Genomic DNA, 71449 nt, shown 5'->3' with positions numbered 1-71449 from the left:
CAGTTCTGCCTGGCTCCATAGTTCATGTTCTTTCCACTGTCCAAGTTTCCTCCTTTTTGAAATGTTTGATTCATCAGGTCAGACCCAGGCTGAGTGTGGGAATCTGTGCCAGCTACAGGCTGGAGATGTAAGCCCAGAGTACTGGTGTCTGTCCCAGGATGAGTGCTGAGAGTTTGGAGCAGAGTCTGTGGGCCTCCCAGAAGTTCACTCCCTCTCAATCTCCTCTAGGAAGCCTCTTCTGACTCCCTCAGGCTGGGTTAGGCCACCACCTTTAGGCTCCATATCTCTACCCTCTGCAAAGACTAAGAGCTTCTGCAGAACTAATCCTGGGGCCTGGCCAAGAGGAGTCTTTAGGAATATTGTCTTGGAAGGATCTCAAATACAGATGGGCTATTGAAGCTGATAGTCTCTGAATAGGACCATTTAAACTTGGTGAGATATTGTAGAATCCATGATTCTGTCTCCCTTGACCCATTATTGTTTTGTTCCTCCAAAAGTTTCCCCTGATCCTGAAGCTAGCTCCAACTTTTCCATTCCACAGAGACCTGAATAGACTGACTCCTCTGTGGCCCCAGCCTAGCCTTCCCTGGAGATAGGTACTGCTGCCAAGGTATCCCTGTGCAGTGGGATAAAACTCAATCCCTCTGCCACAAAGACATCCTGGGCTCTTGTGGGATGTGGACCGGTGGAGCAGCCCAGAGAACCACCAGGGTGAGTAACCTGGGCCCCAACACATCCCTTTCCCTACTTCCCAGATGGATGACTACCAGTACCTCAGCCTCAGATGCATATATCAGTGTGGAGGGCCTGCAAATAACACAGAAGAAAAAGAAGTAATCGGTCTTGAACCAAGAGAGATATTAGCCCCATCTCTTGCTTGGAGAAGAAGGCCTGAAGGAGGCTGCCTGCCTGAGATTCTGGGAGTTTATAGCTCAAAGATAAATTCCAATCCCAGATCACATTCCAGGGAGAGATTTCCCTCAATAGTCTCTCCAGAGAGGGAGTGGATGATAAAATGTGCTAAGTTGTCTTCCCATCTGGCATTCTGAGGTCATCTGAGCTCTGGTTCAGCATCTCAGCTATCCTTGTCCTTGTGGGAACCAGCATTTCTCCACAGACATTCCTTGTCACACTGGTCTGGTTGGGAGAGGTCCATGGTGGCCATCTGGTGGTACAGAGTAAACCTACTTACTAGGACTCTATGAACCAAGCGGGGAAAGAGAGGTGGGGAGCCTCATCTTCCCTCAATTCCTTTGTTTTCAACACTGTCCATCTTTCATTTCTGTCTGATATCTCTGAGTCCAGAATCTTGCTGGGAGAATTTTTCCAGAAAGGAAGCTATCTTCTGCAAGAATAGGAGAAGGAATAGGAAGAAAGGAAAGGATAGGAGAAGGAATCATATAGCTGTTCCCTATAAAATCATCCTGTTTTTGGGCGCCTGGGTGGCTCAGTCGGTTAAGCGGCTGACTTCAGCTTGGGTCATGATCTCATGGTCTGTGAGTTCGAGCCCCGTGTCGGGCTCTGTGCTGACAGCTCAGAGCCTGGAGCCTGCTTCAGATTCTGTGTCTCCCTCTCTCTGACCCTCCCCCGTTCATGCTCTGTCTCTCTTTGTCTCAAAAATAAATAAACGTTAAAAAAAAATTTTTTTTTTAAATAAAAAATAAAATCATCCTGTTTTCAATTCCATTCCTCACTCTTACCTTAGTCCTTTTGAAGTGCATGTGTGGCATAATCTCCTCTCTACGAACTTAATCTTCTATTTCTGCCAGTTTCTTTCCACTCTTCCTATGGTTATCTATTAACTATATTATTGTTGATATACCTTATATCCCATCTTGTTCTTCTGTCACTTTCAGATAATATATATTTTTTAATTCATTACTATCATTTAAATGAGATTTTGGAAAGAGTAGAGATAAAAGTTTGTGTGCATTTCACCATGTTTAACTAAACACCTCTTGCCATCAAATGTTACTCATTATAGAAAAAACTTTTGATTTGTTAATATTTTATTATGAAAAATAATAAAATCCTCTCTCAAAATTAGAGTGTGGATAAACTTGATCTCTGTATATCCATATCCAGCTACCATAATCATCAGCTCATAGCCACTCTTTGCAGCCTGGCTCCACACAATTCCCACCACAAGTGACCCCCATGCCCCCAATTATTTTGAAGTCAATATAAGTCATTGTGTCCTTCTTCATCTTACAAATTTTTCAAATCTTAAAACACAGGCATAGTATTATAATTACACCAAAATAAAAGATCATCAAGAATTCAACCAGTATTTATATTTCCCCAATTACCACATAAAAGTATTTTTTAGTGCTAGTTTGCTCACCTTTTTTATTTGATTTGCTGAAAACAAGATCCTAACAAGTTTCGTCCATTGGATTTGGTTGATATGAGTCCAGTCTTTCTTAATCTATACTTTTTCACTCTTCCTTTTTTTATTTTCTTATATTTATTGGTGGAAGAAACTGGAATTTTGTCCTAGAAGCTTTTGTTTTGGTTGTAGTTTGGATTTTTCTTATTCCATCTCTTGGCGTCTTTTAACGTATCTGCTTGCCTGGTGTCTCTTATATTCTCTATAAATTGGTAGTCAGATATGATTCAGGCTTATTTTGGTAAAATACAAAATGTAGTTTTCTCTCATTTGTGATGATATCAGCCCCTGATGATTTTTTGCCATTATTTCATTGGGTTTGTTCAAAAGTAATACTTCAGGGGTGCCTAAGTGGCTCAGTAGGTTAAGCGTCTGACTTCGACTTTGGCTCAGGTCATGATCTCATGACCTCTGAGTTTGTGCCCTGGTCCTGCTCTGTACTGACAGCTGAGAGCCTGGAGCCTGCTTCAGATTCTGTCTCTGGTTCTCTCTGCCCCTCCCCCACTCACGCTCTGTGTCTCTCTCAAAAATAAATAAACATTAAAAAAAGAAAAGTAATACTTCAGTTGTACTTTCTTATTAGCTAGAATGCTTCTGTAGAAACTTCCCTTCTTCAGTTATTTTCTTTATACCATGTCACAATTTGTAGAAGAAAAGCAGGTTATTTGCCAGTTTTCAGAATACTGAGTGCCTAGCCTTGCTGTCCTCATTCTTTCTCTCTCTCCCCCGGCCCCTCAGTGTGTTTCAATCTCTAGCAGTTATTTTATTCTCACTGATGCTTGGTGGGCCCATATTTGACAAGTGGGCTTTCTGAGTTGACTTCCTACCTTCAGAGTGAGGTGATTACATTGTCTAGATATGGCATAACTGTACCCCAGTGTTCATAGTAAAATCCCTTTGGCTCACAGATTTATTTGGGGTGGGTTTTTAAATCTCTGTTAAAAGATATTTCAGGGGCTGTTTCCTTTTTCTTGTTTTTATTGACTTAACTTTATAGAGTCTTTTTTCTTTGCTTATATACTTATCTGTCCATTTGACATTTTAAAGGTAAATCCAAGAAAGGAAAGATAACAAGCCCATGCTATCAACCCTTCAGGATTCCACCATATCCTTGCAATTTATTTCATGAAGCCACTATTTCTTATTTAAAATAAAGCATTTTTGATTAGGCCCTTTAGGATCATCTCACATATTTTTAAAGAAAGCCCTGCTTTCTACAATACAAGAAGAAATCAGTATTTCACATTACAAAATGATACTATTATACTCAATAAATTTAAATTATAGTTAGTCTCTAGTTGGTTTCTATATGGAGTCCATTTTTAAATCCCCTTTGTGTTTCATATTCAGTAATGTGTGGGAACCATGTCACCTAATATCACAGCTAGTATATTTTCCAATCATTTTGTCTTGTCTTATTTTTCTGCCCAGACTGAAGAGGTCACATCTTTCTGGAGACTTCAACTGCTTCCCAAAGATGCTCCCTTCCCAGACCTATGTCAACATCTCCTTCTTCCAGCCACATGCCTTCCTGATGATTGGCATCCCAGGGCATGAGGCTGTTCATGGATGGATCTCTATCCCCTTCTCCTCCATGTACACTGTGGCCCTCACTGGAAACTGCCTGATCCTCTTGGCTGTGAGGAAGACTCCCAGCCTGCACCAGCCCATGTACTACTTCTTGTCCATGCTGGCCCTCACCGACGTGGGCCTCACCCTGTCCACACTGCCCACCACCTTGGCTGTGCTCTGGTTTGGCCACAGGCTCATAGGCTTCAATGCCTGCCTGGTCCAGATGTTCTTCCTCCATTCCTTCTCTGTGGTGGAGTCGTCAGTGCTCCTGGCCATGTCATTTGACCGCTTTGTGGCCATCTCGAACCCTCTTCGCTATGCAACTGTCCTCACCAATAATGTTATCATCAGGATCGGGATCGCCATTGTTACTCGGGCCACTGTATCCCTCTTTCCAGGGCCCTTCTTACTGAAGCGACTGAACTTTTGTCCTGGCAAGATTCTCCTGTCCCACTCCTTCTGTTTCCATGCAGATGTCATGAAACAGGCCTGTGCTGACATTACTGTCAACATCCTCTATGGACTCTATGTAGTTTTATCCACAGTGGGTGTAGATTCTTTGCTTATTTTCCTGTCCTATACCCTTATTCTTCGTACAGTGATGGGTCTGGCCTCTCCGAGGGAGCGTGTCCGGGCCCTCAACACATGTGTTTCTCATATATTAGCTGTTCTGATTTTCTACATCCCAGTCATAGGAGTGTCAATGATCCACCGTTTTGGCAGGCACCTGCCTCACATTGTACATGCTCTTATTGCCTATGTGTACCTGGTGGTGCCCCCTGTGCTCAACCCCATTATTTACAGTGTGAAATCCAAGCCCATCAGGGAGGCCATGCTCAGATTACTGAGAGAGAAGAGGCAAGGCTGATGAAACCAAGAAACAACCACAGAATCTGAAGAAAAACATGACCAATCTTATGTCCAGAAAGCCCTTACTCAGATCCTTGACCCAGACACATTATCAAGAGTATGACAAGCAAATGGATACTCTCAGACTGATGGGTGACAAAACAGTCTTCATTCTTTCCTGCACTCATTGACTTCAGCTTTTTAATTCAATATTTACTTGTGTGAGAATCTCTGCCATTACTAGAGACAGTAAAATGAATCGTACATGGTAATTGTAAGACAGAAGATTCTAAATATACAATAATACTTAAATGTATTGTACACACAAAAGGCTATAGGAAACATGGTCTTGTCTCTCCATTGTAAGACAGAAGATTCTAAATATACAACAATAATTAAATGTAATGAGGCTATGATAGGTACACACAAAATGCTATAGGAATACAGAAGAGAGTTTCCTGCCTTCCTAGAGGAAATGAGAAGCAAGTCAGGGAAGAAGGAGGCTGAAAGGTGAGAAGGAGTTTGTCAGGCAGAAAAGGTGGGCAAGGGGAAGGCATACCTATGAAGGGAAAAGAATGCAAAAAATAAAAACACTGAGGTGTTGAATTATCTGGTGTGTTTGCAGAAAGGTGAGTAGCCATATGTGGCTCAGCATAATGTGTGTGTGTGTGTGTGTGTGTGTGTGTGTGTGTGTGTGTGTTGGAGAATGGCAGGAGATGAATTAGAAATGATGAGGAGTGGTGAGACTCCTTGGGGACCTTCAGACCTCATGGAAACATCTGCCCTCATTCCTTGTTTAAGAGTCAGCCATGGAAAGGCTATTGCATTGTAAAGGTTGCACAGACTTAACTGTGTGCTATAAGTTAGAAAGGTGAAAGGGGAGAAAAAGCGCAAGGAAGGCATTTAGAAGGTTGATGTAACAGTACTGGGAAAAGAGAATGGAAGCTAAAATTAAATCAATAATGGAAAAAATAGATATATTTTTTAAAATTTTATCTCTACATTTCTCTTCTTTGTCTTCTAAAAGTGTCAGAAGCAATGAGCAAAGCTAGGGCCCACATATTGGTTTTTAAAAACCATTCCCACTATAATTCCCTGGGATATTTGGAGCAATGGCTACTAATTCCAGGTATGAAGCAGAAAAAACATAAGGTGATACTGGAATAGCTTATGCACCCTAAAGCAGTAAAGAACACTAAGACAGCAGAGTCCTGTGGAAAAAAAAAAAAATACATAAACTCATTTGAAGAGGCTACCGGTGGATATAGGTGGGTCAATTAGAACATTAAAAATAATTTTGACAGCAGATGGTTATAGCAAATTGAATTTTTAAAGAAAGTGTGAGTCCATAGTAATATTCAAAACAAAGAGGGAGAAGAGAAGAAGGAAAAAATAACTCTTCTTTAGAAAGTACTGATAGATTTAGATCTGAACAATAAGAACACAAAATCATATATGTAAAATTCCTACCAAAAATGTCCAACCTGAATCTAACCATGAGAAAGTAATCAGAAAAATCATGTATATAAGAAGCACCACACACACAAACACACACACACACAAACACACATACACACATACACACACACCCCAGCCCGGAATCTTTTTTTTTTTTTTTTTTTTTTAATTTTTTTTTTTCCAACGTTTTTTTTTTTATTTATTTTTGGGACAGAGAGAGACAGAGCATGAACGGGGGAGGGGCAGAGAGAGAGGGAGACACAGAATCGGAAACAGGCTCCAGGCTCCGAGCCATCAGCCCAGAGCCTGACGCGGGGCTCGAACTCACGGACCGCGAGATCGTGACCTGGCTGAAGTCGGACGCTTAACCGACTGCGCCACCCAGGCGCCCCCCCAGCCCGGAATCTTAAGAAAGGCAATTTTGGGGGCGCCTTGGTGGCTCAGTCGGTTGAATACCAGACTTTGGCTCAGGTCATGATGTCACAGTTAGTGAGTTCGAGCCTTGTGTCAGGCTGTGTGCTGACAGCTCAGAGCCTGGAGTGTGCTTTGGATTCTGTTGTCTCCCTCTCTCTCTGCCCCTCCCCCACTCACACTCAGTCTCTCTCTCTCAAAAATAAATAAACACTAAAAAAAAATTTTTTTAAGCAATTTTGTAAAAACTATGTTGGAGAATTAATCTAAATTAAAAGAGATTAAAGGGCTATAACAACCAAATACTACCATTAACCAGTAATTATTAGGACAATTGTGAAATCTGAATATGTACTGTATATTGGCAATATTATTAGTTAGTATAATTTGCTTAGATTTGAAAACAGTTTTCTCATCATGTAGGAGAATCTATTTTTAGGAGGTCCATAGTTAATGTTTATTGAGAAGGATTGTAATGTCTACAATTTACTTTCAAATGAGTCTGCTGAGGGGAGTCTGGGTGGCTCAGTCAATTGAGGGTCCAATTCTTGATTCTCTTGATTTCGGTTCAGGTAATGATCCCGGGGTCATAGGACTGAGCTCTGCATCAGGCTCATGCCGAGTGTGGAACCTGCTTAAAATTCTCTCTCTCTCTCTCTCTCTCTCTCTCTCTCTCTCTCTCTCTCCCTCCCTCTCTGTCCCTCTCCCTCATTTGGTCTCTCTCTCTCTTTCAAATAAAAATAAAATATTTTTTTTTTAAATGAGTCTGCAGAGGAGCGCCTGGGTGGTTCAGTTGGTTAAGCATCCAACTTCAGCTCAGGCCATGATCTCATCGTTCATGAGACTGAGCCCTGCATCAGGCTCTGTGCTAACAGTTCAGAGTCTGAGGCCTGCTTGGGATTCTGTGTCTCCCTCTCTCTCTGCCCCTCCCCTGCTCAGGCTCTGTCTCTCTCTCTCAAAAAGAAATAAACGTTTAAAAAATTGTTTTAAATGAGTCTGCAGAAAAAGTGTGTATGTGTGTGGTGTGTGTGTTTGTGTGTGTATGCACACATGTGTGGGATAGCCAGGAGGGAGAGACCAAGCAAGCTACATGCCCATGATCCTAGTATCTCAAGAGAGACAGTACAGTGTCTCAGGTAATTATTGAATGAATGCTGAGAGTGATCCTAAGGCTGAGCCTGGGTAAGGTAAATCCACTGGTGTTCAGAATACCGAATTCAAATGCAAAGGAAGCAAAAAAAAAAAATTATATTTCCTCTTGACTAGAATATGCTTTTCATTAAGACTTGACTTGGGATTTTGCCCACTCCCATCCTAAGCCAAGTTAGGGGTTTCAATAGTGATCCCCAAGCAATTGTGCTTCCTCCAATTGTAGTACTTAATACATTATACTGTAATTATAAATAGTTACATTACATTTGAGATTTTGAAATCCTTAAAGCTAGGGATCAGTGCTGATGTTCTAGTTATTTCTGTGTTCTCAGTGCTTAACTTGGGCCTGGCACACAAAAACACATTGCTTAACAAATGATGTTTCAGTGAATGCACAAATGAAGACAGTGAAAGGACGTAGCATAAAGCCTATGGGTCTGGTCAGAAATAAAGATCTCTGGGTGTAGGGTCTAGCACTCCTCAGTTTACCTCCAAATGTAGGCAGTAGAGGATGAACCTATAACTGCACAGCCCTGGTGAGTGGATCTCCCAGCTTTTTTTTGCTGCTGTAATAGTCACCTACTACTTTCTCCACCCTAAGTGGAAGACTCTTATCCTTCCAGGAAGAGATTAAAGGTTCTGTCTTCTGTGTCTTGTTTCTTGATCTTCCCTCTTCTACTCTCTTTGCAGCTTGTACACACGTCTCTCAGAGAACTTATCACCTGCTACTGAAATCATCTATTGTACTGATCTATTCTAGTTCCTGGAAGGCAATACTGATTACATTGAAAGCCTTCATTATCCATAAAAGGGATTGGCCCAGACATGGCTTCAGGAATATTATTTGAATAAATCTATTTATAAATCATAATTCCTGAACAAATATCCTCATGTCTATTTAACAACTAGTTTCTAAGTTCACACCACACTCAAAGCAATGAAAGCTATAGATAAAGCTCTTCACAGCTGTGGAGCAAATGGGCACCCTTTGTTCCAAAGGGCATCTTCTTGATCAAGTACAGTTTTCCTCTGGCCTTCCATGATTGCCTGAGATTATAATATTAGAGACTCTAGACTTTGGTTACACATCACTCTATTTTGCTTTAGCTCTTAAAATTCATTGTCCCTGGGATAGGGACACCTTCATTCCAAAATTATCCCAAAAAGACCACCGGGGCAGGCACTTTCTTCACTGACAGGTGCATTGGCAGAAAACTGGGAGGTTGGCAAGTTGAAGTAGAATTTATAGGCCAATGTTAGGAAATACAAATGTTCTCTTAAGATTCTTCTGCAAATATTTCTTTGAATCCTGATATCAATTCTTTTGGTATACATCTAGAAGTAGAATTTCTAGATGATATGGTATTTCCACTTTTAATTTTTTGAGTACCTGCATATTGTTTTCCATAGTGGCTACACCACTGCCAACTTTTTTACATTACTGCCAACAGTGCACGAGGGTTCCAATTTATTCACATCCTCACCAATACTTGCTATCATTTGGATTTTCCTTTCTTTTCTTCTTTTGATGATAGCAATTCTAACAGTTGTGGGATGATATCTCATTGTGGTTTTGATTTGCTTTTCCCTAATAATTAGTGATGTGTTGAACACCCTTACATATACCTATTGCCCATTTGTATATTTTTGAAGAAATGTATGTTCAATTCCTTTGCCAACTTTTTAATCAGGTTATTTAGTTTTTTTGCTGTTAAGTTGTAAGAGTTCCTCATATGTATTTTTATATTCATCCTTTATCAGGTATGTGGTTTGCAAATATTCTCTCCTGTTCCATGGGTTGCCTTTTTACTTTGTTGTTCTTATTTTCTGTGCATTAATTTTTTTAAGTTTACTTATTTATCGAGAGAGAGAGAGAGAGAGAGAGAGAGAGAGAGAGAACCAGCAGGGGAGAGGCAGAGAGAGAGGGGAACAGAGGATCTGAAGCCGGTTCTGTGCTTACAGCAGAGAGACAAATGCAGGGCTCAAACTCACAAACTGTGAGATCGTGACCTGAGCCTAAGTCTGACACTTAACCAACTGAGCCACCCAGGTGCCCCATGGGCATTAAATTTTTAGTCTGATGTAGCTCCACTTGTCTAATTTTGCTTTTATTGATTTTGCTTTTGGTGTCATATCCAATAAATTATTGCTAAGTCTAATGTCATGAAGATTCTTCTCTAAGTTTTCTTCTATGAGTTTTACAATCCCAGGTCCACTTTCTGTATATTGTGTAATATAAGCGTCCAATGTCACTTATTTGCATGGAGATACCCAGTTTTACCAACACCATTTGTTTACGAGACTGTCTTTTCCCCATTGCATATTCTTGGGACCCTTGTAAAAAACCAGTTGACTGCATGTGTCATTCATTTCTGGGCTCCCTATCCCAAATGTCAGTTTTTATATGAGAACTGTCTTTTTTTTAATTTTTAAAATAATCTCTGGGCGCCTGGGTGGCGCAGTCGGTTAAGCGTCCGACTTCAGCCAGGTCACGATCTCGCGGTCCGTGAGTTCGAGCCCCGCGTCAGGCTCTGGGCTGATGGCTCGGAGCCTGGAGCCTGTTTCCGATTCTGTGTCTCCCTCTCTCTCTGCCCCTCCCCCGTTCATGCTCTGTCTCTCTCTGTCCCAAAAATAAAAAAAATTAAAAATGTTGAAAAAAAAAATAATAAAATAAAATAAAATAAAATAATCTCTGCACCCAGCGTGAGTCTTGAACTCACATTCCTGAGATCAAGAGTTGCGTGCTCTTCCAACTGAGACAGCCAGGTGCCCCAGTACCATACTGTTTTAAATTACTATAGAGTTTTAATGTACTGTGAAATCAGGAAGTGTAATGCCTCCAGCTTTTTCCTTCTATCTCAAACTAATTTGACTATTTTGGGTCTCTTGTGGCTCCATATGAATTTTAGGATTGTTTTTTCCTATTTCTGTAAAAAATGTCATTGAGATTTTGATAGGAATTGTACTGCACTCATAGATCACTTTGGGTAATATGAATATTACCCAAAATATGAATATTGGACAATATTAAATCTTTTAATCCATGAACATACAATGCCTTTCCATTTATTTGTCTTAATTTCTTTTATCAATGATTTATAGTTTTCTGTGTATAAGTCATCTCCTTGGTTAAGTCTATTCCTAAATATTTTATTCTTTTTCATGCTATTGTTAGTGGGATTCTTTTAGTAATTTTCTTTTTGGATAGTTCACTGTTAGTATATAGAAACACAACTGATTTTTGTATATTGATTTTGTTTCCTTCAACTTTACTATGTTTATTAGTTCTAACAGTTTTTTAATGGAGTTTTGGGAGTTTTCTATACATAAGATCATGTTGTCTGCAAAGAAAGATAATTTTACTTCTTATGTTTCAATTTGGATGGTTTTATTTCTTTTTCTTGTCTAATTGCTCTGGTTAGGACTTTCAGTTCTATGTTGAACAGAAGCAGAAAGAATGGGCATCCTTGGAAGGAAAGGAAGGAAAATATTTTAGTTTTTCACTGTTGAGTATTTTAGTATGTTGAGGTACATTACTTACATATCTAGATTTCCATTATCATTGCAGCATTATTCACAATAGCCAAGATCCAACAATCCAAATGTCCATCAAAAGTTGAATAAAGAAAATGTGGTATATACATACTGTAGAATATTATTCATCCTTAAAAAAAAAAGGAAATCCTGCAATTTGCAACAAGGAAACTTTTGGAATTCATTGATATGTCTATTACCTCAACTATGATGATAAATTAATGAATGTATGCATATGTCAAATTTTATTAAATGAATACATTAATAATTTTTACACATCAATTATACTTTAATAAAGCTGCCATGCACACACATGCACACACACAGAGATACTATTGCATTTCAGTCCTGTGGCTTCTTCATATTTTCAATTTATTCTACTCTATTAGAAAAAAAAGGAAACTCCTGGGGATGGAACAAGATAGCAAGGAAAATTTCCTAGGTTGGAAGACACTCTGTATCTCTAAAAACATAAAAATAGAGATATGGAAGCTCCCAGTAAACATGTGTACCCCCATTCATCTCTCTCTACCTTGGGACCCTTTATTACCCATCTATCTTCTATCTATTACCCATCCTCTATTACCCATCTATCAAGGTTGCTTGATACATATTTGCTGTGCAACAGAATGGGGCTTTCACAATGTCACATGAAGAACAGACACAGAAAGTGGCAGTTCTTAACCTGCATGAACAATCCTAAGGGCCAAGGAGAGAGTGGAGGGAAAGAGACACAATGAACCGTGTGTTTCTGAAAGGTACCATTTAGCAGGGCCAGAAATTGTTCTGTGTGACTCCAGATGTCTGATCTGATATCATTAAAAAGGAAAGTAAAGGAAAAAACTGAAATGCCCAGAAAAATTTCCTGCAGATGTGGTAGAATGGATGAACCTACAGATGATGAGGATTCTACACCTCTCCTCCACATCTCAGTTGCTTAAATATCTCATTTTCCCTATAACCCTCTATGCCAACACACATATCCCACACATTTTCCATTGCCCAAGAAAAAACAAGTATAGACTATCCTCTGGGCTGTGGCTTGGACATCCCTGGGGAATAGCAACTCGCTAAGGTATCCAGCCAGTGGTATAAAGGTAAGTATCTTAGTTGCAGTTTTTCTGGGCTCCTTCAGGATGTGAAGAGGTAGAGAAGGCTATGACAAGCAAGGTAAGTACCTTGGGCCAAAATACAATCCCTTCTATACTACTTAGAAGGATGGAGGTCTGGTTAGTGAGTCTGAGATTCCCCTCTCTTCAGCTGCTGCCAGGAGGAGGAGCCAATGGTAAGGAGATGAGCATATGTCAGAAGCAGCAAGAAAAGTAAGGAGGCCTGGACTTCCAGAGACAGCAGATCTATGCCTCTAGATGAAGCAGAGGAAATGAAGGAGTCTACTTTCCTAAAGCACAGAAATTTACTGATTCAGAGAATTATTCAGAAACCCAGCTCTGTGTCCAAGAAAATTAGTACCCTTTTGTTTCTCTAAGTAGGGCAACAGTATACGTGAAATGTAAATCCATTTCAGCCATTTATTTTCCAGTAATTATGAGGAAGTTAAACTATCCCCTACATTCTGCATTTGTTTGGGGGACATATTAGCTAATGTATGTACATTCCTGGAATGGTTAATAATACAAAGAGCTGAGAAGATGAGAAATAATTAATGAAAAATTATATACAGCATAAACAAATATCTTCCTAATAACAAGTGTCCTATCACCATCTTTCTGTCTGCCCAGACTGAAGAGGTCACATCTTTCTGGAGACTTCAACTGCTTCCCAAAGATGCTCCCTTCCCAGACCTATGTCAACATCTCCTTCTTCCAGCCACATGCCTTCCTGATGATTGGCATCCCAGGGCATGAGGCTGTTCATGGATGGATCTCTATCCCCTTCTCCTCCATGTACACTGTGGCCCTCACTGGAAACTGCCTGATCCTCTTGGCTGTGAGGAAGACTCCCAGCCTGCACCAGCCCATGTACTACTTCTTGTCCATGCTGGCCCTCACCGACGTGGGCCTCACCCTGTCCACACTGCCCACCACCTTGGCTGTGCTCTGGTTTGGCCACAGGCTCATAGGCTTCAATGCCTGCCTGGTCCAGATGTTCTTCCTCCATTCCTTCTCTGTGGTGGAGTCGTCAGTGCTCCTGGCCATGTCATTTGACCGCTTTGTGGCCATCTCGAACCCTCTTCGCTATGCAACTGTCCTCACCAATAATGTCATCATCAGGATTGGGATGGCCATTGTGGCCCGTGCTGCCCTGTCTCTCTTCCCAGTGCCTTTCCTGCTTAAACGCTTGAACTTCTGCCCTAACAAAATCCTTTTGTCCCACTCGTTCTGTTTTCATCCTGATGTGATGAGAAGAGCCTGTGCTGACATCACCATAAACATCATCTATGGGCTCTATGTGGTATTGTCCACTGGAGGCATAGACTCTCTGCTCATCATCCTATCCTATATTCTTATCCTACACACAATCTTGGGACTGGCATCTCCCAGGGAGCGCATCCGAGCCTTCAACACCTGTGTTTCCCATATCCTGGCTGTCTTTGTCTTTTTCATTCCAGGCATTACCATGTCCATGATCCACCGTTTTGGGAGGCACTTGTCCCCCATTGCACATGCCCTTGTTGCCTATGTATACCTGGTGGTACCCCCTGTGCTCAACCCCATCATCTACAGTGTGAAATCCAAGCCCATCAGGGAAGCCATGTTTAGGATGCTAAAGAGAAAGGCCCAAGACTGATCAAACTATGAAATATAATTGGGTCCGGGTACCATAAAGGAAACTTGTTGCTGTACTTTGCAGGAACCTGCTACCCTCATAAAGCATTGGAAATTCCTACTCAGGAAGTGGGAAGACCATCAGGATTATTTGTTTCAAATTTACATTCACGATTTACTTTTTACTGTAAATAGTGCTGAGGATTAAAGACTGAAAAATATATTAAACATGATCCTTTCTCTCCAGAAACACATTGTTGTATGAGGATAAAGGCAAGTAAATACACACCAGCATACAAGTACAACAATAAAGTCCTGTGCAAGAGGTTACTAGAGGAACTGCAAATTGGTAGCGGCCAGAAATTGCCTGGGAAGATCAGAAAACCTCTACAAAGGAGGGAATGTTTTTTATTTCACCTTGAAAAATGTGTAGGGTTTCTCTAGGCAAAGTAGGAATTCAGTAAGAAAGATAAAAATCCAGGAAAAAAGAGCAATATGAAATAAAAGGCTCCGTGTCTTGAAGAAGTAAATGTGTTCATGGAAAGTTAAGCATGCCTGCACTTCTTTATGTCTCTACCACTTGTTATACCTACACAGGTGTGACTGTGGTGTAGGGGTTGAAGAAGGAGTGGTATGGGATGAAGCCAGAAGATTGTACAATTTGTACAGAATTATACGGAACTGCACATACTAACATAACTTATATGCTAACTGCATATACCATGCTAGGTAGTTTGGTTTGCCAAAAAAACATATAAATCATTTATTAAATATTTTACTATAAAATAAGTTAGGAGTATGTATTGCAGGTTAAAAGTGTATTGACATACAAGTAAAACTAGAGCCAAAAGACTATCAGCTTAAGCTTTTATCTGGTCTCAGGGTCTTCCCAGACACCATTTACTTTGCCTGCAATGTTCTCATCTCCCCACCTACCTATATCTCATTTCTAGCTACACTTCTTATTAGTCAAGTAGAAGCCTAATTTCTCAGAAAATTTGTCCAATTCTCTTCTCCACATTATTCACTGGACTGTGTTTGTCTCCTATGCAATATATGCACATATGCAATATGCAACAGTCTATCACTCGACTAGACTGTAAACCCCAAGCGTGCCAAAATATACTCAGTTTTAGTGGTGTTTGTGGAGTAATAGCTGCTTAATGATTCTTTTGAATATATAAATGAATTTGAATGGGGAAAAAGAATACATATAAATGATTGCAAAAGTTTGTGAAAAGGCTTCTAGTTGAACTTGGATAGCTGACCTGGAGATGTGAGAGGTGCAAAACAGCTAACTGATTGAACTAAGGCTCCTCAACCTAGTGAAGGTTTCCTACTTTTTCACCCTATGGGATCTCCTGGGCCCTTTTCCCAGACTTTATGCCCTTCACACATCAATGAAATACTCTGGCTCCGTAAAGAATTTTTGTAGGAAAAAAATTACAATACTAAGATTTTTTAATATATTTCTGCTTGAGTATACCTTCATACAAAGTGAAGCTGAAAGGGGATGTCTGTCTCTCTTCTTAACCACTCCCCATCCTCTCAAAAGTATGAGGTTCAATATCACAATATCTTAGTATATACTGTCTGCACTGGGTTATAGTGGTTAAGAACACAAACTGTAGAGTCAGGAAACAAGCCTTATTCAAATTCTAAGCCTGTCTCTTACACTTACCAGCTATCTAACTTGGGAGGATTTTACCTTTTATGTGTTAACAAATAGTTTGTTTATTCTTTAGTGATCCCTATGTGCCAAGCACTCTGCTAGTTGATCATAATATAAAGGTACCAAAACCAAACTTGATTTTTTTATGGAAGGAATACACATCAATTAAATATCTCTGACTTCTTCAGTCACCAGTTACAGAAATGTCCCTTCTTTTAAAGGCTCTTGTAATTATCTCAACCCATATGAATATAAACTCCCTGTCTTAAGGTCAACTGTGCCATATAACACAACACAATCACAGGAGTGGTATTTTACCACATTCAAAGATTTGCGGGACTAGACTAAATATATACCGAAATAAATGTAAATTTACAATGAATTAAGAGCTATCCATTTAGGCTCCTCTTCCCCCAGTAGACTATAAGTTCAATGAAGGAAGAGCCTAACACTTTTGTTCTACACTGCATTCTGAATGCAAAGTTTGCACTCATTTTAATAGTACTTAATGTTAATAGCACTAAAAATGTATTCAGCTACTATATTAGTTTTCCACTGCTGCATTAAAAAATTACAAAAAAAATTTTTTATCTTAAAATAACACCCATTTATTACTTCACATTCTGGAGGATGGGCTTGGCTAGATTCTCTAACTGGGGGTCTCATAAGGCCAAAATCAAAGTGTCAGCCAACTGGGTTCTTACCTGGAAGCCCTGGAGAAGAATCTGTTTCCAAGTTCATTTGAGCTGTTGGCAGAAGCCAGTTCCTTAAGGTTGTGCAACTGCTGTCTATTGGTCTTCCTCAGTTCCTTAAGGCTCCACACTCCTTCTCACATGACCCTCTTCATCACCAAACTAGCAACAATGCATCACATTCTTCTCATGCTTTGAATATCTCTAACTCCTGTCACCAGCTAGCTGCAGAAATGTCTCTTCTAAGGGCTCATGTGGGCTCAAGCACACCTATCTTAAAGTCAGCTGTGCCATATAATAACATAATCATAGAATTGATATTTCACATATACAAAGGTTTTGGGAACTAGAACAGGATATTTTTGTAGTGTTTTAGAATTCTGCTCACCATGGTGACTAAATAAATAGATTAATTAATAGATGAAAGTACACAATAAGCGTATTTCACCTGTTCAAAGGATCAGGAATGGCTTTTCTCAATAAGTGATAATTATGGTGATGTCCAAATTCTGAATACAAGTTAACTAGGAAAAAGGAGAGTGTTTAGGGGAAGGTATATTAGGCAAATAAAACTTTTTCTCCAAAGAACTTGTGGAAAGGGAAGCATGGCACAGTAAAGGAATGGAATGAAAAGTAGTGCTACCAGGAAGTCAAAGAGCAAAGAACCTATGGCTTAAGATAAATGTGAAAAACACAAATGAGAACCAATCAGAAATATGGGAAATAATTAGTGTGTTAATCAGGGATGAGGATCATTTTGACATGACCACATTTATTTTAAAAACATCATTTTTTTTAATATTTTGTTGTAGAGAACATATTAAATTATCAGTTAGAAGGCTAGCAAAATAGTCAAGATGAGATTTAGTGGAAACTTGGACTAGGGGTGTGGAGATAAAGAGAAGGAGATGGGTTCAAACTTATTATATAAGTAGAAATTATATAACTTGACTTTGGATCAAATATGAAGACTAAGAGAAGAAAAAGGAAAGGCCAAGGATGACTGATTGTTTGGGACACTTCAGGGTAAATGGTGGCATGATTAACTGAAATATGAAACATGAATAAAGAAACTTATTTGGGCAAAGAATATCATGAGTTCAATTATGGACACTCTGAGCCTGAACTCCCTTGAAAGCATCCAAATGACTAGAATACACAGGCCATTAGACTTATAGCCCAGGAACTCTCGACTAGCCAAATGGTCTACACTAGAGATAAAATTTAAGTCATGATATACAGATGGCAATAAAAGCCATCAGCCCAAGTGTCACTGCATAACAATTAAAGGGCTAATTTCAGGCCCTCATATACCATGTTCTCTCATAAGCCCAAGTAGAATGTATGTGGCAAAGGAAACTGTGAAGTACTGAGAGAGATAAGAGGAAAACCACGGGTGTGATGCCATGGATGGCAAAGGAAGAAAATGTATCAAGAAAGAGGTAGTAGTCAACTGTGTTGAATGTTGTTGAGAAGTCAAGGAAGGTAAGGACTTAAAACCTCAGACACACAGAGCTCCTTGATGATGATAGTGAATGCCTTTGGTAGTCTGATGGAAGACAAAGTTATATTGCAGTAATGAAAGAGTTAGAGGAAAGATGCACACATGGAGATAAGTTATAGATAACTTCTCTAAGAGATTGGCTAAGAAAGGAAAGAGATGAAAGAGGAATATAGGATCTAGGCAGGTTTATACTTGTTGTTTTTAATATGGAAGAGACTTGAACATAATGAATGCTGGAAATGATTGAGATGATAAGTTTGAATATCCAAGAGGGAGAAGGAACAATAATGTAAATTTCCTGAGGTGAGAGGACATTGACCAAAAGAAAATTAATAAAAGCCTATATAAGACCCAGTTTGGTGTCATCTTGATTCATAAAGACTTTGTGATAATTATGCTAATGTAAGGAAATACCTCCTCCTTTAAGAAATTCATACCTCCATTGTTTTTTCTGGAAGGATAATCAGCAGTCTTATCGGAGCCCCTCACTTTCCAGGTTTTGTTTCCTTTAGTTTCTAAGCTATTTATTCAACCAATATTTATTTAGTGTTGTATTTGCAAGGCTAGACTACTTTAAAAACAAAAATATGTTCAGTGATGACACAGTCAGTTTTCATCTATACAAATGGTGCAAATATGGGTTGGTGGAGGGTTGCAGGTAAAAGGGTTTGGCTCTACATAGTTTTTTTTAGGAACTCGCTGCTGGTGGTTTACCATATGCAACACGTGGATTCCCAAGTCACATGCAGTGTCAACATGGAAGACTACATAGGAGAGTTTTTAAGCCAGGTCTAGAAGCTGCACACATCACTTCCATTCACATTGAAAGTAATGGCTAGAATTTAATCATACCCAACTTACAGGAGGCTGGAAAATGCCTAACTGTGTGTCCTGGATGCAGATGAATTAGTGTGGTGAACAGCAGTCAATGTCTGTCATAAGCATCTACTATGCCCCAGGCACATCTACTATGCCCCAGGATGCAATGATGAAGAGGTTCAATGAAACAGTGCCCTCATACACTTACATACAATTCAGCAGCAAATACAGGTATTAAATAAGCATTTCTCAAACATAATGAGTATTACAAGAGAAGAAGAAAGTGTCTTGTGGGAATACCTATCAGGGAACCCAAGGATTCAAAAGGGAAATGAATCACATGTTTCAGAGGTCACATGTTTCAGAGGTTCTTATTTTAATTTCTTGGTTAAGACTGTTTTCACATCATACTGAAGACAAAATCTGTTAACCCTTGGAAATAGTCCCCTCAGAAGCAGAACTGCCTGATTCCTATGCTTCTACAACCCAACTGTCTTCTTGTTTCATATCACACAATACCCCAAATAAAGTACAGTCCTGAAGGATCCCTCACCAGCTACTAGTCACCCTCAAATGGCCAATGTTATCTCTGTCTACCATCCCACACTTCCCATCTTAGCCAGGGACTCCCAAACCTTGCTATCTATCAGAATCACTTATGGACCCTTTTTAAATTTCTATCTTGCTGAGCCCTATGCCAGACTTCCTGAATCAGAATCTAAAATAACTATAGGTCAAAGCAAAAATGAAAAGGAAAATTACAAGTTATCTTCAACTGAATGAAAATTAAACATATGGAATTTGTGAGATGCAGGCTGAAGCAGTACTTAGAGGGAAATGCATAGCACTACAGTACCTGTATAAGAAAAAAAGATCCCAGTAACCTCAGCTTCCACCTTAAGAATCTAGAAAAATAAGAGGAAGTTAAATCCAATGTAAGCAGAAGAAAGAAAATAACAGAGAAAATCAACAAAACAGAAAAAAAAGAAAATCAATGAAACCAAAATATATTTCATTGAGAAAAGTATTAAGATTGGTAAGCCTCTAGCCAAACTGAACAGGAAAGAAAAAAGAGAGAAAACACAAACTGTCAATACCAGGAATGAGAGTGGTGATCTCACTACAGATGCTGCAGATATTAAAAGGATTGTAAGAAAATATACCAATAAATTTCACACCTTAGATAAGATGGAAAAGTTCTTGGAAGACCTAAGACATTCTAAGTTAGATAAAGAAAGGGTGATACATCTTTCACTCCTTCTTAAAGTCCTCCTTCCCATCAGCCACCTTTTCTAAGGATACTTTTTCTGGGTGATTTTTACTAGAAGCAATTTTTACCTTCCAAATGTCACATTCGCTATCTTTGAAAGTGTGGCTTCTCTCTACTGATATATCTATATTTTAATAAGGAACAATAACTCACAAAAACAGCTTAAAAACAAAGGTAGGGAATACATTTCCTGTCAATCATGGTCGTGAAAAAGATGAAAGGGAAGAATAAGAGGAGAAGGAGGAGGAAATGGATTTGGAAGTAAGTCAGGGATCTGGACATGTCTGGGAAGAAGACCATGGAAGAAGAGCAGCTGATTTTCCATCCCCTTGTTCTTTAACTTTCTTAGATTTAAAAGCCCTGTATCCTGTTGGCTCCCTTAGTTGTAGAAAAGGCAGACTACAATCTGATTCTGCATCATCTTCATTCCCTTTGGATCCAGTCTAACATAAAGAAAGCTATGAGATGTCCGGGAATGAACAAGAAGTTTTGAGAATACAATAGTGCCCCCCTACCCATGGCTTCACTTTCCGTGGTTTCAGTTACCCACAATCAACTGTAGTCTGGAAGCAGATGAATCTCCTAACATATCATCAGAAAGTCAGTAGTTGCCTAACACTACATCACAATGCTTACATCAGTCACCTCACTTCATCTCTTCATGTAGGAATTTTATCATCTCACATCATCATAAGAAGAAAGGTGAGTATACAGTACAATAAAATATTTTGAAAAAGAGACACTACATTCATATAACTTTTATTACAGTATAATTGTTCTATTTTATTATTAGTTATGTTGTTAATTTCATATTGTGCCTAACTTATAAATCAAACAATATCATAGGTATGTATATATAGAAAAAAGCATCGTACAGTACATATAGTATATATCATCTGCAGTTTCAGGCATCCACTGAGGGTCCTAGAATGTATCTCCTGTGGATAGGAAGTGGGACTACTGTACCTTAAGAGATAAACAACAAACATCAACTCTGAAATCCTAAACCAATGGTATAATACGGCACTTTCCCAAATTCAGGTCTGTCTATCTTAAAGACAGACTCTCCACATGTATGCTCATTGCATCCAAAGGAGTCTTATTTCAATTTAATTAAAGTAATAATATAGTATATTTTATTAACTTGAGCATATATGACTCAGAAGCTCACTCAAACTTTTCTGAACTGTAAATGGTCCAGTTCTAAAGTATGAACCAAGAGGTCTAGGGACACTAAAGAGAAAATGCCTCTTTTGGCCTGACAAATGATAAAAGAGTTTCATTTTATCAAGTGTTGCTAAAAAGAAAAAATGGCAAAAGGCAATTCAAAGGAAACAGAGTGAAATAGAGGATTTAAAAGTGCATGAAATCATTGAGAGATAGCAAGTATTATAAAGTAGCTGAAAAATACACTACGTGGAAAAATTAGAGATTTTACACAGAAAAAATAAGATGGGAACATATATAAAAGTAAAAAAGAATGGCCTACTGTCATTCTAAGAAGTAACTCTGTATGGGAGGCAATAAAAGATCCTCAATGGATTTTAAGTAGGGGAGCAAGATAATCGGAATTGTGTTTGGAAAAATTCCTGCAAACTACATGGGATTTAGGACTCGTGCACAAGATGTTTAAGGCAAGGAGACAAATGTGAAAGTATGGCAATCCTCTAAGCAAGAGGTAAGTATCTGGGCCAGAACACTGGTAAGCAGAATGGAGAACATAAGCCACATTTATGTGGCTAAAAAAGCCACATTATGTGGCCTAAAAAAATGACTGACTTATAGACTGAGATTTAGTATTATTCAGACTCCTCCAGGACCAAACAAAGTTCCAAGTGGCTGAGGCAGTAGGGTCAGAGACAGCAATATCTAAACAAAGGAAATGGGGAAGGTAAAAGGATACCTATGTGAAAGGCACATGATGAAGGTCTTTGCCAGAACATACCCTAACTTCCAGCCAAATCTCCTGAAAGAGGCAGCCTATTCCTCTCATTCTAGTCCTTAACTCCAGGCCCTTCCAGGTGACCCAGTGAGTAGTCATTAAATAAATGACCAGAAATCTGACCTAGAAGTTAAAAGAGTCCTGCTATAGCTTTGTCTCTATCTGGCATTTAATAATTTAGTATTTATTAAGAAATTAGATAAAGGAAGGTGGTGGTGGTGGTGGTGTGTGTTTATACTCACAAAATGGTTAAGTCACTTAAGATTAAAGCCATGAAACTTACCATGAGCATACTATCACGGACTTGGAATCCCTTCTAAAATCTAGGATAATGGCTGTATCTTTAAATTAAAAAAAAATTTAAATGTGTCCGATTTATCTGTTGATTATCCCTGTATCTAATGGGCTTTCAAATACAAAACTGGTAACACACATTCATCATATGTCCATACAGAAGCATGCATACAAACACCTATTAAAAATCTGGAGAAATAAACACAAAAATGCTAACAATGTTTGTCTTTTAATGTGACAACTTTATTGGAGTTTATTATACTTTTCTTTTGTATTTGGGGAATGTCAAAAGTTTATTATACTGCTTTCCTAATAAGAAAGAAAATCTGTCTGTTTCTCTCTCTTTAATTCTCTTTCTCTCAATCCCAATGTCAGGGCTTTACTGGGTAAGGGGCCACTCCTCTGTCCGAAATGACCAAAACCTGCACTGACTCTAGTTTATGCTCCTAGTTCTGCTGGCCACCACTCACCTGAGCATATCAGATCCCATAGTGCTCACAATTCTCATCTTCTGGATTCCAGTCCAAGAAATCACATGTGCTCTCTCTATACCCTAACAAGCAGTCTGCTAGCTATAGCCAGAAAATTCTGGTTGGTTCTGTGCCAAGCTTTCTACTATACTACCTGCTTCTGTTTAGGTCTAACAAGCGTTCCATGGGTAATGGTCTCATTTCTTCCCTGTCTATTCCCGCTGCACTCCTGTAGCGCCCACACCTTCTCCTTCCCATTCTGCTTCCATCTAGAGGTGTTGTGCCTAAGTAGACCTCTAGGACCATATTCATGCTAAATACTAGTCTTTATGGCCTCTCCTACAGCCTTGTTCTCCAAGCACTGATGTTGTGGGCTTCACCCACAGGGCCATTCAGAGCCTAGGGGATAGGCCGTATCCACTGATATGCTCTATTTAGTTGCTTTGGAGCCATGCTTGCCTTAACCTTGCTTCCCAGCTAGCCACATGGGCCACTGGCCTTGCTCAGCCTCATGATGCTTCCTGTTCTAGACCCCTGGTCTGTGAGAGACCTGTCATTTCTGTCATGAGCTTCTAGGTCTTCTCAGCTGCATTTCTCCAAAAAGTGTCTCTCCAGGTATCCTTTGAGTGACCCCACTGCTAATCATACTATTTTCCAAACTAGCCACTGTTTGGGAATGTCCCAAACACACTCTGCTGTTACTACCCAGGTATGGTGGCAAATGGACAAGGAACTATTGGAATTAAAGCCATCAGCACCATTAAAAGGAAATTCCTATATGCAATACTAAATGAGTGAGGAAGGAAATTAAATACCTCCCCTAAAAAAAATGCAAGACTTTTGAAACGTCTAACTCACTACCTCACAGGTTTCTCTAACAGTCCCTCCCCACAATATGGATATCAAAAGACAATTTTTGTGACTTCATATAATTCACTGATCCCCATTAAGTACCAATTTTCCCATTGTTATAATGGTGATACTGATCATATTCCTACCCAGATAAAAACACTGATAAGATAGTGAAGGGAAAGTATCCATGATCTGTAAAAATGCTCAGAACAGAGTGTGTCATCTTTCATTAAGGTAGGTAACTGTAGTATTTTCAAGGTTCTACTCTAATCCTCCTCTTGAGAGCTGGTTCCTAGAATAAAAGAAATTATTTATTCTCTGTGGAGATCATTTTGAAGAAAGAAATCCCGGTACATCTGTTTTCCTGGGATCCAATACAGTTGGGGATTCTGAAGAAGAAATCATAGTGTCAAGCAAGATTACCTGATTATATTGTGCTTTTGTGTTTATTTTACTCTTGCCATGCTTAACTTTTGATCAATGTCCCTTAGATGTACAACTCTCATCTCAGAAATGCTGTGGACTATCAATGCAAGCAGAGATTTGGACTAAATGGTTAAATGGGAAGAAATAGCTCTCCAGCCACAACCATCTCAGGGTTTTAATAATTATATAAAGAGAATTATAAAGTGAAAATAATATTTAAAAACAGGGATTGGGAGTATATGGTTCTGCTGCCCCTATCCATACAGAGATTCTCCAACCAATTTCCTGTTTGAAGGTATCAGTTGTGTTTCTATTAGGGAAGGTTTTTTTTCCTAATAATGTCTTCCAAAATGTTGATATTAAAATCTGAATTGAAAAAATTTGAGAGGAAAAGAAATTTTCACTGACACCTAGGGATCTGAAGTATGGGTGGTCACATGGAAAAGACGAAGGATACGCTGCCGGATCTCCTTTGTCTTCACTCCATAAACAATAGGGTTGAGCACAGGAGGAACAAGCAAGTAGGTGTTGGCCATAATGACGGGCAGGAGGGAGTCATGCCGCTTCCCAAAGCGGTGTACCATAGATAACCCAATGAAAGGTACATAGAATATGAAAACAGCACACACATGAGAGACACAAGTGCCAAATGCCTTTGCCTGGGCTTCACGTGTCAAGCCCAACACAGTCTTGAGGATAAGCAGATATGACAAGGAGATGAGAAGTGAGTCCAGGCCAATGGCAGAGATGATGACAATGAGGCCATAGATGATATTGACACGGATGTCAGCACAAGCCAGCTTCATGACATCTTGGTGTAGGCAGTAGGAATGGGAAAGAATGTTGGAGCGGCAGAAAGGCAGCCGTTTGATGAAGATAGGCAGGGGTGCCATAAGTGAAGTACCCCGTACCACAGCAGCCATGCCAATCTTGGTAACACGAGGCAATGTTAGCACAGTGGCATGGCGTAGTGGGTGACAAATGGCCACATAGCGGTCAAAGGCCATGGCCAGCAGTACAGTGGACTCCATGCCAGATAAGGAGTGGATGGCAAACATCTGTAGAAGACAAGCATCAAACTGGATGGTAGTGGAATTGAACCAGAAGATGGCCATCATTCTGGGCATAGATGAAGTAGAGATAAGTATGTCAAGGCCAGAAAGCATGCAAAGAAAAATATACATGGGTTCATGTAGTCTGTGCTCAGTCCGCACAATGCAGATGACTGTCAGGTTACCTAGCACAGCAATAAGGTAGAGGGAGCATAGTGGGAAGGCCAACCAGAACTGAGCTTTTTCCAAGCCTGGAAGGCCTATTAGAATGAAATATGTGGCACTAGATTCACTGCCATTGGGGTCCACCATAGTGAAGAAGAGGAGCCTCAACCAGTGCCAAGCAGGTACAGGCTGGAATACATAAATAAGCCCTTGTCAGATACTCCAGGATCCCAAAACCATGCTTCCTTCCCTCCACCCTGATGTCCTATTCTCTTATCTAACTCTAATTTCATCGCCTATCCAAACTCTGATTCTATTCTGAACTCAATCTAACCACCATTTGTAACTCAAGGCCCAGTCCTAATTACTAATCCCACCTCTATATTCAATCCTGAAAACAAGTAAAATACTAAAACAAAAATTCTAAGCATATTTTACATCATTTAGTTCACAAAAAATAGGCTATTAACTGACTATACAGATTTAGATGATATTTTTATGTTGTCCCATAATTTCCTCTACCCTGTCCTACCCTTATGCTCCCCTATGTTCAGTACCAACTGTAATTCTATCATTAGGCTATCTTTAAAACTAATTATAATCCAAATATAGCAATACTAACACAAATCAACATGGTAACCTAATCTTAGCACTAATCCTAATGATGTCTCTCATTCTAACCTTTACTCAGACTTTAACATTAATCTAATGCTTAATTCTGGAAGCTATTTCAAACTTGATCTAAAACTTAATAATACCTATTTTATTATGATAATCCCTAATCCAGTTTTAAAAACTGACAAACTAACTTCATTCTAAACTCTGACTCTATACTTTACTCCTGTCCAATGTCCATCCAGAGTCTTACATTGTCCAGACTATCCAGTTTGTATCATAAAAGGAACAATAGCTGTAGTGGATGCCACTGGTATATCACTCAGATCCCCTCCACCAAACCAATGCACCTATATTTGCAGTAGGTGTGGAGTACTAAAGGCTCACAGTTCTCCCTTTCTCCAGAAAATTATCCTTGATCAAATGAGAGGCACTTCACCCAGAAGTTATGCTATACTCGGCCCCCTCAACCCCAGGACACATCTAGAGGTCAATGACTGCCTGACATAAAGGTGCAAAGAGCTAGTCGCCTTGCCTCCAGGTGGGACCTAAGCTGTGATGCAATGAGTACTTCAGAGCTTTCTGAGCAACCAGACTTTGCTGAGACCATAGCCTTGCTTAGCTTTCTCTCCCTTGTCTATCCTGCCTGTCTCGCCCCTCTTCTCAGGATAGTTTGTCAATACATCACTTAAACAAGAATCACCATCTCAAGCTCTGTGTCTAGGGGACCCACCAAGCTTAAAAGAGAGGGACTGACACAGAAAACTAAACCTGAAAGATGATGATGGCATTAGAAGCACTGCAGAAATAATCAATCCTATAGCAGGGGGTTGCTATCCCCAAATTTGGCTACAAAAGTGATGGCTATAACTAGAGATTGTTGAGATGGGAAATGTCAGACGAGTTTTCTCAGATCTTATCTCTCTGTTGAAACAATTAGAGAGTTAACTAACTTCCTTCATCCATTCCTTTTTTCCATCCACAAATATTCATGTGCTTCTATGACTTACTAGATTATATAAATTTACACTTGTTATATATATGAAAATATGCTTGGCTATAATCTGGAAACTAGCTATCTCCTCTTCCCATAATGGAAATAGTGCCACTTATTGCTAGGATATATTTAAGATAGTTTTATCTTGGGAGGAAAAAAGAAAAGGTTAGATTCCTAAGATCTTGAAACTGGAATGGGGGTTACCAGAGAGCAGGTGAGTGTGAGCCATTTGTAACTCAAAGCCCAGACTAATCACTAATCTCACCTCTAAAATCAGTCCTGAAAAGAAGTGAAATACTAAGACAAGTCACCAGACAGCAGTTGACTGTAAAGAAGAGTGCATGGCCAGCATCAGGAAGGACTTACACCATTCACTGGGTTCAGAAAGTGTCAATAATCTTTGTTTCACCATTGAACTATCCCACAGGGGTTCCTTCATACCAGACAGAGAGCAAAACACTGAGAGCATGGGTTTTTGACAGTTTAATTCCAACTGCTGGAGGGAAAAGGTATAAGGAGCCATATTTAGCCTAGAAAATCAGGCAAAGAAGCCAAAGTCATCAGTGTCTGAAATCCTCTGTACTGACCTCTCTAACCTATGACACTATGAGCAGTTCTCTCCTTAAAACTCTCCCTCCTCCTCCTACTGCTCCTCATCTTTCTCTGATCATCTGTTCTTAGTCTCCTTTCTGGACCTGCAGACTCCTCTGCTTGACCCTTATGCATATTTTTAGATAATAATGCTCTCATAATTTTATCCTTAGTTCCCCTCTTGTTCTATACCCTCTACCCTGGCCATCCCATCCCCTTCAATAAATCTATTTGTCACATAAAACTATTGATTCCCAAATCTGTTTAGCAAGCTTGAATTGTCTTTTGTGATCCAGATTCATAATTCTAAAGTCTTACTGAAAGGAATCACCTTGTCTCTCAGGCATATTCAACTCTCCCTGTCCAAAAATCAAAAGCTTTGAACTCAGTCCTGGATTCAAATCCTGGTGGATAACTTCATTAGCTATGCCATCTGGGCAAATCATTTAACCTTTATAAGCCTCAGTTTCCCCATCTGTAAAATGAGGATAATAGTGACTGCCTAATAGAGGTCAGTGTGAGTATTAAATGAAACAATGAGTATAAAGCGTTTAACACAATGCCTGACACAAAGTAAAGGTGCAAATAATTACATCTATCATTGTTAACCGTTTTCTTACAGTGTTTCCTTTTTTTCTGTGGGGTGGCCTGAACAGCCACACAAGCTCAGAGGCTCTATTCTGACTGCCATGTCTCCAGTGCCACCTTCTTCATCTGCACAATCCCAACAATCTTCCCACCAAATGAAATCAGCTATCTATTGCTTAAAAAAATACCTCTCAAAGTTCCAAATTAATTCTAGAAAAAAGACTCAACTGTTAGATTGTGGCAAAAAGTCTATCTTCCAGCATTTGCCCTAGGTTTTTCTCCCGTCACTGCTGACCATGGCCCCTGTGCTCCAGCCATATTAGAATGCATGTTGTTTCATGAAGGTGGCACTGATTCCCATGCTTCTGTGTCTTTTTCTCTTGTTTACTTCTCATTCCTTTGTCAAGATCTTCCCAGGTCCCCTTCCTGGACTTCCCACTGAGAAAATCTTATTCATCTTTCACATCCTGGTTTACTGTCTCCCTCCTATGCTCTTTGCTAATTTCTACCCCTGGGTAGAATTAAATGCTTCCTGCCCTGTGTTCCCAAAGAACTTTATTTAGGTCTCTTTTCATGCATTTACAGTCTTGAACTATAATTATTTCTATATTTATTTTGCCTGAATTGTGGATTCCTGAATGGCAGGGACCATACCATATTTATTAATTAGTATGCAGTTAACATTTATTGAAAATGAAAGTGAGTTTTATCAAAAGAAGAATCCCTCAATAGACATCTAATGAGGATAGCACAGGCAAGGAGGTAGGAAGGACTGCCCGTTGTATGAACTATAGATTTTGGAGAAGAATGAAAGAATATTTGGAAGGTCAGTGCAGGGTAGTCCTAATTTTAGAACAAGAATCTTTACAGTCAAACAGAAAAGGACTTTATTACCCAGGGAAGCAGAGGGCATGAAAGGATACATGGAGAACAAAGCAGGTGCACAGCCTTGGCTCTACATAAATGCAAAGTAGACATGCAGCACAGTTTATGCCCGAGAGACAGGGTGACCTAGGATGCCCCCTCTGGAGACATCAGCAAGAAAGCTCTGCTACTCCAGGAGGCCAGATATCTATAGCATCCAAAAATTTCACATGAATAGACATGGTAGAACAGAATCACCATGTTCCACCTTAGGAAACATTAGGAAATAATCATTGGATTGGCATATTCCAACCTATTACCTCTAAGGGTCAAATCTGGGGTTAGAAATGCAAGTCTCAGCTCAAAATAAGTGGAGGACAGTAACAACCTTACAGCGCTGCTGCAAAATTATGAGATAAGGCATGTCAAAGGGTGCTGTAAAACCTATATCACAATATGTGAAGCACTTTTAAATTTTTTCCATTAAAATGGGAAACAAGGTTCCTGAAAACATACAGTTCCCAAAAACTTTTCATTTTCCCCATTTGTCACCTAAATCACCACTCCACCTCAGGCACATACTCATACACACATACACAGTAGCTAGCAGCCCATCTCTCTCAACGGCAAAGGATAAGCACTGATGTGGAGACATCAGACAAGGAGAAGACTCAGCTGTCTGGGAGAGAGATGCCTCAGCAGTATAAAGTGGGCAGCTACTGCTGGGGAAAATATCAGGCTGGGCCACAGAAACTTCAGCAAGAGAAAAAGGAAGGGATGGTAGGGAGACCAGCCAGAAGGCCCAAGCACTGAAGCATCCCAATCTCCCACAGTAGATTGGGAGGAGGCAGGCAGAGGGAACAGATGTCATCTGGTCTGAGTGGCTGTTGATAATTAGAACCATTTGCATGTACTCAGAGAACATTTGGAACTCTGGGGGAAATAGGAACTAAATCACTCTAGTTTGAAAGTAAAACACACTCAAGAAAAAATAAACAAAGAAAGTATTTTTTCTTTCCTTTCCCTAACCCCAGGGAATAGGCTTGGGACTTTCTTTGAAAAAGAAAAAGTCACACTATCTCAGCAAGTCGCAGGCGCGCCTTGGAGAACTGTGAAGGACATCTTGGCCCTTTCTTGAGGATGGAGGGAGAAGAAGCCACAACTACACAGAGGAGAAATACACTTTGAAGTCTCCAATTCTCCTCATTCCCTCCCCCTGGCCTCCAGGACTCTGTCCCCCAGTGCCAGCTCAGCCCCCATGACCACCCCACCCTCACACTCTTCCCAGACCTCTCTGAACATCCTCCTTCTCAGAAACACATGGAAAAGCAGTCAGGGAGGTAGACCAGGGGCCATGAGCTCTATTTCTTCTGAGCCAAGAGAACAACAATGAAGTCACTCCCAAAACTGATTTTATTGCTTTTTATGATAAAAATAGAAATCACTGAGATCCTACCAAATGCTGGATGCTGTAAAAATATTATCTCTAACCTAAGAAAATTCTACGTGATAGGAATTCTATGTATCTTTATATATATCTGAGAAAACTGAAGTCCCACAGGATTAAAAAGTGCTCCCAGGGTTTAATAGCTGACTGGTAAAGCAGAACTGGACTAATAGCTGGACCAATACCAAGGTCTGTACATTTTCCCCTATTCTAGGCTGCCCTTAATTGTTGTTGCACCTTCTGAAAGCAATAAAATCTACCTGAGAGGCAGGGTAGAAGGGCTTGGTAAGTAGGATACCTTACCCAGGTAGACTCTTGGAAGGGAACTTAAAAGGGCAGTAAAGAGGACCCTCCCGGACTAAGACTTGGGCATTCTCCTTTTAGCCCCAACTCCTCTGGCTGTGACTTTGGGCAGTCCCTACAATGGAGATTTAAAAACTTTATCCTCTACCCTTCTTATATGATTAGAGCCTCTCATTAACCTGTATTATTAATCCTATTTGACTGATAAGGATGCTGATAGTTTATTAGAGACTTACGGGTTAAGTGTCTGACTTCAGCTCAGGTCATGATCTTGTGATTCATGAGTTTGAACCCCACATCGGGCTCTCTGCTGTCAGCATTAAGCCCGCTTTGAATCTTCTGTTCCTCTCTCTCTCTGCCCCTCGACCACTTGTGCGCACTCACGTGCTCCCTCTCTCAAAAATAAATATTTAGAAAAAAAAAGAAAAGGAATGGACCAATGGTTTATAAGGTCCATTTTAATGCTATCTCCAAGAAATCCACACTTTGAGGACCTGTGAGTCTAGAGGCCCTCTCCAGGACTCAGGAAACCTGACCAGCTCTCCCCACTTAGGTGCAGCAAGGAAGGGGAACAAACAGGGAATGGGAGAAGGGTTTCATGGTCATTACCATTGTTGGGGATAAACACATACAATGCTCCATGCTTAGAGCAGCGGTGTTGGGGCCTCAGGTGCCCTTGCCAGCCTCTGCGGGAACATCTGGAAGATAATGTCCTTAGAGGGATCCCAGAACACCTGGGGGCCTCTGGATCCTACTCTCAGGCCCAGAGAGAAAAGGCAAACTTCAGGGCAATGCTGCGGTGGGCAAGAACTGCGGGAGCTCATCACTCAGTTCAGGAGGGGGGGTTCCTTCCTTAATCCTCCATGTGTGTGGTAGCCCCAGAATCACTTCTACCTCAGGTCATCCTTATCTTCTGTCCCCCTACCTCTTTTGGATTTGATAAAGCAGATGAACCTTTGTAGTGTCCAACATTCATTTTAGAAGGGTCAAAATGAGAATAGACTTTGCACTTTCTCATTTTTCTAATTCAAAAAAAGTAGAGTGAGGCTCCCAGCTCTGTTCTATTCACTAGAGGCAGCGTGGGCCTCCAAAATCACCCCCAAACAGCTCCAGGGATTCAGGGCCCTGCCCCTCCCCGTCCCAAGTAGGATCAGAGTCTCTAAAAGTCCCACAGAGCTGCAAAGCTTGACCTGGTAATCAGTGTCCAGCAGAACTACTTTGTTGCCTACACACAGGGAAACATGGTGCAGTGAAAAAGCCTGATCTGGGACTTTGATTGGTACACTCATGTTTTTTCAGTAATTACTGACTGACTGACTGACTACCAGGTACCAGAATCTGCACTAAACACTGGAGATAATGAGACACAGAGTAAACAAGGCACACAGTAAACAATGCAGGGGTGGGGAGAAATGGAGACAAATTATGCAGCTATCACAAGTTGTGATAAATGCTAGGATAGGGGTAAGTACAAGAGCCTGGGAGCAAAGCAGACAGTAGCTTACCAAATTTCCAGGTTCAGAGAGCTTCCCTGAGGAGGTAACCTGTGAGCCAAGACTTGAGGGGCCAGTCATGGTTAACCAGGCAGGGTTGGGAATATGGGGACAGCAGCATTCAGAGATAAAACAGCAGATAAAAGAGAAAAGATGGCTGTTTTCAGGGAGCTCATACACTAGGAGGGCAATAACAAATAAGCAAGAACGTATCAGATAAAGATAAGTACACTAAAGATAAAATAGAGTGATAAGATAGAAAAGGACAGGGGAGAGGAACCCATATTTGAGATGCAGGTCACTGGAAGCCTCTCTGAGGTGATGATGTATGAGCTGAAAGCTGTATGATAGGAACATGCCAGACATTCTGACATCTAGGGAAAGAGCAGATGAGGCAACAAAAGGAAAAGGTCTTCTATTCTGGTGGTTCACAGATCAGAAAGAAAGTCAGCATGGCCAGAGTACTGAGAGCTCAGGAGAATTTTGGAAAGTGAGGTCAGAGAGGAGGGCAGGGGCCAGATCACGGAGGGGCTTGCAGGATATGGCAAAGGGCTTTGATTTAATTGAGGGGGCTGGGGGAACTAAAGCAACAAATTGGACCTAATTTGTCGTTAAAAGTGCATACTGACAAATTCGAAGACCCAGAGAGAAGGAGTACATACCTTGTTAGGAAAGCTGCACGTGGTTCAGTGGGGCCAGGGAACAGAGTGCAAGGCAGGGGAAGTCACAGTGTAGACAGTAATCCACTTTTTAAATGGAATAAAGACTGGACCCTGCCCCTAGGCACACACAGAGTCAAGACCAGAGCCCTAGGAGGATCTTGAAGTCCCAATATCAGCCACACTCTGTATCAGCCATACTCTGACTTCTGATGCAGAGTACAGAATGAGCCCCTACCCCCAACACAAACTGAACTTCAACCACACTAACAAACTAGGACTGGTCCTGTGAATACATGGACAGACCCCAGTTGAACTCTAACCCAGTCCCAACCCAGTCTGTTCTTCATTCACCTTCATTTAGGACAGCTCCTGCCAGGATCTAAATGGGGACCCCAGTAAACTGATCACTTTTTATAGTACCTGAAAATTACCCACAGGCAGCAGCTAACACTGTCCATGCTTCCCTCCACCTCACATAGAAACTGCTAACACTGTCCTTTGAGTCAGGAGCCTCCTTTATTCTTCCTGGCTCCACCCCCATACTTCATTTCATCACAGCCTGGTTTCTCCTTCACTTGGAAAATCTAATGGGAAATCCCCAACTACAAGAAACCCACACACCTGCACATATCCCCTGGTCTCCTACACTCACCTCAACGCACTGAAGGAACGTGTGTCTTTTCCTCTAGTCCTCTTCCTGAAGAGGCTGCCACTCTCTGTCTCCACCCTCTCCTTTGGGCCTCCCTGGTTGGGTATTTATTCTCTGTCTTACCTCCTCCCTCCTTCTGCTTCTCCCTTCTGGTGGAGGGAGTGCTTCCCAGAGGGTCTTTGAGCAGGTACCTCTCAGTAGCCAACTGTAGGTCTGGTGTCCTTCTTGGCTTCTGTGTCCTGGGAAAGTGTACCTCAGGGTATGGGGAAGGAGGGGCAGTGGGTAGACAGGGTCTCTAGAGTCCTCCCCAGATGGGCCCTGTGCCAGCTGGGCTATTGGCCAGTTCCCAGTGAAAAGTTAGACAGGGGGATGAGTAAGGGAAGGCTAGAAGAAACTCATTTGTGTGGCCATGACCTTTGTGAGGGGTTTTTCTCTTTCTTCCCAGGCTCATCAAACTCAGCCAGAGGAAAAGCAGAATAAGCTTTCAGTGAGGTCCCATGATTAAGTATGAGCTCCTTTTCTTCTTGAAGCTTTCTCTGTACTATGCCTTCTTCCCATTGGTGGCCCCTGCTTGGGTCCTTGCTAAGTCTGGATCCCAATGGACCCATCTACCTTTCCCCAAAGCTACATATTCTTTGTCTCCCAGGCTCTGCACCCTGTGTCTAGCTAACTCATAACATGGATCCCTGGGGACCATACTATCTTGCACTCCCTGGCTTTGGGTTTCTGAATCTCTGGCTGAGGAAATAAGATGTGATTTCCTTAAACCTCCCCTATCTCCAACACCAGCCATATAATACCAATGTCATCTTGTTTCTCTATTAAGGGCAAAAAATAGTGAGAGAACATTTATAAAACTAGAGAACAATTTTAATGTGAAACTAAATACCTTGAATATTTAAATAAGTTTTTTAAAAGTCACGGGAACAAAAGGTATGACACAGGGAATATAGCCAATGATGTAATAGTGGTGCATGGTGACAGATGATAGCTACATTTGTGGTAAGAACAGCACAACATAGAGATGCTGAATCACCATGTTGTATACCTGAAACTAATTAAACATTGTATGTCAACTATACTCAAATAAAAAAAATTTTTTTAAGTCTATAAATAAAGCAAAGTGAATTTTAGCTAGTTTCTCCTTGTTTTCTACTTATCAGCTTTACACCACTGTGTTAAATTTACAACACAGAGCATGCTAACTCAAACTATGCAAAAATAGACTATGTTAAATCAGGCCATTCCATCTTGAACCACATCAAAACTAGTGATGACAAGAGCTCCAGTTGCCCTGTGGAATCTGTAGCCTGACACTCACTGCCATCCCCCTTGAACTATCTTTGCTGTTTTCCTCAACGTCCCAAACTTTGACTATGTGAAGACTTACAATATATATACATCCATACTCTGGCCAAAATGGAGTATCAAGAAGCAACATCCACCTGAAGGAACCAAGAAATGGATGGTATACGTACACAATGGTTTACAAGACAGTAAGCATCAGGCAATGAAGGAGAGTAAGCCCTGAGACATGGGAAACAAGTAAGGTGAAACCCGGGGGTTTCCCCAGCTTACTGCCCTAAAAAAAGCTTCATTGCAGCACAGGGGAGGAGAACCTAGGCAGAGTCCAGAGGACACCCTAAGTTAAGGAAATGGAGGCAAAGAGTTCAGGAAGATCAAGCCAGCTAGACTGGAAGAGAAAGTATCAAAGATGAAAGAGCTACACAGAGAGAGAAGTCTAGAGATGTAGAGGGTCTTCCTTCAACTGAGGTACTGATCAACACATGCAGGTGAGCAAGCTACCTAAAGATGGGGAAAGAGCTCCCTGAAAATATTAAAGGTAGCACTATCCAGTACTTACACAGAGTCAAGGACAGTGACTGTTTCCACCAGCCAGACTGAAAAACTTCAAGATTCACAGGGCACTGCATACAGAATGCAACAGGACCTTTTCTCAGTAGTGGAGAATAATGAACCTCAGACTGAGCACTGCTCTAGTCCCACCTAACAAATCTTTAAAGCAAGACCCAAATGATCAAACTATGTACAAGTAATTTGACTGATTGCCTGAACAAAGCATAAGAATACCTACCGGGCTACAAAAATATGTAGCACCAAAGAAAAATTTGCAATGTCTCGCAGGTGATCAAATTACCAGACATGCAAAGAAGAAAAATGACCCAAAATGAAGAGAATAATTAAACTGATCCAGAACTGAAACAGATATTAGAACTACACAATGAAGACATTAAGATGATAATTAGAACTGCATTAAATGGATTACAAATTTAAGTAGAAACATGAAAAATATTTTTTTACAATTGAAATCACACTTCTAGGGATAAAAACTGCAATGTATGAGATGTGAAACTCACTGGATGAGGGTATACTGTGGAAGAAATGATTAGTAAACTTGAAGACATAGCATTAGAAACTATTCAAAATGAAACACAGATAAAAAAATAATATTTAAAAAACAAATACAGGGGCACCTGTGTGGCTCAGTCAGTTAAGCATCAGATTTCAGCTCAGGTCATAAGATTATGATCTCATTGTTCATGGGTTCGAGCCCCGTGATGGGCTCTGTGCTGACAGCTCAGAGACTAGAACCTGCTTCAGATTGTGTGTCTCCCTCTCTCTCTGCCCCTCCCCCACTCATGCTCTGTTTGTCTGTTTCTCAAAAATAAATAAATGTTAAAAAAAACTTTAAAATAAGTAAATAAAAAACAAACACAGACTCATTAAGCAATGGGACAATTTCAAGTGGCCTAATTATATGTAATTGGAGTCCTTGGTGTGGGGAGGGGGAGGGATTACAAAAAACAGCAGCCAAAAGTTTTCCAAATTTGATGCAACTATAAATTCACAGATGCAAGAAGCTCAAGATAAAGATGCTTTAAGTATAAAAAAGCTGAAATAATTCATTATCAGCAGACCACATTACAAGTTATATGATAAATTCTTCGGAGTGCCTGGGTGGCTCAGTCAGTTAAGGATCCGACTCCAGCTCAGTTCACAATCTCACAGTTCAGAAGTTCGAGCCCCTCATCAGGCTCTGTGCTGACAGCTCAGAGCCTGGAGCCTGCTTCGAATTCTGTGTCTCCCTCTCTCTCTGCCCCTCCCCTGCTTGCACTCTGCCTCTCTCTCTCTCTCAAAAATTAATAAACATTAAAAAAAGAAAAACAAAGAAAAAGAAACTCTTCAAGCAGAGAAAAATAATACCAAATAGAAATAATGGGCATCTACAGGGAGAAATGCAGACTGGTGAAAATTGTAACAACATGGGTAAATACATAAAGTTGTTTTCTTACTATTCAAACCTCTTTGAAGATAATTGACTGTTAACAAAACTAAATAATTTTCTGTTGGATTTATAAAATAAATAAAAGCAAAATGTACAAAAACAGCACAAAGTTTGGGAGGAGACAAATGGGAATACAGTATTGTAAAATTCTTCTTCTACACATTGAATGGTTAAATGAAAGTAGGCTGTGATAAGATATATTATAAATGCTAAAGCAGCCATTAAAATAACAAAACAGTGACAGCTAATAAACAATAAAAGGAGATAAAACAGAACCACTGAAAGTATTCAGTTAATCAAAAAGAAAGAAAAGCAAAAGGAGGGAAAACAGATGGTACAAAGAGAAAATGGGATACCATAAGTAAAAAACAGATGTCATCAAATCAGATAAAAATGTAAGATCTGACAATATGCTGTCGACAAGGCACTCCAAACAAAAGGACACAAATAGATGAAAAGTAATGAATGGGGAAAAATATATACCATGATTACACTAATCACAAGAAAGCTAAAATGGCTTTATTAACATCAGACAATGTACATTTCAGAGTAACATATATTACCACAAATAAAGAAGGCCACTTCATAATGATAAAAGATTAATTCATTAAGAAGAAATTTAAAAATGCTAAATATTTAGGTACCTGTTAAGAAAATTTCAAAATATTTGAAGCAAAAGTGATATAATTACATGAATAAATAGACAAATATAAAATTATAGCTAAATATTTCAATATCTCTCTCAAGAATTGATAGAACATACTTAATAGTAAAAAACTAGATATTTTCCCCCCAAGATCACAGGATAGGTATCACTTGTAGTCACAATGTCCTGTCATTTCTTATCAATACAATAACAAACAAACAGATTAAGTAAATGTATGCAAATTGAAATGAAAGAGGTAAAACTGTCTTTATTCACAAACAACATGATCATCATCTATGTAGAAAAATCTAATGAAATATACAAAAAAACTTGTAGAAATGATTGAGTTTAGCAAAGTGCAAGATTCAGGGTTAATATAAAGAAATCAGTTACAGTTCTCTATACTAACATAATGGATGACCATAAATTTTAACTAAAAAATACCATTTATAATAGCATCAAAATATAAAATACAGATAAATTTGGTGAAAGACATGATAAATCTGTACAATGAAAACTACAAAACATTTCTGAAAGAAACCAAAGACCCTAAAACTGAAGATATATACTTTGTTCATGAGTTAGAAGTCACTAATTAACAATGTTAATTCTCTCTAAATTGACCTATATTAATGCAGTACAATTCAAATCAAAATTCTAAAAGACTATTTTATATAAATGTTTAAACTGCTGCTAAAATTCCCATGAAAGACCACCTTTGAAAATAAGGAACAAAAGGAAAGGATTGACCACCTTTGAAAATAAGGAACAAAGGGAAAGGATTGACAATACTGATTACAAGATTTCTTATAAAGCTGCAGTAGTCAAAACAATGTGGTATTGACATAAAAATAGAAAAATAGGCCAATGAATCAGTCCAGAATTAGACCCCACACATATATAGATAAATGATTTTCTACACTATATACAAAAGCTAACACAAAATAGATCACAGAGCTAAACGTAAAACCTAAAATTATAATGCTTCTAGGGGGAAAAAGAATAATGTTTTTTGTGTATGTGTGACTGTGGTGATGAGTTTTTAGATATGACATCAGAAGTGTGTGCTATGAGGGGCACCTGGGTGGCTCAGTAGGTTAAGCATCCAACTTTGGCTCAGGTCCTGATCTCTCAGTTCATGGGTTGGAGCCCCACGTCAGGCTCTGTGCTGACTGCTCAGAGCCTGGAGCCTGCTTCGGATTTCGGATTCTGTGTCTCCCTCTCTCTCTCTGCCTTTCCTTGTTCATGCTCTGTTTCTCTCTCTCTCTCTCTCTCTCTCTCTCCCAAAAATAAATAAGCATTAAAAACTTTTTTTAAAAAAGTGTGTGCTATGAAACAACAACTTGATAAACTGGACTTCACCAGTTAGAATGTTTGATGTTTTATAAAGATGCTTAAGAGAAGTAAAAGACAAGTCACAGACTGGGGGAAATGTAAAGTATATACCTGATAAAGGACTTACATGCAACATATATTTTAAAAAATTCAAACTCAACAATAACAAAACAAACAACCCAATGGAAAAGTGGCAATGATTTACAGATGGCAAATAAACACATGAAGAGATGCCAACATCACTATTGATTAGGGTAATACAAATTGAATCACAATGAGATACTACTACAGATCTACTAAAATGGCTAAAATAAAAAATACAGACTACACCAAATGTAGGCTAAGATGCCAAAAAAGTATCAGTCCCATACACTATTAGTGGAAATGTAAAATGGTACAACCATTCTGGAAGACAGTTTGGCAGTTAAAAAGTTAAATATATACCTCCAGTATGATCTAGCCATTTCATTCCTAAATATTTACACAGGAGGGGAAAAAAACCACATGTCCATACAAAGACTTATATGTTCATAGCAGCTGTATTTGTTTCCAATTCTGGAAACATCCTAAATGTCCAACAACAGGTGAATGGATAAACAAACTATGGCATAATTATATAATAGAATGTTACCTAGCAGTAAAAAGAATTAAGTTACTTATACATGCTGCAACATGGATGAATCTCAAAATAATTGTGCTGAGTAAAATAAGCCAGGCAAGAAAAGGAGTACATATTGTATGATTCTATTTATATAAAACTCTAGAAAATGCAAACTAATGTAGCATAAAGCATTTCAGTGGTTGCCTGGGAACTGGAGCAGGGAGTGACCAAGAGAGATGGGAATGAAGGATTTTAAAAGGGGTATAAGGAAACTTTTGGGGGTAATGAGTATGTTCACTATCTTGACTATGGTGTGGTTTTATGGGTGTGTACATGTCAAAACTTATCAAACTGTACACTTTTTAAATTTTGTAAGTTTATTTATTTTGAGAGAGAGAGACAGAGAGACAGAGAGAGTGAGCAGGGGAAGGGCAGAGAGAGAGAGGGAGAGAGAGAATCCCAAGCAGGCTCTGTGCTCACAAACTGAGATCATGACCTGAGCCGAAACCAAGAGCCAAAACGAAGTCGGACACTTAACTGACCTTAACCAACTAAGCCACCCAGATGCCCCTCAAACTGTATACTTTAAATGTGTGCCATTTATTGTATATCAATTACACATCACTAAACTATTAAACATTAAACTAAATACAGCTGAAGGCTGGAGGCAGAAAACACCTAAGTTCCTGTACCACAGGTCTTACATGGTTGAAATGTCCAAGGTCAGATGCTATGGCAGCCATGGAGGTGTGACGTTCAAATCTCCTTCACAAAAGCCTGCTGCTGGGGGCACAGCTGATTAACAGTGCCGGCTGCTGCCTCTCTGGCTCTACCACCATGTAAGCAGAAAGGTCACACTTGTGCAGGCTACCCCCAGCAAATGACTTAGTACTGACTCATTCCTGCCAATGTCGGAGTCTTCCAAGGAGCACCCTTTGCTTGGGGATGCTTCTTCGGACTGAACAAAACTTCCTCAGAACCACACTTCTGAATCAACACATTTCCTGGAAACAGGAATCCAAGATCTAATTAGATATCTAGAAGCTGACAGCCCGATGGGTTGGATGCTCCAATCACGGAGACATTCAACAAGATCCTAATCCTTCCAGATTTGGCAGGGATTGAAGGCCCTAAGGAGGTTATTCTGCTCACCTGCCACCCTGTGAGAACATATGGAGGACCCGTGAACGGATCTCCTTGGTTTTGGCTCCATAGACAACAGGGTTGACCACAGGTGGTAGTAGCAAATAGATATTAGCCATAATCACATGGAGCAGGGAGGTAGGGCCCCCCAGCCTGTGCACCACTGAGAGCCCAATGAGGGGCACATAGAAGACCAGAACAGCACAGAGATGGGAGATGCAGGTACTGAAAGCCTTGAGTGCTGCCCCCTGAGAACCCAGCTCCAACACAGTCTTCAGGATAAGAACGTAGGAGAAGCCAATGAAGAGGGAGTCCACACCCATGACTGATAGGATAATGAAGAGTCCATATACTACATTGACCCTGGTGTCAGAACAGGACAACTTCATAATATCTTGGTGCAGACAGAAGGAGTGTGTGACCATATGTGTTTGGCAGTATGACAACCGCTTCAGGATGAAGGGCAGAGGGAAGAAGAAAACAAATCCCCTGGTCAGGGCAGCTAGTCCAATCTTGGCCACAGTAGGCCCTGTGAGCACAGAAGCATGCCGCAGTGGATGACAGATGGCCACAAAGCGGTCAAAAGCCATAGCCAGCAGGACAGCTGACTCCATGGCTGACAGAGCATGGATAAGGAACATCTGGGCCAGACAAACATTGAATCCTATCTCCTGGATGCCTGTCAGGAAGAGGCTGGCCATCTTGGGCATGGTGACAGAAGACAGGACTAGGTCAATAGTGGAAAGCATGGCCAGGAAGAGGTACATGGGCTCATGCAGACGCCTTTCCACACGGATGATGAGGACAATGGCCAGGTTTCCCAGGGTGGCCATGGCATACATAAAGCACAGGGGGAAAGCCAGCCAAAAGTGTATGTCACGCCCCAGGCCAGGGATTCCCACCAGCAGGAAGTATGCTGGATGGACCAGAGTTCCATTTGGAGTGGCCCTGACAGGAACCAAGAGCTGAGGCTTCTGCATGCCAGGTCCAGGGTCTACATCAGGGAAAAGAAGAAACAGCATTAAGTCATAACTCAGAGGAGAGAAAGGACTTACAAGGAAGGGCACTGGAGTCATGATGGTAGCAAACAGAAGATTAAATACTTGCAATTCTGAACTCCAGCCTCTCTGTGCTCTGATTCTCTTTATACTCACTTCCCTGGAGATCCCATTAGTGTCAGTGTGTGACGGCCCACTCAGAAAACATGCAACAGCTCTTCTTTGCCAGAGCCGAAGCTGTGGACTGGGACACTGCTCTTAACTACTTCTCCAACACAGCAGACCTGCCCAGAAGGTTCCACACTGACCCTAGCTCTTCTAGTGCACGTGAGGTTATGGTTGGTTTGGGTCCAGAGTGTGAGGCTTAGCCTGCAGTTGCCTTTAAGACCCACCCTAGTCTGAACCCCAGAAAGCAGGGGTTCGGTCTGGTACTGGCTTCAAGAGACAGACTTGTGTTTAGGCCCAAGGAGCATTTCTCAAACTTCCCTGAAAGACTCATCTGAAGCAGTTATTGAGAAGACAATCCCCCATGTCTCACTCCAGGCCCAGAGAATCAGAATTTCCAGGGCAGGAAGTCGAGGAATCTGATTAAGGACAGTATCCCTTCTCCCCTGGTGATTTTTGTTTTAATCAAAGAAATTTGTGGAAAGCAGTTCTGGTGTTCTGGGAGGTAGGGAGATGGGGCTAAAGAAAGATTATCATTTTCAGCCCCCAACAAAGAATAGAACAGAATTTTTCATCAGGATCTCTGGACACCTGCATGACAGTCAGTCCCAGATTGTGCTTGGGTGGGGTATGACACAGAAACCAGATGCAGCTGAGACGTGGAAAGAAAAGCAGTCCATGCTGCTGCTGGTGCTAGGGGGTGAACACAGGCACATCCCCCCTTTCTGCCACTCCTCTCCCTGGTGATCACATAACCACCAGGCTCAACTTCCTTTCTCTCACATACAACCCTGTGCTAAGCTTCTGTCCTGAAAACCAACCCTATAACCTGCTGCCTCCTCATTTTTCTACTTGGATAGCCTATGGGCTTACGCTCATCTCGTCCCAAATAGAACCTCTTCCAAATCCAGTTCAGGGCAGCTACTCCCATCTTTATTTTTCTTCTTTTACCTCCACACGTGATTTTACTTTTCCAACTACTCTATGATGACCTCTCCTCTTGTTTAATACACCCGCCTTCCCTCCCAACCTCATTATATCATCCACTCTGCTCTTATTATGAAATGAGCTTTCTAACTCACCCCCCTGCCTCTACACCCAGATATTTCAATCTACCTTCTGCATCACTGCCATCTAAACAGCAAAACCAGACATATCAGGTTCTGTCTAGCAAGTTACTGGTGGCTCCCATAGCCCTCTAAGTTGAAACCACTTGGGCTGCATTCAAGGCCCTTTACTGGGTGGCTCCAACTTCACTTTACAGCGCAGCTTCTCAATTTCCTTTTTCATTACTAATCACCACCACCACACATGTATTTGTCCCACACACATAATTTCCTTGGATAAATTCATTCCCCTTGCCTTGTCTCTTCAGTGAAGTGTAGGAGGCTGGAACCGGGGATTCCTTCCTGGCTCCAGCGATAGACAAAGTTTGGAATGGGCCTCACAGTGTTTGAAGAAAATCCTCTCTGGGTAGATCACTGAACAAGGTCTGGGATCCCGGGCCGCTGTAATCTGGGAAGTGCGTGCACAGACCTCTCCAAGCAGCCAAGCAAGCTGAGCAGAGGCCGGCTTCCCCCAGCAATCAATTGTGGCTGGATCTCCTGGTCTAGCTCCCCGCTCTGGGCTGAGCCTGGCTCACTCACCAATAGTGCCTCCGCCCAAGGCCACCGCGCAAATATAGTTTCTCCGGGGCTCTGGGGAGCGTGAGGGATGATGAAGGATGAATTCCTCAGGGCTCCCTAAGAAGCCGCACTTCACTCAGGCAGCCAAGGAAAACTGCGCCCTAAACTCCTACCCAAAGTAGCTTCGCTCTATTACCATTTATCCTAAGGCTCAGGAGACTGAAGGGAAGGCAAGTGCCATGGGATAGAGAAGGGATGATCTGTGCTGGAAAAAAAGGAGCAACTGAACGGAGGCAACAGCATGCACCAGAAAGCGCAAAGCCGCTGATAATCTTGCTCAGGCTCCCAAATTCCCTATCCAAGGGTGGTGGGGGAGCACACGGTGAAGCCTCTTGCTTCTTGATGCTGCCCCCTCGTGGTCTGGTGGGGAAGCTGCAGCCTCGTGGATGATGGGCTGTGGCTCTGAGGATGACTCTTCAAGGACCAAGGACCTAACTCCTTGGTCTTGAATTTGAACCCCTTCCATTGCATCTTAGCTCTCCTTTCCTTTCAAACTAACCCTTTCTTCTTTGATCCACTAATCATAGCTCACTTGTCCCCCCAGAAATGGGACAATGTACGATGGTTCTTTAAATGTGGGGCTCTGTCAGGAAACATTTGTGTCCAAACTGGGGTCCAACTATTTGCTCATGGTACAACTAGGCTTAACCTCAGTTTGACGAAAAATAAAATGAGATATTAGCAATTCTCCAGTGAATGTTCGTGTTCATTATTATTACTCAAAACAACTGGAAGAGCCAATGAAGTATGAGGAAATTTGGCTGAGATACTGCTACAACAGTCAGAGGAAGAAAATACATTGGGAAGAAGGAGTGGAAAGCAGTACAGAAGGCTTCTGGGAGATCAAGCACTGTAGGGCTGAAAGTAAAAAAAATTCACTTGATACCTTGAGAAAGGCTTGTGGGAAGAGAATCTTGAATGCAGCAAGTAAGGAGTAAGTGGGTTGAAAGGAAAGGGAGAAAGTGGATGTAGACATCTCTTTGAAGAGGTTTGCATGTGAAGAGAAGGACTGAAATGGGCAATACATGTAGAATCGATAGTTCTAAGGAGTTTTTAAATGTGTATTTTGGAGGTACAAGAGATTGAACACAAGTACATGTGATGGAGTTAGTGCAGAAGGCTCCATGTTCTCAATATTCATAGAGTTCAGATCATTTAGGGCCTCCTAAGCCAAGAATTTGAGTATATCCTCAGCCAGAGCTCTCCATTGTTGGGTGGACCCTTTAACGTTGTTTGCATTGAATTTCAATTTTCTGATTTGTTTTCTTTATTTCTTATGAAAAATACTGGAACAATACTATAGGGATATGCTATTATTTTTAAAGTCATATCATGGTCTATCTTACTCTGGAAGATACTATTCTTATTCTTCTAACAAGTGAAAAAATGTTTGAAAAGTTCCTGTGAAAAATCCCCATTCAAAAATTGTGGCAGTTTGGTCCTTGCTGTTGCTACCAAAAAATTAAGGGGACCTTCTCATTAAACATGCCTCAACTGAAGTAATAAATAGAGTTGAGAATTATGAATTAACATCAACAAAAGGACAGGTATTAAGAGTGAATGAAAGAGGACCATAAATCTCCTCTTAAAATATGTGCATCAGTATCCATCCCCCCTGTAAAAATAGACAAAAGATCTCATCATGAGCATGAAAAATAATCTCATAATGTTAAATGCTTTAAGTGAAATAAAAAGAAAAGAGAAAATTAGTCCCACCAAGATTAGGGTCAGGAAAGGTCTTCCTAAGGAAGAATGTTTAAACAGATACCTGAAGCTAAAAATTCATCAGAACCAGGGAGTGGGATGAGTATTCTTACTATGGAGAAAAACATATGAAAGCTGACGGGCGAGAGAAAGCATGACACATTGAAGTGGTGAGATAATTTCACTGCATCTGGGACTTAGCAGGCAAAAGATGGAGGTAGAGTGTTTGGAGATGGGGATGGAGAGGTGCACCAAGTTGGCTCATGGAGTCCTTATGAGCTGGTTTGGGGAGTATGAACTTCATCCTGGCATTCTAACATCAATGAGAAGATGCTACAGACTGACTCATGTTTGAAAGATCATACTAGCCACAGCATGGACAGTAATTGGTAGGAAAGATCTTAAGTGGGGCCGATCAGTGAAAAAGTTATTCCGATCACCTAGACAAGAGATTATCTTGGCTTAAACTGGAGTAAAGGCAAAGGAGATGCAGAAAAATCTACAAGGAAATCCCTCCAGTAAGAAAGTGTTCTCTTGTTTCCAAGGTATTCAAATTCCATTTGCAAATGAGTAATGCCATTGTTTTTTTGTTAAAAGATAGTGATGGATGTATTGATACAGAGCCACAAATACTCACATTGAAAGAAAGCATGGTTTTACCTGAAGATAAAAATGATTTCTTGTGTTAACAACCTGTAATAAGGCAAGAAAAAGAAACATATCATATGAAATTTAGAAAAAATAATTAATCATTATTTGTGGATTAGTGATGGTATATGTATAAAAATCCAAAAGAATCCATTCGTAAGTAATTTGAATTAATAAGTAACTACATAAAGGTTACCAATTAGATAATTAGAATTAATAAGTATATAAAGGTTGCTGAATACAGGTTAATGGACAAAATTCCAGTGTATTTATTTATAAAATAGACATGATTTTTTTTAAATCATTTACAATGGCATAGAAAAATCACATGTCTAAGAGTAAATCTAACAAAAGATATAGAGGACCTTCTACATAGAAAACCAGAAAGCATCCTTAAGAGAAACTGAAGAAGACCTAAAATAAATGGGGGGGAGGGGGGAGAACCTATGTTCCTTTATAGGAAAAGTCAATAATGTGAAGAATTTAATTATCTCCCCAAATTTTTCTACAGATTCAATGCAATCTTAATAATATCCTAAAAGCTCATTTTGCAGAACCTGATAAGTTTAATTAAAAATTTATAGCAAAATATAAATGGTTAAAAATAGCCACAACACTCTTAAAGAATAGAACTAACATGCGGGGTGCCTGGGTGGCTCAGTCAGTTGAGAGCCCAACCTCGGCTCAGGTCATGATCTCACGGGTTCATGGGTTCGAGCCCCACATGAGGCTCTGTGCTGACAGCTCAGAGCCTGAAGCCTGCTTCAGATTCTGTGTTTCCCTCTCTCTCTTCCCCTCCCCTGCTCGTGCTCTGTCTCTCTTTCAAAAATAAATAAACATTAAAAAAAAAATAGAGCCAACATGGGAAAACTTGATAGATCAAATATCAAGACTTATTATGAAGCTATAATAATTATGAAAGTGTGATACTGGTGCAGGATGGACAACTGGGCCAATGCTAGAAATAAAAGCCCAGAAGCACACCTACTGATTTACAGCCAGTTGTTATATGACAATGGTAGCACTATGTGACAATGAGGAAAGCGCCCACATGCAAGTGGGGGGGGGGGGGGAGTGGGGGTGGCAGACAGAGAGGAAGACTGAGAGAATCCCAAGCAGACTCTGAGCTGTCAGCACGGAGCCGGGGCAGAGCTGGATCCTACCAACTATGAGATCATGACTTGAACAGAAATCAAGAGTCTGACACTTAACCGACTGAGCCACCCAGGCACCCCAAGGAAAGGAGGCTACTTTTAATAAGTGGTACCAGAACTGCTGAATATCCATATGGAAAAAGTTAAACTTGAACCCTGATCTCATACCACTCACAAATATCAATTTTTTGTAAACAGAAGTATAAAAGGCAAAGCAATTAAATTTTCCAAAGTAATATAAAAGAATATTTTCATGACCTCGGGTAAAGATTGATTTCTTAATGCCAGCTAATTCATTCATGAATATTTACTTATATGTGACACGTACTCTTCTAATTGATGGAAATATATCAGTGAACAGAACAGGTAAATGCTTTTGTGGAGCTTACATGCTAGCCACTATGATTTAGCATTACTTTGCAAGTATATCTGTCTAGATGCATGCCAAATAGTTTCATTTTTCTTAGGGTTCAGAAATTTCATCCAAAATTATCTAGGTATGGATCTTTCATTTTATGAATGAGCAAGCATCTTTAAACTTGGGTCTTTAGCTTATGGAAATTTTTTCCTAGTTATTTCCTTGACTATTGTTCATTCCATCTATTCCATCCCCTCCTTTCTTTCCTGCTGGAATGCTTATATTTGCCCTCCATGTCTCTTGTCTTTTCTTGACCAAGTTTATACATTTGCTGAAAAACAAAGAACTATGCATGATAGACTTGAACTATTTACCCAGAACACTGTTGCAAAAAGAAATGGCTACTCTGCTTCTATTCAGTTTCTTTCTTTCTTTTTCTTTCTTTCTTTCTTTTTCTCTTCTTTTTTTTTCTTTTTTCTTTTCTCTTTTCTCTTCTTTTCTTTCCTTTTCTTTTCTTTTCTCTTTTAATTTACACCTCAGAGTTTTAGGGATTCAAGAAAATGCTCCTATCTCTTCCCCCTCTTGGTACAAAACCAACTAAACTTTCCCTACAAAATTTGCACACTCTGCTTTATTGTCATTATTTCTAACAAGTTGCCATTGTTTACACATTGCTTTTCTTCTATAGCCATCTTTTTATTTTAAGACAGGATTTTCTCAGCTCTCACTGATGTTACACATTCATTTTTTTTAAGGTTCTCTCGTTTCTTCCCTGTTTTTTACTGGGCCATTTGATTTCTCATATTTGTTATCTTTTTTTCAAGCTCTGATATTTTTCCACATTACTAGCTTCCTTTTATCTGCTCATGGTTATGAATTATGGTTTGATAAATCACTGGTCTTAGCTGACGCAGGTTCTCATAATGTTCTGCCTTTTCAGTGAACAGTAGGTTGGGCCTTTTCTTAGGAAGGTTATGAGAAATAGCCCAGGTAAGCTGGCCAGAACACCCATGGAGACATGAGGCAGAGTTCTTTCCACAGGTGTCAAATACTGGAGGCTCTGAAGTGGGGGCTTCCAACATGGTTTCATGAGAGCTTTCCCCCAAAGGAGGTCAGCTGCTTTCTACCATATTCTCAATAGATTCACAGGAATCCCAAATTTTAGAATGAATTTTCCTCTCTTTTGTGTGACAGGATCGTATATTCTTGTTAAATTTTATTTTCTTAGTTGAATTTTTTGACATACAAAGTTAGAAAGTGGAAATCAAAGTTATGTTGCCATCTTCCCAAAACCCTCTTGGATGCAATGTTGAATCTTGATCTTCCCTTAGCATTATTTCACAATGGCCTTCTTTTTACTGCACAGTCTTGCATGGTACAGAGCTCTAACTTCTAAGACCATGTTTCACAGTGCTGGCTGAATAACTATCACTGAGGGCAGTATTTCAAAGCTCTAAATCATCTATTATTCTCATGCATACTCACAATTGATAAAAATGATCTTAAAAGTTGGGGGGTCAAACCCTAAAAGACTTTAAGGGAAACTGTGCCTGATCACAGTATACCCATAAGAATCTTATATATTGCTGGAAAGAGCAATGGGCACAATGAAGACTGAAATTCCTTAGTGTGGAATTTTTTGTTAATGGAAGAAAAAAGGGATTATAAGTATCACTGAACAGGTATACATATTTTCTTGATTTCAAACTCTTCAAATCACACTGGGGTACATAAGCTCATGAGTGACCATTTGGTAATAAACTTTGTGGCTAAACAATTTACTGAAAATTCCAAGTCCCTGTTCCCTGGTATACTTTCATATCTAAACATGTCAGTCTCCATCTTAAAATTTCACTGTGGCTTCAGATAAAGTCAAAACTCAAACTTCTTAGCAAGGAGAATGAGCCCTGCATGATCTGGTGCCTGCTGATCTCTCCAGAATCTCTCTTCTTATTCATGTTCTTATTCATGTTCTATGGGACCTCTGTGGCTTTGCAGGAATATCTTTTTGAGTCTATATATGACTATTTCCAGGCAGAATTAGAACTCCATTTTTACTGTTTATACTGTATTAATCATCTGTGTCCTTCAGGTCACATCTCTGCAGACTGGGGAAGGAGCATAGGACTATCCCACTTCGCAAGACCATTTGTAGGCAGAGCAAAGCCCCTCATATTTAGGTCTCAAACTGAAAATGGTACCACATACATAAGATCTTGATTTGTGGAGTCAGGGATTTGCCTTGGAAGGCAGGGAACCTCTCCATTACATCAAATGGTAAGAGTGGAGTAATTCTAAGTGGGCCAAGGGTGAATTAACCCCAAAGTAGCTAGAGATTTAGTGAGGTTATTTTAGGCCTCTAAGATGTTACTACAATGAAGTAGTAAATAGCACTATATAATATGTTTCCCCAAATTTTGGTGGTTTTCTTCTCCTTCTCCTTCTTTGTAATCTCCTTTAAGTTGTATCCAGGATGGAGGTAGAACTAACTTCTAAGGAACTGCATATCTTGTCCAAAATCTGTCTCTGAACATTGACTATGCATCAAAAATCACACTTGGTTCATTTATTAGTTACACCCTAATCAAAGCTGTGTATTTCAGAGATCTGTAATGTGGTTCCAAGAATAATAAATGTCATTAGTAAGCAGATAAAGAAGCAACCTTATTTTGAATTGCAGGGGGGCAAGAGCTGTGAATAAAATTACCATAAATCCTTAGGCCAATAAATAATTAAAAGAAATCTATAACAAGAATGTCATTGCTTTGGGTGGTGCCTGGATGGCTCAGTTCATTGGGCATCTGACTCTTGATTTTGGCTCAGGTGATGATCTCACAGTTCATGAGTTAGAGCCTCGCATCGGGCTCTGCACTGACAAAATAGAGCCTGCTAGAGATTCTCTCTCTCCCTCTCTCTCTGCCCACCCCCCACTCTCAAAATAAATAAATAAACATTTTTTTAAAAGAATGCTATTGCTTTGGTAATCAATTGGCTTAGAAACAATAGTGGCAGCTGTATACTCATCCATCTTAGCAGGTAAAATAGTGACAGTGTGTATTAATGAAGAGAGAGAGGGATACCTATGAACTTTAGAAATGGTAATAGACAAACTAAGGGTGTGTCAGGAATTGAAGGAGGAGAGTATCCTCCTTTGGAGTTGAGTTGAAAAAGCAAATGAGGGAGCACTAGAGAACATTTTGATCCAGTAAATGTGTTGCTCATACAAGTGGTAGAGAAGATATGTTGCTAATGTTAGAAGTTTAAAAAAACAACAATCTGGACCTGCTTGAAATGATAGGAAGCAAAAAAAAGAGGGAAATGCAATAGTAAAGGAAGTTAGAGTCATAGCTTACTAACCATGAACAGAGGTGACAACATTTATAGAAGTTCTGGAAAATACAAAAGCTTGATGAGAAAAAGCAAGAATATAGGAAGACATAGCTATACCAAAATAGGCCTCTCTGGGTCCCAGAAAGCTTAGGTTCTGGAAGAAAATAGTAGCTCTGGTTCAGGAACTAGCTGTCATGATTTGTCTAGCTCGTGAATGTAAAGAATAATGAAAAACCTCCCAAGAAGGCCAGACTCACAGGAATCCCAGGCCAGTAAGTAGCTGCGGTAGCCACTTTGGAGAGAGCTGGAGTCTTTAGAATCCCACAGCAGATACAGAGAAATACAAAGAAAAAAGCAGATAACAAGGACTGTGGGAAATGTTGGGCCCTCACCTTTGCTTGAAATTTGTTTTTGTTGAATATCATGCATCCTGCTCAAAAGAAAGTAGATAGTGTATCCTTAGATAAGGCATACTCTCAATGCTGCATATGGGATGGTTGGAAAGTATGGGGACAAAGGAAAGGGAAAGGAAAATGTAGCGGTTTTATAACATACATACTGATAATTAGGAGAAGAATGATACACTGAAAATTTCTAAATTGAGAAAACAAAAGTTTTTCATATACCATTCTCCTCAAAAAGAAGACTGTTTATATAAATATTTTTTTTCACCTCACATTCTGTGGGAATCAGCATCACTCCCAACTTCTTAATTAGAGACACTCCTGAGTCTAGCTCTAGACACTAAATAGACACATTTTGACAAAGAGAACAATTTTGAAAACTTGAAACCATCAATCTTTTGTTTTTTCCCTCATTTTTTCCTTTCTGCCTCCTCCATAAATAAGATTATATTTCTCTTTAAGGACCTATGATGGCAATGTGGCTCTGAACTTCTTTTTGACTAGGGAAATGCTATTGTACAACATGGTGACTACATTTTGTTCTGAGAATTCATGTGTGTTTTCTAAATTTTATGAATATAGAGTTAGTGTTTGTGGTGGAAATTTGTCATTCATTGCAGCCACTCATCATTGGATTGATCTTTCTGTGTTTGAGGAATTTCCCTCCTTATGATTCTACATCTCCCCAAGATGAAAACCATAAAGTCACCTTCATGGCTAATTAATTGGTTTTTCTACCATAACAAAAACTCCAAAATCACAGGAGCTTACAACAAACATTTTTTATTCATTTGTTATGGCCTTGGCTGCAGGTAGTCTGCTGGGACTCTGATCCACAGGTCTTCTCATCCAGGACTCAAGCTGAAGGGGGAGTTCCTTTCTGGGACATGTCTTTACTGTGGCAGAGGGATAATACGAAGAAGTAGTGTGAGCGTATCTCATAAATGGTCTGTAGGAAACTGAAACATTTCCTTAGCTCCCATTCCAATGATCCATGACAGCCACATTGCCAAATCTGATAATGGCCTGGGGAAATATTCTCCATCTCTCAGGAGGCACTGTGAGTCATAAGACCTTGGATGGGGTTGAACACTGCCCTAACAAGAAAATAGATGAGAACAATATTCCAATCTACTACTGTGTGTGGAAGCATGTGATCTAAATGCTGTCAATCATGCAAACCTGCAAGAAGTAGATTCAGAAGCTGAGAACATAAAAAAGCAGATGCCACACTGAATCATTCAGGTGAAAATTATTAATAGAAGAATCCATCTTCCAGAGAAAGCAGAGGTAGAGATTCTAGTGACAGTTTCTAGTGCCAATATGGGAAGTAAAATATGAGCTGGTTATGTTCAATGGAGGTAGTAGTGACATTTCTACAGAGTAATTTAATGATGTTCCTGCCTGCATCACCAATGAGCTACCTAATACTGCTTAGTAAGTCCTTTCTCTGATTAAAATATGTTTCTGATACTTTCAACCCCTACTATTAGTCAGCATTTTGGCTGGCTGGTTCCTAACTCAACCTTCTGCTACCCATGTCCAAGGCAATGAGTTTGGCCAAATCCCTCTAAACTCTATTATGCTCTGATAAAGCAACTACATCAATTTAATCTTTTCTACTATAGAAATATGCCTTCTTTTCCATCACCTGCTGAATAATTCCACAATTACATAGTTGGCCACAAAATATTTTCCCGAAGCAAGGTTGTAATGGCATTTAAAAAATAAATTCTCGGGGCACCTGGGTGGCTCATTCGGTTAAGCGTCCAACGTCAGCTCAGGGTCATGATCTCACAGCTTGTGGGTTCGAGCCCCGCGTCGGGCTCTGTGCTGACAGCTCCGAACCTGGAGCCTGCTTTGGATTCTGTGTCTCCCTCTCTCTCTGCCCTTCCCCCGCTCATGCTCTGTCTCTCTCTCAAAAGTAAATAAACATTAAAAAAAACTTTTTAAAATAAATTCTTATACATTGTGGTCATAAAATAATATCAAGCCTAAAAAAAATTACAGTTGACCCTTGAACAATGTGGGGGTTAAGGGCATTAGCCACCCCATACACCCTGCACAAATACCCACATTTAACTTTTGACTCCCCCAAAACTTAACTACTAATACCCTACTGTTAGCCAGAAGCCTTACCAATAACATAAACAGCCGACTGACACAGATTTTGTATGTTACATGTATTATACACTGTATTATTCTTACAATAAACTAAACTAGAGGAGAGAAAACGTTATTAGGTAAATTATAAGGAGAAGATAATACACTTACAGTAGTATAGTGTAAAAAACCCAGGTATAAGTGGACCTGCACTATTCAAATTCATGCTGTTCAAGGGTCAACTGTACTCCTATATTTAAAACTTCACTTATGGTGATCATAGCATAACATACAAACTTGTCGAATCACTGTGTTGTATACCTGAAACTAATGCAATGTTGTGTGTCAACTAGACTTCGATTTAATAAAAAGAAAAAAAAACCTAATTCAACAATTTCTGGAGAAAACTACATTCAAAACTGTAGTTATAGTTTATTTAATGACAATGAAAGCATCATTACAATTTATGGGATATATAGCCTGACACAAATTTAGAGAAAACTTTATACGCCCAATAAATAAACTAAAAACTAATGCAAAAAGTGAAAAAAAAGAAAAGAAAATGGGCAAAAGTAAAATAAAGAGTAATATAATAGGAATAACATCAGGAAAAAAGAAAGTTAAAATAACCATAAATTAACAGCCTCCTTGAGTGAAATGACAAATTAGACCTTTAGCAATAAAGGTAAGTCTCTCAGGGGAAAAAAAAAAAAAAAAGTAGTGGTAAATGCATAATATTAGCTATCATAATCAAGAAAAAGTCTAGAAATGAAGAAAACTCAAAATTAAGATAATACGTTTAATTTGGATTGCTGGACCCAATTTCAACCTGTGAAGGAGTGGAAGAGGTTTTTCCACAGGAACAAGCAATTCTCAAACACATACAGGGCGAGAATTCAACTCAGTTCTAACACTATCCACCCCAAAACAAGCATCAGATCCATAGGTTAAGGGTTCAGTCCTACAAGACCGGCCCCCCTCTACCCCCCCCCAGCCCCCCAACACACACACAGGTTGTTACCTGTGCTACTACCTACTGGCTATAAACCAGAGGTCCTCTTTGGGTTCAACTAATTTGCTAGAGCAGTTCACAAAACTGGATTACTGATTTATCATTAAAGCATATAACTCGGAAACAGCCATATGAAAGAGATGCACAGGGCAAGCTACAGAAAAGGACACAAAGGGGGCGCCTGGGTGGCGCAGTCGGTTAAGCGTCCGACTTCAACCAGGTCACGATCTCGCGGTCCGTGAGTTCGAGCCCCGCTTCAGGCTCTGGGCTGATGGCTCGGAGCCTGGAGCCTGTTTCCGATTCTGTGTCTCCCTCTCTCTCTGCCCCTCCCCCGTTCATGCTCTGTCTCTCTCTGTCCCAAAAATAAATAAAAAACGTTGAAAAAAAAAAATTTTTTTAAAAATAAAAAAAAATAAAAAATAAAATAAAAAAAAAAAAAGAAAAGGACACAAAGTTTCCATTTCCTCTCCAGGGGCGGGACTCTCCCAGAACCTCCACACATTCACCAACCCAGAAACTCTCCCAACTCTGTCCTCTTGGGTTTTTATGGAGGCTTCATTACAGAGGCATGACTGATTAAATAAATCTTTGGCCACCAGTGATTGATTCAACCTCTAACCCTTCTCTCTTCCCCTGGTGATCAGAGGTAGGCCAGAGGGCAAGACTGAAACTTACAGCCCTCTAAAAAACCTGTAGGTTTTCTTGGCAACCAGCCCCCATCCTTAGGTGAGGTCCAAAAGTCATCTCATTAACATAACAATAGACGCCTTTGTGGCTCTCATCACAGAGAAAATTCCAAAGGTTTTAGGAGCCAAACATAGGAAAGACCAAACATATATTTCTTATTATAAATCACAATATCACAACTTTGCATAATTGTACATTCATAAATCATGGAAACACTGATACTGAGGAAAACTACTTACTGAAACATTCAAAATTTAAAGAAATCTAAATAGATACCAATACAATGAACTGTAAAGCTATTTCGTATTATTTTTTAATCCAACATAACACGAAGATCAAAACCATTAACAGTATTTGTATGACTCGTTCTGCAGTCAACCATCCAGACTCCTTCCTGACTGTTATATGCAACTATCACCAGTATAAATATATCTTGGTAACTATAAATAAAACATAATATAAAAACGTATTCTTTTTAAAACATCACACATACACAAACACACATACATGTGCTGTACTTCCATTCATGGCATCTCATGCTGAAGCCACACCGAAGTAGGTCTTCTTCCTACTATTGCTCCTTTCCTTTGCTTCTACAGCTGCTCCCTTCTCTACATCCTGTTCTCAGTCTCTTGGGATGCCTAATAGCTAATACACACTCTTAGAGACTTCCTAATCACTTTCACTGGCCTCCAGTGACTCAGGAGCACTTCGAAGAAGGCTCTCCACCTCCTCTAGACAGAATTCTAGGTGTTAGCTTCTAGGCTCCTCTTGCCCCTCCATCCCTGACTCTCTTCCCCAGACTGAGAGTGTTAACAAAGGTCTGCTCTGAGCTGGGATTTCTTCCCTCTTAGCTTGGGCTAACGCTGAGTGGATGGGGGAGGGAAACCCTAACTTCCCTACTTTGACCCTGGGTAAGTGTCAGCTTTGCTTTCTGGAAACTGACAACAACTGAAAACACTGGAGGAGCAGGAGGTCTTACTCTATTATAAGAGGTCGAGAACGAGACTTCTGAGGTACAGTGGGGCAAGCATCCATTGTCTGAGAGACACTTCTCTTAGCCTCCACCCATCACAGCTTTTCCTTCTGATTGTTATGCCAGTAGCAGAGGCAACTATCTCCTACCCTCTAAAGTTCAAGCCTAAGCTTGAATGAAGCCTAGTGAGGCTTCAGGGACTGTACCAGCTTCCCTACCCCTTCCTTAGCCCCACTTCCTCAATGCCCTCACTTCCTTCCCTGCCTCCCAATCAGTTCTCAGTCTTTGCTTTTCCTATGGTAACATTCTTCTCCCACAGCATAGACACAATCTTACAGCTAGCCACTCACCTTGTCCTGGTCTGTCTTGGATTCAGGCAGAGGATTGCAGTCTGCAGTTATAGCCTTGCAATGTCTCCAAAACAGAGCCTCTCCTGCATACACATGTCTGCTTTTCACAGCAAACAAGGCACCCTTAGTGAGGCTGGAAAGGACACCTTCTCTGCACAGGTGACAGGCTGATAGGTCTTCAAATGCTCTCCTTCCAGCCTTCCCTTGGTGAACACAAGCCCTCTCCCCCAGCAACCCTAAGGTGCCCTTTTGTCTGGGCCTTTGAGAGTCAGTCATGGTCATGGACAGTTGCAAGTTACAAATGAAAAGGATCTCCCCCATTAACTAGTTCAATTTCACCAAAGCTCCAGAGCACAGCTGACTTGATCTTGAGCTCCTGAAGAGCAGACACTATCTGGCCAATAGCTGTAATCCCAGCATCCAGTACAAGAGCTGCAAAAAGCTGATGCTCAATAAAAGTTTAAAGTGGCTTGTTTCACTAGCCCATTCACTCTTCTGTTAGGGCAGTCATTTCTCTAGAATCAGGTGAGGAAGAGGGTGTAACTCAGACATCAGTGACATCTTTTTTCTTTTATTTGCTCATTTATTTCAGGAATTTTCTGGTCCTCACTCTTCATTGTTCCAACCATGGTCTGGACCCTGACATTGGCATGAGGATCCAAAGCGTACAGACCCAGCAATGAAATCATTTGGAACTGGGTTTCAATTGGAGCATTTCCTGGTTACTCTCCACGTGGACAGGCTATGCCTTGCTTATCCAGTAAACACCTAAGTATCAGGAAAAGGATAAGGTGCTGTGAGTACAAAGAAAAACCCAAAACACTGCCTTAAAATAGCAGTTTGTGTGTGCACACGACAGTATCTGTGTCTTTGGCTGAGAGAAGGGTACCAGTCTTTTAAAAATTAAAAAAAAAAATCAATGACAATTTGTAATCAGAGATTCCACTTCTACTCTACCAGCTCCCAATATCTGTTTCTAACTTTTTTTAGAAGTATTTATTTTGCTTCCAGTTAGTTAACATACATTGTTATTATTAGTTTCCAGTGTACAACATAATGATTCAACCCTTCCATACATCAAGACAAGCGCACTCTTTAATCTCCATCTCTGCCTCTAACTTTAAAGTGGATTATGGCAATAAGTGGTAAGAGTTCGCCAGGAAAATTCAGGAGGGTTTTTTCATGAGAACCCTGTGCCTGCAGCCTGGAGCCAGGAGAGGTCGCTCATCGTACAGAAAACTGCATATGTGTGCCCAGCCCTGCTAAATTGGGTCACAGAACTACTCGTGACTGACCTCATATGCCGCCGACTTTAACACAGAAAACTGGCAAATGAATAGTATTAGGTCCGGTGCTATTACCCAAAAGGAACAAGGCTCGCTGTGAAAAGCCTCTAGTCAGCCGGAGAGGAAGGGTGAGACCGCGAGGTTCCTCAGGACCAGAGTCAGCAGGGCCTGGGGGTCGTCGTTCGCGATTCTCAACCCTTCCACCTGTCCTGGGACTAACTCCTGGGCCCCTTCACAGTTTAAGAGCCTCTGAGCGGAATGAGCCAGAAAAACCCACGTAGCAGAAAAAAACACTAGCGCTCCGAGAGCCAACCTCCGATTGGCTAGGATTGTCTCGATCCCTGCCTGTGATTGGTTTCTCCCACTGCGATCCCGGGCCCTGCCCGCCGCTCATTGGCTCCGGTCCTGCGGGCGGAGCCTAGGAGCCCTGCTGGAGAGGCAGAGGAGCTGGCAGCTTTGGGGCCTTCATCTCCGGCCGGCGGTAAGTGTTACGCTGGCTGAACCAGCGGCTCGGGTCGCTGGGGGCACGCAGCCGCGGGAACCTGGCGCCTGTCTACTCTTTCAGTTTCTGCCGCGGGGCGCTAGTCCCGGCTGAGGAGGGAGGTGGGTGACAGCTATTCCCGTTCCGAAGTCAGCGGTCCTGCAGGCTCACCTTTTTCTGTCCCCACCCGTCCTCATTCCGCGGGCCCTGCCCCGCGTCGTGCAGCCAGGAGGTTACCATCCCCCTCTGCTCCCGAAACCCGGGGGTCACCGCCTCCCTCGCCCTCTCTCAGCTCTGATCCCTCCTCTCGAGGTTTTTCCACGCTCAGCTCTCCGCCCTCAAATGCCTTTCCCAGATTGCCACCCTACCCCCACCCCGGCAAAGGCAAGGTTGAAGCAATTAAACGTCTAATAATTCAACTTTTGTGAAAGTAATTTATGTATAATAAAAAATAAACCAATAAAGCAGGTCTTATGTGGAAGAGCAATAGCTCCCTGCCGCTGTCCTTCTTACAGAGGCCACCACTTTCAACTTTTTCATATTTAGATCTTTATGACTCTGAAATCTTAAGATATGCTTTGCTGTTTTTTCTTGATTTATTATTTGGATATTTCTTTTCCTTACCTCTCTACTGCCACCATGTTCTCAGTTTTCGATTTCTATTTGCATTCTCCTGTTGATCTTTGTTGCTTTAAATCATAGATAATAACTACTTTTGTGCCAACTTTAGGTGGTAGCTCTTGGTGCCCCTCTGTATTAGATGAGGATATTCCACTTCCAAGCTACTATATATACACTAATTCTTTCATATTGAAAAAATGTTTGAAGCAACTCTTCTTGATGGATATAGTAGTGAACAAAATAAGAGAATATCCTTATCCTCATGAAACTTTTAGTGTGAGAAGTAAGGTGATAAACATATGTGTGTCTGTGTATCAAATGATGTTAAGAGGAGGATCACGGAGAAGTCATTTCAAGCTGCAAAAATAGAAATAACCCTGAAGACATGGGTTCAGGAAAGCGTGGAAGTTTCTCCCTTTGCTTAACTGGGCATAGTTGCTGTTTCAGGGGTGAAGAGAGAGATTCCTATTGGACTGGTGGTGGGGAACCAGGAGAGGCTCTCAGTAGGTGAGTGATTTCACAAAACTAGGTTTTAGGATACTGGATCCCACGGTTTGGCAGTGATACTGGGAGGTAGACAATCAGGAGGCAGGGAGGTCGATGAGAAGGCCTGCAGAGAGCCCTGCAAAATCTAACTGCTCCAGTTTCTTCAGGAAGCCTACTGGACTACCCTAAACCACAGTGATTTCTCTCGCTTGAAATTTTATTCTACCCTGAAGCTAGAGAGGTTAAGTAATTTGCCCAAGATAGAATGGTGGAGCCCAGGGCCAAGCATCTGTAAAAGGAGAACAGTAATATAATGGTTTCTGTTTAGGGTTGTGAAATAAACTGAGTTAATCTGTGTAAAGTACTCAGAAAAGTGCCTGGAGCATAGTGGAGGTGCTTAAGGAGTGTTTGCTGTTTTTATTACTGTATGATATGCTCTCAATTACCTGACAAATTATAAAAGCATTTTGTGTCTAGGAGCTATTTCCTATACCTACCTGGTTTATTCATTCCACAAATATTTATTCAACAATAATGGCATGGCAGGCACTGTTTAGGCACTGAGGATACAGCTGTGACTAAGACCAACATGGCTCTTCCCTTTACAGATTCTAGCCAGGAACACACAAACTTGGGAAGTGAACAAACAAATATTGCCTACTGAGCCAAGAGCCTGCAAGTTCCATATTCATATCTGGCCCTGGCAAAAATCTCAGGTTTCTTGCTGGGGTAGTGCCTTCATCAATTTGGATTTGACTGTCATCAGATGACCTGTGTTTTTATCTTGCAATGGGTGTTATTTCATCTTTGCTTCTAAACATATCACTGAAGGCTGAGGAAAGTGTTTTGTCATCTTAGTGAATATTAGTGCTGGAGAAATGGGCAGAGCTTTAGAGGGTGTGGAGAAAATATTGCTGGTTCCCTTATACTTTACACTTAAATATGCAACACAAGAAAACAAACTAAGCATATAGGCAATGGGCATCTAGTATTATTATCTTTTCTGCACCTTGAAGTATATATACCTAGGGGTATTTCTGGCCTTATTTTGGATACTGAAACATCACATTTTTGGGGACCTTTACCAAGCTCAAGAGAAACAAAGCTGGTTTGGAGAATGTGATTGAAGTAGAATGGGAATGGTCTGGTGAACAAACTCAGAGGAGGGATGACCAAATGAATGAAAACAGAAAACTCCCAATATCCACTCACTTAGGCACCCCAGCTGTCTCTACCATGGTATGAATAATATGACTCAGTCAGAACTTCAGTTGGGAAGGCCAACACTTATTAAATAGGGTCAATAAAGGATCCAAAGGTGAAAGTTAGCTTTTTTCAATCACTATCCTTTTTGCTGATCCCTTTGCTCTTCAACAGAACATTTTTATCTGTTGTTTTTTTGTTTTGTTTTTTTTTCTTTCCTTCTCAGCCTTGACTACCTCTGCCTGGCTTTATTCATGTTCTGAGGAGGGAGTGAGAAGGAGCCATGGATCCTGCAGCATTGGTGGAAGCCATCGTGGAAGAAGTGGCCTGTCCCATCTGCATGACCTTTCTGAGGGAGCCTGTGAGCATCGACTGTGGTCACAGCTTCTGCCACAGCTGTCTCTCTGGACTCTGGGAGGTTCCAGGAGAATCCCAGAACTGGGGTTACACCTGTCCCCTCTGCCGGGCTCCTGTCCAGCCAAGGAATCTGCGGCCTAATTGGCAGCTGGCCAATGTTGTAGAAAAAGTTCGTCTGCTAGGGCTGCATCCAGGAATGGGGCTGAAGGGTGATGTGTGTGAGCTTCACAGGGAACAGCTAAAGATGTTCTGCAAAGTGGATGGCCTGATCATGTGTGAGGCCTGCAGCCAGTCCCCTGAGCATGAGGACCACAGTGTTGTGCCTATGGAGGATGCCACCTGGGAGTATAAGGTAGGAGATGGAGGCCAGCCACCCCAGTCTCTCCTCTGCCCCACTCTTGGCTGTCTCTAGATCAAGGACTTGACCAGGAGCCCCAGAGACTAAGTGAGAGCTGATTCCCTTGACTCCTCACACCCACTGATCCTGGGGACCAGATACAGTGAGCCACACCTCTCCTTGCATTTCCTTTCCTCCTGCTTCCACACCCTATCCCTGAGCCTAGCATGGCTTAATGCCTAGCCCAAACATGCTTTCCTTACTGAGAATTTGAAGGAGACCAGTTTGGTTTGGCTGAGGTTCTGAGAGCCTTGAATGAGTTTGGGCATGAAGCAGTCAAGGCCACACCCAGCAAAATCTGCAAACTCCTCTTAGAAATGCCACAAATAATCATTTGGCAATAGTCACCTCAACTCTGTCCTTTATCTACAAAACTGAGGTTTAGAAATTTGAGATCATGATAAATGATTTTAGAGCTGGAAGGGACCATGGCTGAGTCATTTAGGATTAAGTGGGATTATCTAATATTACATTATAAGGCATGTCTGACTTTAGGTTAAATAAGTTAAAGGAAGATCAAAGGCTGGGACTTCGGTCTTCTTGCTCTTCATCCAGTGTTCTTTCTCCTTTCCCTACTCTTTTTATTTTTTTTTTGGGGGGGGGGGTCATTTCTGTTACACCTGCTGCTCCTTTTCTATAGCTCCCCCCATCAGTTTCCAGCTTCTTGCTCTTTTTCCAGATGCCCATACTGACCTATCTTTATCAGATTCATTATCCCAGTGATTCTGTGATCCACTGATCTCGTACTGGTCTTCTCTTTCTTGAAGTTGAGTTTAGAATGTAAGAGTGTAAAACAAATCTCCCGAATTAGGTGTTTTTCTATGAAAAAATGATTTCTAAAAAATTAGAAGCACTTCCTAGTTCATTTTATTTTGAGTTTTAAAATAGGGAGGCAGTGAAATATTGGCATAGCAGTTAGAGAGCGGAGTTAAATCCCAGCCCAGCTATTTACTAGCTGAATGACCTTGGGGAGTTCAGTAACCGAGCCTCAGTTTTCTTATCTACAAAATAGGGATAATACTCAAGGGTTGTGAGCACTAAATGTAGGTTTAGTGCTGAAGCCACATGTGGCACCTGGCAAATCTTTAATAAAATGGTTAATATTATGATCAGAACACTTTATGCTTTCCAGCAGTAATCTCTTGTGGTAATATTCTAGGATAGAGCTTCTTACTTTTAATATGTATGTGAACAATTCAGGTTCTGATTCAGCAGGTCAGGGGTGAGGCCAGGATTCTACATTTCTAGCAGCTCCCTGGTAATGTGAATGCTGCTAACCCACATGGACATTACTCCGAATAACAAGTTTTTAAGAGGCTATAGGATAACAAGGCAGATAAGGATAAAAATAGGCATGGATAGGAACGTCCAAGGTTGGAAATGGACCTTTTCTTCTATTTTACAGAAACTTAGAAACTGTGGGAGCTGAAATGGTCAGAGTGCTGCCTCCAATGTCATCCGGGCAGGAATCACTGTCCCCCACACCAACCCCAGGCACTCCCTTTACCTCCAGCATTCATTCTGCCTGCCTGAGGGACACTTGTTTTCCTGCCAGTGCTAGGAAGCCTCATTGACAACCTGGGCTGCCTGAAGTGTCCTCATGAGGTTTTTATTTCTTTCAGTGGAAACTCCACGAGGCTTTGGAGCATCTGAAAAAAGAGCAAGATGAGGCCTGGAAGCTGGAAGTTGGTGAGAGGAAGCGAACTGCCAGCTGGAAGGCAGGTTGCCACCTGGGGAGGGGAGACTGTGTGGTCCCTGTGTTTTCCTGGAGCTGGCCTGCGGTAGCCTCCTCATCTGTATGAGGCCAGATGCAGCATTCAAGTCAGAGACCCTGGGGTCCTCCAACCAGCATTCTCTACCAAGTGTGTGGCCTCAGGCAGGCTATGTACCCTCTCAATTTCAGTTTCTTGATAGTGATAAAGGGATGACCTCTGGGTTTGTGTCCTCACATGTGAGAAAGGAAAACTACATAATTCAGGTATGCATAAGTTCACACTGGTAAGATTTATATAATGCTTAGTAATACATTGTTTCTGTTTCACTTTCCCCAGTGAGAGCATATTTACTAAAAGTTAAGTTACTAGAATATTGGATAATCATCCCTGTAATAAGTTTGAGAACCATTAACTACCAAACCGTCAGAACTTTTGATCCACAGGAGGTAACATTGAACCAACCTAAAAGAGCATATTGAATTGATAGAATATCCATAAGGAGCAACACTAACAGTGTAAAGTCACACTGCCTTAGAGATCTAAGTGTAATCCTCCTGGTCATTATTCTGAAGGTAGAATATATTATTCTGAAAATAGAAAAGAGTCTAGAGCATAGAGTACCAAGATAATATCCTGGGCCCCACTAGGGTCAAGAAGAGTAGTAATAGGGACCCAGAAGCATGTACTGTTGCTCTGGGAACGGAGAGGTAGGAAAATCAGTATCCTTCATCTTGGCTTCTGCAGGGCCTGATACACAGTTGGTACCAGCACATGCCAGAGTATGTGTGTATGCATGTGCCAGTTCCCTCAGTCCTGGATGGCCCTTACAAGAAGTAGCAGTACTGATTTCTGGTCCTGGCTCTATAGATCCAGGTAGAAACCCGAAAGCAGAGTATCATGTGGGAGTTTGAGAAATATCGGCGATTATTAAAGAAAAAACAGCCACCAGGTCGGCAACTGGAGGTAGAAGCAGCGGCAGCCCTCACCAGCCTAGAGCAAGAAGAGGGGGAGACCGTGCAAAAACTGGAGCAGAATCGTAATGAGCTCATCCAGCAGAGTCGGGTGCTGTGGGGGATGATTGCAGAGCTGGAAGAGAGGTCTCAGAGGCCTGTCCGCTGGATGCTGCAGGTAAGTGGTGGGTTTTCTTGGGAACTTTGAATGAGAGCTAAAGGTGGCATGGGACTCCAGGAGAGAATTAGCTAGTCTTCACCAGAGCCTGTCAGACATTGATCCCATATACCTTCTCCCCTCTGCTAATGCCTGGCATGACCTTTTGTCACATTGCAGGTAGGGCAGTGCTCAGGCAGCTCTGGCTTCATACCAGTCCTTCCCCTCTGGCCTGAGAGTCAAGGTGGAGCCTGAAGTCAACCAGTCCAGCCTTGCTCTCCACCTCCCTTTCCCTTAGAGAAACCCCCTCCCAGGGCTCGGTGTTATCTGGTCCCTCCAAGGAATAGCACATACTCTAGGAATGCAAGCTGGTGCAGCCACTCTGGAAAACAGTCTGGAGGTTTCTCAAAAAAATTAAAAATAGAACTACCCTACGACCCAGCAATATCCCACCCAGGATACAGGTGGGCTGTTTCGAAGGGACATGCACCCCCATGTTTATAGCAGCACTATCAACAATAGCCAAAGTATGGAAAGAGCCGAATGTCCATTGATGGATGAATGGATAAAGAAGTTGTGGTATATATATACGGTGGAGTATTACTTGGCAATCCAAAAGAATGAAATCTTGCCATTTGCAACTATGTGAATGGAACTAAGTGAAATTAGTCAGAGAAAGACAAAAATCATATGACTTCACTCATATGAGGACTTGAAGAGACAAAACAGATGAACATAAGGGAAGGGAAGCAAAAATAAAAACATGGAGCGGGACAAAACAGAAGAGACTCATAAATATGGAGAACAAATTGAGGGTTACTGGAGGGGTTGTGGGATGGGGGTGGGCTAAATGGGTAAGGGGCACTAAGGAATCAACTCCTGAAATCACTGTTCTATATGCTAACTAATTTGGATATAAATTTTAAAAAATAAAATTAAAAAAAAAGGGAATAGCACATACTCATGTGCTGCATTTTTTTTCTCCTTCTAGGGTATTCAGGAAATCTTAAACAGGTATGTTCACATCCTTGGAGCTCCAAGGCAGCCCTGTGAAGAATAGTGGGGCCCAACCAGAGGCAGAAGTAGGGAAGAAATGTAGACCCCATACCTACAGAAGAGTGGCTGCTGGTCCATAATCATCTTTTCTTACATTTGCTAAAGAAGCTTTGTTCATCAGCCTTCTTCCTTCTTTGTAGTCGGTCAAATTCATTTCCAGTAGTTCCAATAAGAATTTCAGGTAAAGTTATAAAATATGTAGTCTTAAGTAGGTTGCCCAAGAAGGAAAAAAGATGTCTCCATTGGTGCTCCAGCCTGGGTATTGGCCTTCCTCCTTTGTGGCACGCTGCTGCCTCTCCCAGCACCCATTACACATCTGACCCTCCCCCAGCACAAAATGTGTTTGTTCTCTCTGTACCACAATCCATTCAGGCTCAGGCAAATAATCATGACATCTCTGCTTTGCCTGTTGTTGCTGTGGAGGGGCACCCCACTGACTGTCCCTGGCCAAGCCCATCTTTCCTGTAGTAAGGGAAGGCCCAGATGGCCCCAAGGGTCTTCTGGCCTCAAGGGTCACCACTTCTCTGCCAGGAGCAAGTCTTGGAGCCTACAGCGACCAGAACCAGTCTCCCTTGAGCTAAAGACAGATTGCCGTGTGCCGGGGCTAAGAGAGATTTTGAAGACATACGCAGGTAATGAATACTAGGAAAGGTTATGATGGGCAGTGGGAGGGACCCCTCCTAGAGAAAGAAAATGGTTCAGTGCCACCTGGATGCCCCAGCTAGCCTCAGTCCCACCCATCTTTGAGAAACCCATGGCTGTGTTCATCAAAGAGACCACACCCGTGCCTTGTGCCATGTGTCAGTGTCACCAACCAGGATCTTTTTCCCCCAGCTGATGTGCGCCTGGATCCAGACACTGCTTATTCCCGTCTCATTGTGTCTGAGGACAGAAAATGCGTGCGTTATGGAGATACCAAGCAGAAACTGCCCGACAATCCTGAGAGATTCTACCGCTACAATATCGTCCTGGGCAGCCAGTGCATCTCCTCAGGCCGGCACTACTGGGAGGTGGAAGTGGGAGACAGGTCAGAATGGGGCCTGGGAGTGTGCAAGGAAAATGTAGACCGGAAGGAGGTGGTCTATTTATCCCCCCACTATGGATTCTGGGTGATAAGGCTGCGGAAGGGAAATGAGTACCGAGCAGGCACTGATGAATACCCGCTCCTGTCCTTGCTGGTCCCTCCCCGCCGGGTGGGGATCTTCCTGGATTATGAGGCCCATGATATCTCTTTCTATAATGTGACTGACAATGGCTCCCACATTTTCACTTTCCCCCACTATCCCTTCCCTGGGCGTCTCCTGCCCTACTTTAGTCCTTGCTATAGCATTGGAGCTAACAACACGGCTCCTCTGACCATCTGCTCCCTGGATGAGGAGGACTAACTGAGCCACCATCCTAGCCAGAGGCCTTGGAGTTTTGCCTGGCCCACAGGGGTCTTGGTGAACCTGGCCTCTGACACAGATGCCCTTGAACTTAGCTGAGCCTAGGATCCAGGGAGTCCTTTGCCTGGCTCAGTGGTCTGTTGCTACTTGGCCAAAGTCACTCATCTGAAAAAGTTGAGGCTCAGTCAAATGAGCGTGACACCCCCATGAGGGAAGTATGACAGGGCTGAGGGTGAGGATCAGAGCAGTTGTAAGATAACCTGTTGGTGTTAAGAGTCAGGACTTTGTCCTGTCTGTAGCTCGTGCTCTTCTTCCCTGATCCTCATTGGTGCCATAATTAAGTCAGTGAGGGTTATGAAGTAGATCCAGCCTTCAGGAAACCTTTTGTGTGGGGTTTACCAAAAAGCCAAAAGATAATTGTCCGTACCCAGAGCCATATCCAGAGCTGGTTGCTGTGCTAAACCAGTAGAGGATGCTTTGCCTGAGGTTTGCTGCTACTGAGCAACCCATATCTGACCCCAGCTCTCTGACCTCCTAACTAGAGAAATGCATTGCGACACTGCCCAGGCCACGCCTCTCTGAGCATAAGCTGGGAAAATCACTGTATCTCAGACTCTAAGGAGAGGTAGGTCCTGGTCCTGCCCTTTTCTCTGACTCTCAGGATCAGAAAACCTGTGAGCCTTGTTTTTACTTTCACTTTATGGATGGAGAAACTGAAATGGCCTTAATGCAGCAAGTAACTTCTCACAAAACTGTTGAAAGAAGATTGTAAAGATTATAAAGTATCTCTCACATTCGAATGAAACAAGATTGACAAACTCACTTCTGAGGTCACATGCCTGCATATCATTCATTACATCTGGATCTGAAACATCCCACATGTCTGAAAGATTGTAAGTGTCCTCAATGGGAAAATGGGTATAGTAATTGCATACTCTCCTACCTCACAGGATTGTTGTGACATCTCCGATCCATCCTATACTTTTGTTCCTTTCTCAGGGACAGAGGAAGGCAAGCCACAGATTCCGCCTGTAGTAGCCTTCCTGCCTCACCTTCTTAACAGCCAGCATCTTTACAGCAGTGTGTTTGTTCCTTAGAGTGTCTCCTGACAATCTCAGCCCGTTAGACAGAAAGGTGCCCATGCCAGTGCCAGACTCTGGGCCACAGTAATATGTTGTGCATCTATTATGTGTTTGTATTTGGATTATAATGGGGACTGTGACATCAGGGTACAGAATGGAAATAATGAAAAGAAAAATGCAAAACATGTACACTAGAAAGAAGGCTCAGCCACAAGCTATTTGGGCTAAAGTTTGGATCTTTTTCTGTCACCAGTGGAATCTTCATGGCTCTGGTAACTACATAATATTATGCCTTTCTCTTCTCTAAATCTATGACACAAAGAGAAAAGTAGGAGGTAAGTATGGGAGAAAAAATAGGATGAGGCACAAAAAGCCAGCTCTGGAGCCATAAGTTATAATGAAAGGGAATTGAAACTATATGTCTGGGCTGTTGACCTTAGCGTGATGTGTGTGGCAAAAATAGCTCATTATGGGGCTTAGGAATATGATGTGGGAATGCTTGTGCCTGGAAACCAACTGCAAGGCAAATGTGTAGAAACTATTGACCCTGCCTATAGCAAGGGACCATGATGTGTACATCACATGTTGTTGCCATGATGCTGTAGAAGTCAATGTCTGATATAGTTTAAGTTTGAAGGAATTGACTGTTGAGTCAGGATTGGGCAGCAAAGTAGACAGCAGGTCAGGTATAGGCAGTAATAAAGAGTAGCAGAAATTGTCTTTGTACTTTCATTTTATTGGGTGCTCATGTGCGGAGGAGGTAAAACAGGCTAAAATGGAGAAATAAACTCATATTCTGCCCACCATGCTTCCAAGTCACTCCTCAAGCATTAGCAGAAGGGGAGAAGTTTCCATTCTCTTCTTGGAGAGGAATGAACTAGTAAGTCACAGACCTGGTCTTGGCAAAGGGTTGAGCAGACCTCGTTAAAGAGACCATGTCTTTGTATAGGAGGAATCCCTGGGGAATTGTTTATAGACTTGAGAAATAGATTTTTAGAAAGTGTAGAAAGTGCTTCCAGTAACATCCATGGATACTTAGCATAAGAGGATAGGAACCAAACCAGTGCTGTTCTTTTACTATGGTTTTATTAGGACAAACCCTGGAAGTCTCTTAGAAAAAGGATTATTAGGAGGTAAATTCATTCAAACCTAGAGTGAATTAAGTAATGGAATGGCTTCATTGGTAACACGCTGTTTTAGGTAGGGTTTTGTTTTTGGTTTTGGGTTTGGGTTTTTTTTGGTTACTTGTCAGAAGTACAAGGTTAGATACATTGTTTATTTCATACTGTCTGATTTTTAAGACCAAGCAAGAATATTGAAGTTCTTAAGTGTATGAAACCCTTTCATCTAGGGCTGTTGCTTACTTCCTTTCTAAGAACCCTGTGAAGACCAGAACCTTGTTTGTCTAGTTCACCATTACAGCCCAGTCTTGGCACCATGTGTGGGTGTGTGAGTGTGTAAATACTTAAGTGAGGGTACTTTCATTCATATGCCTAGAATCAAAACACAAAAATAAAAATAAGCTCTTCTTACTTCATAGGGGTATGAACAACTAGATGGTACTTAACTATAATTCTGTTAAAAAAAAAATAATTCAGGGGCGCCTGGGTGGCTCAGTCGGTTGAGCGGCCGACTTCGGCTCAGGTCATGATCTCGTGGTCTGTGAGTTCGAGCCCCGCGTCGGGCTCTGTGCTGACAGCTCAGAGCCTGGAGCCTGTTTCGGATTCCGTGTCTCCCTCTCTCTGACCCTCCCCTGTTCATGCTCTGTCTCTCTCTGTCTCAAAAATAATAAATAAACGTTAAAAAATATTTAAAAAAAAATAATTCAAAAATAGTTACAAAAGGGGTCCAGAGGGAAGAAGCAGGTGGCCACACTGAGCGTAGAGTGCCTGTACCACTCTCCTCCAGCTTTGTGAGATCATTCACTACAAGACAGGGATGAGCTTTGCCCACCCTTATTTTACTAGCAGAGAAACCAAGGAGTGCAATGCCTGAGCCTTGAGGCAAAAGGCTATTAATGGGGAAAATAGGTAGGTCCTGCATAGAGACAGGGAAAATCCTTGGACTCCCTACAGGAAATTCAGTCTCCCGTTTTTCAAACAGGAATGGTTTTTTTTTGTTTTGTTTTGTTGTTTTTTTTTTTTTAATTTACATCCAAGTTAGTTAGCATATGGTGCAACAATGATTTCAGGAGTAGATTCCTTAATGCCCCTTACCCATTTAGCCCATGCCCTTCCCACAACCCCTCCAGTAACCCTCTGCTTGTTCTCCATATTTAAGAGTCTCTTATGTTTTGTCCCACTCCATTTTTATATTATTTTTGCTTCCCTTCCCTTATGTTCATCTGTTTTGTATCTTAAAATCCTCATATGAGTGAAGTCATATGGTATTTGTCTTTCTCTGAGTAATTTTGCTTAGAGTAATACCCTCTAGTTCCATCCACGTAGTTGCAAATTGCAGGGTTCATTCTTTTTGATTGCCGAGTAATACTCCTTGTGTGTGTGTGTGTGTGTGTGTGTGTGTGTGTGTGTGTGTATCACATCTTCACTCATCCATCGATGGATATCTGGGCTCTTTCCATACTTCGGCTATTGTTGATAGTGCTGCTATAAACATTGGGGTTCTTGTGCCCCTTCAAAACAGCATACCTGTATCCCTTGGATAAATACCTAGTAGTGCAATTGCTGGGTCATAGGGTAGTTTTTTTTAATTTTCTCAGGAACCTCCATCCTGTTTTCCAGAGTGGCTGCACCAGTTTGCATTCCCACCAGCAGTGCAAAAGAGATCCTCCTTCTCCACATCCTTGCCGACATTTGTTGTTGCCTGAGTTGTTATTGTTAGCCATTCTGAGAGGTGTGAGGTGGTATATCATTGTGATTTTGATTTGTGTTTCCTGATGATGAGTGATATTAAGCATTTTTTTCATGTGTCGGTTGGCCATCTGGATGTCTTCTTTGGAGAAGTGTCTATTCATGTCTTTTGCCCATTTCTTCACTGGATTATTTGTTTTTCAGGTGTAGAGTTTGATAAGTTCTTTATAGATTTTGGATACTAATCCTTTATCTGATATGTCATTTGCAAATATCTTCTCCCATTCCATCAGTTGCCTTTTAGTTTTGCTGATCGTTTCCTTTGCTGTATAGAAAGAAGCTTTTTATTTTGAGGAGGTCCCAGTATTTCATTTTTGCTTTTGTTTCCCTTGCCTCTGGTGATGTGTTGAGTAAGAAGTTACTGCGGCCAAGATCAAAGAGGTTTTTGCCTGCTTTCTCCTCAAGGATTTTGATGGCTTCCTGTCTTACATTTAGGTCTTTCATCCATTTTGAGTTTATTTTTGTGTATGGTGTAAGAAAGTGGTCCAGGTTCATTCTTCTGCATGTCACTATCCAGTCTTCCCAGCACCACTTGTGGAAGAGACTGTCTTTATTCCATTAGACAGTCTTTCCTGCTTTGTCAAAGATTAGTTGAGCATACATTTATGGGTCAATTTCTGGATTTTGTATTCTGTTCCATTGATCTGAGTGTCTGTTTTTGTGCCAGTGCCATACTGTCTTGATGATTACAGCTTTGTAATACAACTTGAAGTCGAGGATTGTGATGCCTCCTGCTGTGGTGTCATAGACTCTAAGTCTAAAGTTCTCTTTTGGCCAGCAAAAGAGCAGATGCAGGATTAAAGTGAGAGATAGCTAATGTCCGGGAAAAGACAAGAGTACTGAATAAGGGTCCTTGCCCCGTAATTATTCAGATCAGAAGGCTTACAAACATGATGGGGGGTGCACAAAGAGACAAAGAAACGTAAACATTAACTTGGGGATGTGAGGGGGAAAAAGGGGATTTTGAAGATATACAGTGTCTGGGGTTAGGGTCAACACAAAACAAAATCCTGGTGCAGGGCAGATTGGTAGATGGTTGTTAACGGCTGACAGGAGGTGCCCAGGAGGCACCGCGCCTGTTTATCTTTGCTAGCCTAGGGAATGAGACAGATAGGGTGAATAACTTCAGGGTTAACAAGACACCTTTTCTTTTGTTAACCATCTCTGCTCTGTGCTGCTTTGCCTGCAGCGCAGTGGTCCATAGTCCCGTTCACCAATCGACCTAACCTGGCCCTATCCTCCTGTGAAAGCAGCTTTCTGCCAAAGTACTAAATTTGGGGTGCTTTCACCCCGAATATCTAGTCTTGTCATTCCTATTATTGGGCACCTTTGCATTGTT

The 71449-nt window shown here is 41.1% G+C and overlaps 5 protein-coding genes across 7 annotated transcripts; 3 read left to right on the top strand and 2 right to left on the bottom strand.

The window, feature by feature from the left end:
- Nucleotides 1-3767: 3767 nt before the first annotated feature.
- On the top strand, nucleotides 3768-4829 carry LOC131488588 (olfactory receptor 51I2-like). The gene has a single exon (XM_058690452.1). The coding sequence runs from the start codon at nucleotides 3867-3869 to the stop codon at nucleotides 4827-4829; it is 963 nt and encodes a 320-aa protein (XP_058546435.1). The 5' UTR covers nucleotides 3768-3866.
- An 8294-nt stretch (nucleotides 4830-13123) lies between these two features.
- LOC131488587 (olfactory receptor 51I2-like) lies at nucleotides 13124-14916 on the top strand. The gene is made up of 2 exons (XM_058690451.1): nucleotides 13124-14079; nucleotides 14901-14916. Exons 1-2 carry the CDS (start codon nucleotides 13151-13153, stop codon nucleotides 14914-14916), a joined length of 945 nt encoding a protein of 314 aa, XP_058546434.1. The 5' UTR covers nucleotides 13124-13150.
- Nucleotides 14917-24269: 9353 nt separating this feature from the next.
- Nucleotides 24270-25396, bottom strand: LOC131488586 (olfactory receptor 51E1). Its single transcript, XM_058690450.1, has one exon. The coding sequence runs from the start codon at nucleotides 25394-25396 to the stop codon at nucleotides 24443-24445; it is 954 nt and encodes a 317-aa protein (XP_058546433.1). The 3' UTR covers nucleotides 24270-24442.
- Nucleotides 25397-39306: 13910 nt separating this feature from the next.
- Nucleotides 39307-42006, bottom strand: LOC131488584 (olfactory receptor 51D1). Its single transcript, XM_058690448.1, has one exon. It carries the CDS (start codon nucleotides 41564-41566, stop codon nucleotides 40496-40498), a length of 1071 nt encoding a protein of 356 aa, XP_058546431.1. The 5' UTR covers nucleotides 41567-42006; the 3' UTR covers nucleotides 39307-40495.
- Nucleotides 42007-57760: 15754 nt separating this feature from the next.
- Nucleotides 57761-66980, top strand: TRIM68 (tripartite motif containing 68). 3 transcript variants are annotated; one of them, XM_058687961.1, is made up of 7 exons: nucleotides 57761-57831; nucleotides 60368-60502; nucleotides 62518-62613; nucleotides 63478-63738; nucleotides 64709-64731; nucleotides 65305-65405; nucleotides 65608-66980. In XM_058687961.1, the coding sequence occupies exons 2-7, from the start codon at nucleotides 60425-60427 to the stop codon at nucleotides 66156-66158; spliced, it is 1110 nt and encodes a 369-aa protein (XP_058543944.1). In that variant the 5' UTR covers nucleotides 57761-57831; nucleotides 60368-60424; the 3' UTR covers nucleotides 66159-66980. The 3 variants fall into 3 exon arrangements, with proteins under 3 accessions (XP_058543944.1, XP_058543943.1, XP_058543945.1); XM_058687960.1 differs by having other exon boundaries at nucleotides 60368-60850; XM_058687962.1 differs by lacking the exons at nucleotides 57761-57831; nucleotides 60368-60502 and adding an exon at nucleotides 60722-60850 and having other exon boundaries at nucleotides 62518-62584.
- The last annotated feature ends 4469 nt before the right edge of the window (nucleotides 66981-71449 follow it).

Source organism: Neofelis nebulosa, chromosome 10, assembly GCF_028018385.1.
Source record: "Neofelis nebulosa isolate mNeoNeb1 chromosome 10, mNeoNeb1.pri, whole genome shotgun sequence".
Taxonomy (NCBI): Eukaryota; Metazoa; Chordata; class Mammalia; order Carnivora; family Felidae; genus Neofelis; species Neofelis nebulosa.
This window is presented reverse-complemented; position numbering and strand designations above follow the sequence as displayed.

Bases quoted from the DNA above. Each gene is read 5' to 3' on its own strand.
- LOC131488588 (XM_058690452.1), top strand. From the start codon at position 3,867: ATGCTCCCTTCCCAGACCTATGTCAACATCTCCTTCTTCCAGCCACAT.
- LOC131488587 (XM_058690451.1), top strand. From the start codon at position 13,151: ATGCTCCCTTCCCAGACCTATGTCAACATCTCCTTCTTCCAGCCACAT.
- LOC131488584 (XM_058690448.1), bottom strand. From the start codon at position 41,566: ATGACTCCAGTGCCCTTCCTTGTAAGTCCTTTCTCTCCTCTGAGTTAT.
- LOC131488586 (XM_058690450.1), bottom strand. From the start codon at position 25,396: ATGGTGGACCCCAATGGCAGTGAATCTAGTGCCACATATTTCATTCTA.
- TRIM68 (XM_058687960.1), top strand. From the start codon at position 60,425: ATGGATCCTGCAGCATTGGTGGAAGCCATCGTGGAAGAAGTGGCCTGT. The intron at 63,739-64,708 runs GTAAGTGGTGGG...TTCTCCTTCTAG, and splicing joins CTGTCCGCTGGATGCTGCAG to GGTATTCAGGAAATCTTAAA. The intron at 65,406-65,607 runs GTAATGAATACT...TTTTTCCCCCAG, and splicing joins GATTTTGAAGACATACGCAG to CTGATGTGCGCCTGGATCCA.